Here is a 72,089-nt window from a genome sequence, read left to right as displayed (position 1 = left end):
AATTTAATAATGGAATCAGAGAATTTGCATCTACTTAATTGAAGATCATGGGCATTTGTTATGCGTATTAAAGATAAGCGCATGATCGTGGGTGTTATGCATGATAATCCAGCCTATGTGCGCACAGTTAAAGAAAATTATCTCAAGATTTCTGACAGTTCAATTGAGATAAGTTATCGATCGAATGGATCAGCCATCGGTGAAGCACCAAGGTGAGACCTCGGTCAAATCTAAGATCAGTCGGATTTGCCTAGGATCATCCATCCCGAGGTCAATATATAATTGAGCTCTAGATCAGCCCAGAGTTAGACTCTAGATCAGCCTTCATTCGACACTAGGGGTCACCTCAATGGTTTTAGTAACTCCAATTCTTGTGGTAATATAATCCCGATGTGGAGCTTCTTAGTTTCTTGGCCGTCAAACGTATTGAAGTAATAAGATACCTTCTCATCCACGGGTAGGACTAAGTCGGGCTAGGTGAAAAAATAGTTTACTCCCCAATAGATATGAATATGGATAGACTATTATTCGATCTATATCTAAATATTCAATTATATTTGTAATAATATTTAATTTTATATAGCATTTATGGATTTTTAAAAAAGCTATATAACCATATTAATATGCTTTACCATCTATTTAGTAATATTTTTGATTTCTTGATTATAAAATTTAATTACCTAACTTATATTTATTTTTATATCTATATTTTTAGTATTTGATTTGTATTCATTTTTATATAATATATATATATTAAATAAAATAAATATAGTTATGGATATATTGATATCCAATTGATCCCTGCCAATATGTTGCAGACTTTTTGTGGAACAAAAGGGGATATTTGGTAGCATATAATCCTAACAGGATTACATGTAATTTTACAATAAGTAATTAGATTATATTGTTTATTTCACCTAATTTTACAATAAGTAATTAGATTACATTGTTTATTTCACCACTTTCACGGGCAATGTTGCATTACATGCAATATAGCATTACCTCAAAAAGAGGTAATATGATTGCTTAGGAAGAAGGTGGCTATATGATTACATATAATTTTGCAACCCTATAATCTTGCAATAAGATAATTTTAGGATCAAAATATCTCCATCAAATAAATTATTTCTGGATTAAACCTCATATAAATCAGAGCTCTTTTCCAGAATAATACAAAAAGAAAAATTTAAATATCAAAATAATTCAAAACCAAACTTTTTTACCAAACTAATGTAAAAGAAAAAAATGCCATTTTGAATGGTGTTTTTTCCTCCCTCCACGTCACCCTATTTTTCACGATGGCATCGTCCCAAAAAAAAAAAAAAAGGAAACGCCAATTGAAATGGCGTCTTTAAAAATGCCATTTTGAATGGCGTTTTTAAAAACGCCATTCAAAATGGCGTTTTTAAAAACGCCATTCAAAATGGCATTTTCAATTTTTTCCACCAAAAAAAAGGGAAAAAAAAGGAAAAAATGGTGTTTTTCCACAGAGGTCGACCCATGAGTCGACCCCCAGGCATGAGTCGACCCATGAGTCGACCCCTGTGACGGGATTGTTCCTCAACGGCTAGTTTTTAACCCATTTTAAGTACTTTTAATGCTCATTTAATGTGGTCTAACGGCTCTATTTTAGCCCAGAATATTTTTTACTATTTCTTGAAGCTATAAAAGGGATAAAAAGGTAGGAATCATCAAGAAGAATCAACAAGAGAGATTTTGAAAAAGAGATTTCAGGCAAACTTTTCAGCCCTAGCAAAAGCTCACTCAAAGCATTCAAAAAGCCTTTAATCCAAGCTCACCAACTCCTCAAGTGCACATTCAAGTCTCCAACCACTTTGAAAAAATCAAAAAGGATCTTCTTCTTCTTGAGTAAAGTGTATTTAAAGTCTCATACGCTCATTAAAGGAGCTTTCTCTGTACTTTTTGTGCTATTCATTGTTATACTCTGTTTGAGTTAGTGTTTTTGCTTTGGAAGGGTTCCAAAACAAGGGAAGGTTGATCCAAACCTTGAATCGGAGTGTATTGGGTTGGCTTGTACCCGAAAAATAAGTGGACTAGCTTGGGATAGCTAGAGTCGGAGTTTTCGATATTTGTATTCTGGTTGAATACAAGATTAGTGGATTAGAATTCTCAAGTAGGAGCTTGGGGAGTGGATGTAGGTGCAAGGTTGACACCGAACCGCTATAAATCTTTTTATTTGTGTTGTGCCTAATTGCTCTTCTTTGACTCTCCATTATTCTCTTGCATTCTTGTATTTAGCCATTAGTCTTGAATTAACTTTACTCTCCCAAGTTATTTAGCTATTGTCAAATATTTTTTCATAAGACATAAGTTAAGCATAAAATTTTTAGAAACCCAATTCACTCTCTCCTCTTGGATTGCATAGCTGGGCAACATAAATTAATTTAAATATAATTTTTTAAAAAATATTTTAAATAAAAGAACAAAATACGTAATAGAATGTCAAAAAGATAAAAATAGAAGAAAACTAAAATTAAAAAATAAAAATATAAAAATTATAAATTAAATTAAAAAAAATATATCATAAAAGAATAAAATTAAATTAAATTAATTACAATTTCTTTTTTAGGGTATTTTATAAATGTGACTTAAAAAAAATTAATTTGAATTAAATTTTGATCAAAAAATAAATACATTAAAAAGTTAAAAAATGAGGAAAAATGTGGAAAAAAAATTTTTAAATTGAACTTTAAAAAAAATAATTTTTTTTTAAATTATTGTAAAAAAATTATCTGAAGAAAAGAAAAAAAATTGTAAAAAAATAAAAAATACCCTAAAAAAGAAAGAATTTCATAAAAATAGAAAGAAATGAAAGAAATTAAAAAATAATATAATTGTAAATTTGAATAAAAAAATTAAATATTTAATATGAAGTAATAGAATGTCAAAAAGATAAAAATGGAAGAAAACTAAAATTATAATTTTAAATTATAAAAATTATAAATTAAATTAAAAAATATATCATAAAAGAAGTAAATAAAAGATAAAAAATGGTAATAAAATAGAAATTATAATTATAAATAAAAAAAAATAACTTTAATTTAAATTAAAAATTATCATTCAAATTACTATCCTCATTAAAAAATTTAAAAAATTAAAAAAAAATAATTATCATTCAAATTACTATCCTCATTAAATTAAAATTTTTAAAAAAAATATAAAAAAAATAAATTTAAAAAATAAAATTTATCAGAAAGAAAGCCAAGGGATCGACTCACAGAGTGTGGCAGTCAAAAATTTTGCATGCCGTTAAGCCCTTTTAGCCATGAGTCGATTCATGGGGTCGACTCAAAAATATAAACTTATTTTTCTTACAAAATACGCTTCCAAAAATATTGAAATTACCTCCAATAGATAACACATCTTTTGTTCTTGCTTTTGAGACTTCCAAATCAGATCTGATAAATGCTTTGTAACTATTAAAATCAATTCAAAGAGCAACATTCGATATATTATTATTTACGTTATAATTTTTATAATCCTTTCAGCATAACTTTTTCTCTCCTAATGTTCTGAGATACGTTCGAGTATGTGTATCCATATGCACAAATCATAATATCCGATCATTTGAAATTAAATAATATAAAATAAAATCAATATTTAATATTATTAAATAAAATAAAAATATCAAACGTACAAAAGAATAGTACAATAAAAATATAAAAAATACTAAATACAAATATAACAAAGACTAAGTCCCACAAGGACGTCGCGGCGCCCGTGGTCGCTTGGACCTTCTCAGGAAGGTCCTCGCCGGCTGCTCCTGCTGTGATGGCTCCTCCCCTATATCAGTGGAGGAGATCTGCTGATCATGCTGCTCAGGAATAACTGATGCTGTCGGATCATCTACAGATTGAGAGACTCGTTCAACTCTCTCATCTGGATACACGGATGGACCTGAAAAGAAAGTATCATACTCATGTGGCCAACTGGTACCCGATAATGTCATCTGAGGGATGTAGGAAGAAGAAGACGCTGTCATCTGTGGATGAAAAGGTGGTGGCATCTGTGCAGCATCGAATGATGACATATGTGGAATATGCGGTGATGGCATATGTGAAACATATGGTGACGGCATATAACTCATATCTAGTGTCCGAACTGCTCCATACCAAGGCGCACAGGTATGTGGATCAACACCAATCGCCATCAATGTTTCGAAACTTATTCTCTCTATCTCCTGCAATATCTGAATCCGCTCGTCCTCATCAGTCGTAGATAAAGCACGATGAGCATCCAACACGAGATCTGACATAGAATCAGTCTATAAAATAAAAATAGAACAGTTAGTATAAAACAGTCAGTATAGTGTAAAATATAAAATAGAAATATAACACAAATAACATGAAGTAATTTTCATAATCTTACCAAAAGACGCACAGTAGAACTCTCGCCCTCGTATCCAGAAACTGCATACTGAGACTGTCCAATGACTCACACCGTAATGCTTAAAAACCAAGCCATGTAGTCATCAGTATATGAACGGCCTCTCAAAATAGGATCACCATGAACAATGTGATCTCGACGTGCATCTCAAATATCGATATACTGTGCATGTCTGATACGCCAGTCAATTCGAGCTCTCCCTCGTCGATCAATACGATGAAGTCTCTGGCTGGTATCAAACTGCTCTGGGATGCCCTGAGTCTGACCAAACTGCCGCAGGACACGATCGGGAAGATGCCACTCTACCATATCAAAATAAATAAGTGGCACCCTAGCAGTCCATATGTCATGTCCAACTGTACACATCGCGGCAGTATAGCCAATATCCCATCTGTATATGGCTCCCACAAAAATTGATATAGTTAAAATAAAAAAAATTAGTAAGCTAAAATTTTAATAGATTATGAATACTGTAAAATGATATTTGTAAAAAATTTAAAATTTATCCATCTAAATGTATCAACTAATGTATCCAACTGGCACCTATAAACCCGTGCCACTCTTGTCGATACGTGATGAACGTTGAATGCAACGTTCCATCTGTTTCACAATGTACTAATATTAAATAAATTTAAAATAATAAATTTTAAAAAAAAAATATTCGATACCTGTATCCCAATGGTCCGTCTAGTCTGAATGGAACATCAGGATCCTGCTGCTCTGATGGTATCTCGAGCAACTGTCGTCGTAATGGACTGATAGTCGGCATACGCTTCCATACCCAAATCTGCAAATTTTAAAAATTAAATAAATGATATATCCAATGTAAAATATATCCAATGTAAAATTTTTAATTCACATACCTGTAATAATACAAGATAACCGCCAATCTTGCTCTGATCAGCATAAGAACCCCGACACATAGCTCGGTATAGGCAAGCTAGTACTGCACTGCCCCAACTGAGTCGACGAGCAAAGTCTAAATCCTCTAATAATGGCAAAAATATCAACTTCATCTTATTCGATGAAGTATCAGGTAACAGGACACCACCTAACAACCACAGCACCTGACCCCTAACATACTGTTGCACCATCTCCTCTGGTGCATCATCCGCAATATGAAAATATCGATAACGATCATCCAAACACTCAATCCTGAGTCGTGAATGATCGAAAAAATATGCGTCGAGCTCAAACCCTAACAATCGCAAGCACAAAGCCTGCCACTCTGGAATGGTAAGTATGGGATCAACTCCGGTAACTGGATCTCCATCAACTGGTAGTCCAGTAAGAATGCTGACATCCTGTAAAGTGATGGTCGCCTCACCAAATGGAAGATAAAATGTGTGTGTCTCTGGACGCCATCTCTCAAGCAATGCAGTAATAAGACCAACATCCATCTGTATACGACTAATCCGATATACTCCATAAAATCCCACATATCGTAAATAATCTAACACTCTATGTGGGATGTCCTCTGTCCTCCAAAAATCAGCATCGGATCGTAGAAGAAGACTCTTTTTGATTTTCTCAAGGTGGTTGGAGACTTGAATGTACACTTGAGGAGTTGGTGAGCTTGGATTAAAGGCTTCTTGAATGCTTTGAGTGAGCTTTTGCTAGGGCTGAAAAGTTTGCTTGAAATCTCTTTTTCAAAATCTCTCTTGTTGATTCTTCTTGATGATTCCCACATTTTTGTCCCTTTTATAGCTTCAAAAAATAGTGAAAAATATTTTGGGCTAAAATAGAGCCGTTAGACCACATTAAATGAGCATTAAAAGCACTTAAAACGGGTTAAAAACTAGCCGTTGCGGAACAATCCCGTCACAGGGGTCGACTCATGGGTCGACCTCTGTGGAAAAATATCATTTTTTTCTTTTTTTTCTCTTTTTTTTTGGTGGAAAAAATTGAAAATGCCATTTTGAATGGCATTTTTAAAGACGCCATTTCAATTGGCGTTTCTTTTTTTTTTTTTTTGGATGATGCCATCGTGGAAAACAGGATGACGTGGAGGGGGGAAAAATGCTATTCAAAATGGCATTTTTTTCTTTTACATTAGTTTGGTAAAAAAGTTTGGTTTTGAATTATTTTGGTATTTAAGTTTTTTTTTTGTATTCTTCTGGAAAAGAACTCTATAAATCATCTCTTTCTTCTACGCTCAAACCCTGGCCATGCTCTCCAACCTTGAATCGTTGGTCACTTGTGGCCGACAAATCCTGCCGTCCGAAGCTCTCTCGCTGGCTGACCCAGCATGTCTGACCATCAGGTGAGTTGTATTCTTTGCCTCACTTGAGAAGGAGATAAAAGAGGGTCTTATTTTTTTTGGGGGGGGTGGAAAGGGGGTCATGTTTTACGAACCCAGCCTCTGATATGCAGCAATCAAAGCGAGGGTTTGCAAATCCAGCCTCCAGTTAGTAGCCATTGGTGGCTGGGTTCACAAACCCATGCAGATTTGTGCCTGATATTGTTTTGTGCCTCATTGCTGCTAGATTTTTATTAAGATAAGTTAGCTTACTTTCTAGCTTCATTAGTCAAAGTATCTTGTTTGGTTTTTCAGTTGTTTTCAGTAATGATTTATGGCTGGTTTCTATACATTGATTATGCTATTGAAGTTGAATATCTGATATATATTGTGTTATTTGTTAATATTAAAATGTCTCTTGTTTTGTTGTGGTGGTAGTGTGATTAAAATGGATCATTTTTCGAAGGAGTTGATTCCACAATTGGCTTCTTTTGTTGCAATATACACCAATCTCCATAAAACAATGATGTCATTTGTTGGTTTACTGTATGCATTCTCTATTTAGTACTTGAGTGAGAGACGTGACAAGAGAAGAAGAGTTGAAGATGGATACGAAAGGCACATGATTAGAGAAATTAGCCTAAGATGAATTGTGTTTGATTCTAATTTGGCATGCATAGAGAACACTCGCATGGATAGGAGAGCCTTCCATCTTTTATGTGATATATTACAAACTATCAGGAGGTTGTCGAGGACAAAGAACATGTGTGTCGAAGAGCAGACAGCTATGTTTCTACATATATGTGCTCATCATGCTAAGAATAGAATAATTGAAAGATAATTTGTAAAAAGTAGGAAAATAATTAGTAGGTAATTTACAACTATCTTAAATTCTATTCTTCTTTGTGCTGAAATATTGCTGAAAAAACCCAAGCCTATACCTGAAAACTCAAATGACCATCGATGGAAATGGTTCAAGGTAATTATTCATGTACAAGATTTTATGTTTAGTATGACTTTATTTGGAGAGATATGACACTAATTACTTGTTTGTTTCATTTAGAATTGTCTTGGTGCATTAGATGGAACATTTATTAGATGCAATGTTCTTGAAATTGACAAGCCTAGATACCAAATAAGAAAAGGTGAGATAGCAATGAATGTCTTAGGGGTTTGTAGTCAAGATATGCAATTCATATATATCTTACCTGGTTGGGAAAGGTCAGCTGCAGATGGTAGGATTCTAAGGGATGCTATTTCAAGAGTGAGAGGTTTGAGAGTGCCCCAAGGTAATACTCATAAAATTAATTCATAATATAGAGCTGGGATAGCTTAGGTTAACGCATACCATCTTCATTTTTAGCTCTAACAAAATTTTTATTCATGGTAGGTTTCTATTACTTATGTGATGCCGAATACACAAATGGAGATGGTTTTTTAACTCCCTATGGGGGTCAATGATATCATTTGAATGATTGGAGACAAAATTATCAACCTACAATGGCACAAGAATTTTGTAATTATAAGCATTCATTTGCTATAAATGTGATTGAGAGATATTTTGGGTTCCTTAAAATGAGGTGGGCCATTCTTAGAGAGAGGTCTTTTTATCCTATAAAAATTCAAGCAAGAATTGTTTCCACTTGTGCTCTCCTCCATAATCATATTAGAAGAGAGATGACAATCGATCCACTTGAGTATGATGTGCCTGAAGTCCTTCTAACAAAAAGCATTGTTGGTGGAGAAGACGTTATGGATTACATAGCAGTTTCGGATGCTTGGACTCAGTTTAGAGATGAGTTGGCACAAGATATGTGGAACCGATGGAGAGCATCAAGAAATGCCCAAACATGAAGTTTGTATTTTAGCTTATCTTTAGGTGTTGGGTTATGTTATGTTGTAACATTGAAGTTGTATTTCAGATTTCATGGAGGCATTATGTAATGCTGAAATTTTAATTGTATTATGTCTATTCTTAAACTTGTATTAGACATATGATAATGCAAATTGAAGTTTGGTAATATTGTTTGTTATAATGGTTGAATATCTTTTACTTCTATTTAAATAACCTCTATTTTCTTAGACATGGACACGGATGGTGCTTCAAGTCAGGGGACAAACCAAAGTAGGAATAAGGGTGTGAAGCATCAATGAACTACATTTGAGGATGAGAAGTTGGTTGAGTGTTTGTTGGATCTGAAAAATGATCCCCTGTGGAGAGAGGAAGGGAACAAATTTAAGACTGAATTCTTCAAACAACTTGAGAAGATGATGCAGACTAAAGTGCTAGGTTGTACTATCAAGGCTATTTTTCATATCCAATCTAGGTATAGGTTGCTGAAACAACATTATTGTGCAATTTATGATATGATGGATGGTGGATCTGGATTTGGCTGGGACCATGAGAGGAAGTGCATCACTTGTGAGTAGGATGTGTGGGATGAATGGGTCAAGATAAGAATGATCAGCTTCATATTCTGAATTATTTATCATTTCATTGTTATCATTACTGATAATTCTTATGTTGGTGAATTATAACAGAGCCATCCTAATGCAAGTGATCTTCGAAATAGGCCCTTCATCTACTGGGAAGAGTTGTTCATTGTGTTTGGCAAAGATAGAACAAATGGCCGAAGAGCAGAAGACCCTTTTGATGCAACAGCTGAGATACTTGTAGGTGCCAGTGCCACACCACCCCTAGTAGATCTTGAAGAGATGGACATGGCTTTCAAGTCTGAAGGTCTTGACACACACTCCTCACACCCCTTACAGCCCTCACACCCCTCACACCAGTGTGCAAACACCAGCAAGTGTGCCTCAGTAGAGCTCGTCAAACTACTCAAAGACAAGGAAAAGGAAAGCTGCTAATGATAAAGTTATCTCTTTTTTGGCTGAAAGCATTAAGGAATTTGGCACAATGTGTCGGGAATCAAAGGATGAACTTTGCACTTTGACTAGTTGTTTCAAGCATCTTGCTGATGATGCACAGCTGAAGAAGCAAGTGTCGGAAGAGATTGCAAATATCGAGGACTTGGGTTTGTCTGTGCCACAGATTGTGAAAGCTGGTGGGATAATTGCAACCAACAGTGATATGTCCAACTACTTTTTCTTATTGCACCCTGAATGGAGGAAGCAATATGTGTGGGAAGTCCTCGGTCTCATCTAGGATGTCTTATCTCTGCAATTACAGTTTTTGGTATAACTTTGTTGTGTGATGGATGGTAGCTTTAGTATGGTTGGTATGCCCAGATTAAGGTAAACTTTTTTTGGTGGAAAGGTAAACTTTGCAATCTAACTTTTGTTCATAGTCATCATACTATGTGATGAACTATTACTTAGATTGACTTTGCCATATGGTATTGTTATGACGAAGCCCTAAGCTTATGTTATATGACTATTGACTTTTTTATGGTGCTGATATGTGAAAGGTGGTTATGATCATGAATTAATGACAGATTATTTAATGCACAATTTGTGTCTGCAGTCAATGGGTTCTTTGGTTATTTTGTTATGTTAGAACATCTTTATCTCTATGAATGGAACTCTCTGTCTCCTTTTTCTCTGCTCCGAATTCAACTATGATAAGTTCCCACGGTAACTCTCCTTCAATTCACCTTATGAACTGTTGATGCACTAGATTTGATCGATCTAGGCTTGTGATCTAATTTCTAATCTCTTTGAGATAATTCACCAAACACATTGCAGGCATAAATAAACAAAGACAAAGAAACCAAAATTTACGTGGTTCGGCACAAGAGGCCTACATCCACGGGGAGGAGGAGCAATCCACTATAAATCCATCCCGAAAAATAGGTACAATATGAGGTATAAAATACCTTTATTCGAAACCAACAAGAAGGAAACAGAGTATCGAATAGAAGGCAACCAAGATCCAATCGGATCTACCAATCTCAGCCTCGGCAATAGATCAAGATAAAATAACACCTGAGGTGAAGATACCTTTCTCAACCCTCAGCAAAAAATCAAGATGAATACCTCCTTACCAACCGAAGCAGCACAGGGTATCTGTGAAACCGAGAAGGAAGAAGACAGGTAGACCACCAACCGAAGACCAACAGAAGAAAGCCAGGAAGCAACCCGCACAAGAGCACAAGCGGGAGAACGGCCAGAGAAACAGGCCCGCACAAGAGCACAAGCAGGAGAAATAGCCAGAGAACAAATCCGCACAAGAGCACAAGCAGGAGAAATGGCCAGAGAACAAACCCGCACAAGAGCACAAGTAGGACAAATGGCCAGAGAGCAAACCCGCACGGGAGAACGACCAGGAAACAGGCCTGCACAAGAAAACCCTAGAAATTCCTCCGCATGCTCGAACCTGCGCTTCAAAAGAAAGATGGCCTCCTTTTTAAAGAAAGAAAACCTTCTCAAAATAGAGATTCATCCGAATTAGAATTCTCAACTGTCATGGGAGATATACAAAGAAAGAATAATTTGGAGCAATATATAACAATCCTCCTCCTTGCGACAAATATTATACCTTTTATATTAGATGTGGATAAAAAACTTTTATAACCTCCTCCTCACCACAAGCCCCACAGGGCATTACCAAATGCTTATTCCAACCAAGTTTAGGAAATTCCTGAACTTAATTGCAGGGATTGGTTTAGTGAACATGTCAGCTGGATTATGGGCAGTGTATATTTTTTGAAGTCTGACATCACCTTTCTCTACCAGATCTCTGATGAAGTGATACCTGACATCTACATATTTTGTTCGTTCGTGATACATCTGGTCTCTGGCAAGGTGCAAAGCACTCTGACTGTCACAATGAATGTCTAAACAATCCTGTTCGAGATCCAAATCCTGTACTAACCCTTTTAACCAAATAGCTTCCTTTGCTGCCTCTGTCAATACCATATATTCTGCTTTAGTGGTAGATAAAGTAACTGTAGACTACAAAGTAGCCTTCCAACTGACTGCACATCCAGAAAGAGTAAACACATATCCAGTCAAAGATCTTTTCCTGTCCAAGTCACAAGCATAATCTGAATCACAAAATCCCGTAACTATGCAATTACTCTGTATAGTGAATATCAATCCCAATTTAGAAGTGCCTTTCAGATATCTAAGTATCCATTTCACAGTTGACCAGTGAGCCTCTCCAGGCCTATCCATATATCGGCTTACTACGCTTACTGCCTGTGAAATATCAGGTCGAGTGCAGACCACGCGTACATGATGCTGCCAACTGCGCTCGCATATGGTACTCTAGACATATATCTCTCCTTATCCTCAGTCTGAGGAGAGTCTCTGACAGAAAGTCTAAAATGACTGGCAAAGGGGGTAGTGACAGGCTTAACTGTAGACATACCAAATCTGTCCAAGACTTTTTCAATATAACTATGCTGAGTAAGAAAAAATCTACCTGACTGCCTGTCACGAATAATCTCCATCCCAAGTATCTTCTTTGTCGGTCCAAGGTCCTTCATATCAAATGCAGTACTGAGCTCGGCTTTCAGTTTCTGGATAATTGACATGTCTTTGGCTGCAATTAGCATATCATCCACATATAATAACAAATAACAAAAGGACCCATCTGAAAGCTGCTGGTGATACACACAACTGTCATATGGAGATCTATTGTATCCATGGTCGACCATAAATCTGTCAAATTTACGGTACCACTGTCTTGGAGACTGCTTGAGATCATATAATGATCTCTTGAGTAAGCATACATGATCTTCTTTATTTGGAACCTCAAAACCAGGTGGTTGTTGCATATAGATCTGTTCCTCTAAATCACCGTGAAGAAAAGCTGTCTTAACATCTAGTTGTTCCAGCTCCAAATTTTGAGAAACAACAAAAGCAAGTAACACACGGATAGAAGAGTATTTGACTATAGGAGAAAATACCTCCTTGTAATCAATACCCTCCCGTTGATTGTATCCCTTTGCTACCAACCTGGCCTTATATCTAAAATCTTGAGGAGTGGCTCCTTCTTTCCTTTTGAAGATCCATTTGCAGCCAATTGCCTTCTCACCTTTTGGTAATTTGACTAACTCCAAAGTCTGATTCTTTTTTAGAGACTGAAGTTCTTCAACCATAGCCATGGTCCATTTATCAGCTCGTGAACTACTAATAGCCTCTTGATATGTGGTCGGCTCATCACCAATGGTGTCTACAACACTCAGAGCATAATAGACTAACTCAGCACAAGCAGAATCCTCAAAATCATACCTTTGAGGTGCTCTGATCTGACGCCTAGGTCTTCGAGTGGCAATACTATCAATTTGATTCTGATCTTGCAATGTCACCTCCTCCTGAGTCTGAATCTGTGCATCTGTCTATTGTTGATGTTCATTGTAAGTATCTTCACTTGACTGCCGCTGCTGTGATTTAATAGTCTGATCAATATCTACAACAGTCCTATCCTGCTGACCCCGATCCTGATCACTTTGAGAAGAATTAGGCTGTAGCTGTCTTAAAGCAGTGGCTGTCTCATGAAATGTCACATCCCTGCTGACTAGAAATTCTTGAGATCCAGGCTCTATGCACTATAATCTATAGCCCTTTACCCCATATGCATATCCAATAAATATGCACTTTTTAGCCCGGAGGTTCAACTTTCCATCTCTTACATATGCATAAGCTGGACACCCAAAGATTCTGAGTATTGAATAGTCTGCAGGTCTTCCTGTCCACATCTCTTCCGGAGTCTTCATGCTTAATGCTGATGCTGGAGATCGGTTTATAATATAGCAGGCTGTGTGAGTGGCCTCTGCCCAAAAATCTCTACTTAATCCTAAACTAGATAGCATAGATCTGACTCTCTCTAATAGTGTCCGGTTCATGAGTTCTGCCACACCATTCTGTTGAGGTGTATCCACTGTTGTTCTATGTCTAATAATGCCTTTTGACTTGCAAAAGTCATCAAATTCTGTAGAACAAAATTCTAAACTATTATCAGTCCGAAAAGTTTTCACCTTCCTTTCAGTTTGCCTCTCGACCATAGACTTCCACCATTTGAATGTTTCAAATACATCACTCTTATTTTTAATGGTGTATATCCAGACTTTTCGGGAGTAATCATCAATGAAAGTAAGTATATATCTTGATCCACCCTTGGATGTAATTGGAGCAGGTCCCCATAGGTCAGAATGAATATAGTCTAATATACCAGTTGTCCTATGCACGCCTGTAGTGAAGCTGACTCTGTGTTGTTTTTCAAATATACAGTGCTCACAGAATCCAAGTGCACCAATCTTCTGACCACTCAGCAGACCACGTCTGCTCAGCTCCTGTAGACCTCTGTCTAAAATGTGTCCTAGTCTCTGGTGCTATAAATGTGTCAACTGCTCAAGAGAAAATTGTACTGCTGATGCCTGACCAACAACTGTACTGCCATCCAGGTAGTAAAGGGTGCCACTTAATTTACCTCTCAATAAAGTTAATACCCCTTTATTGATAGTTATAGATCCTCTACCCCATCTGCCCTCATATCCTGCTCTGTCAAAGGCATGTATTGAGAGAAGGTTCTTTTTTAATTTAGGAACATATCTGACATCATCCAATATCACCATGGTATTTGAATTTGATTTAATTTGAATTGTTCCAATACCTTCTATACTACAGATGCCATCATCTCCAAGAAGAACAGTACCACCTTCACAAGATCTAAAGGAAGAGAACCATTCCTTGTGAGGTGTCATGTGGAAGGATGCTCCAGAGTCCACTATCCAAGTGTCAGCATGACTAACACTGCAGGCAGCTGTGAATACTGCATCATCTGATATACTGCTATGACTTCTTGAAGAAACTGCAATTGATACTGTATCAGAGATTGTTCCTTTATCCTTTTGTTCCTTTTCCCTTTTAGATTGTAGAAGTCTACACTCAGATTTTCAGTGACCTGGTTTTTTGCAATAGTGATAAATACCTGATCTTTTGGGCCTAGACTTTGATCTGTTTTTGGACTTACTTCTACCCTGTCCATCCTTTTTCTGTTCATCTCTATCTTTAACAGTAAGACCTTGAGCTGGAGTCTAAGCCTGATGCTGAAGCTGTACTTTTAATCTAAGTTCATTGGATAACAAAGTAGCTTCTACTTCTTCAAGACTTATTGTTTCTCTTCCATAAAGCATGGTAGTGGTAATATGCTCAAAGGACTTGGGCAAAGAGTAAATTAGAATCAAAATCTTATCTTCTTCATCTACATCGACACCAACATTTACTAGATCAAGCAGGAGCTTATTATATTCATCCAAGTGATCCTTAAGTGAAGTTCCTTCTGTCATACGAAATGTGTGTAATTTTTCCCTCAAATACAATCTATTAGTCAGGGATTTTGCCATATATAAACTGTCTAGTTTTTCCCATACACTTTTGGCTGTATCTAGTTCTACAACATTGCATAGGACTTTATCACTTAAACCTGAAAATAAGGTTCCTAGGGCTCTCTCGTTAATTTCTTCTTTAACAGCTTTATTATCTCCCGGGATTGAATCCAAACCCTTAAGGGCTTTTGCAACACCTTTAACCAACAAATATTTCATCCTTACCTTCCATAGTGAAAAATCTCCCGTGCCATCAAAGACGGCCACTTCATGCCTGATGGTGGTGGAGTGAGAGACAGACACCGGATCATTAGCCATTGAGAAACTTTGTTTCTTGTCACCAGCCATCCAAGTGCTCTGATATCAATTGTTGAAGCCACGCGCACCGGATTTGATCGATCTAGGCTTGTGATCTAATTTCTAATCTCTTTGAGACAATTCACCAAACATATTGCAGGCATAAATAAACAAAGACAAAGAAACCAAGATTTACGTAGTTCGGCACAAGAGGCCTACATCCACGGGGAGGAGGAGCAATCCACTATAAATCCGTCCCGAAAAATAGGTACAATATGAGGTATAAAATATCTTTATCCAAAACCAACAAGAAGGCAACAGAGTATCGAATAGAAGGCAACCAAGATCCAATCGGATCTACCAATCTCAGTCTCGGCAATAGATCAAGATAAAATAACACCTGAGGTGAAGATACCTTTCTCAACCCTCGACAAAAAATCAAGATGAATACCTCCTTACCAACCGAAGCAGCACAGGGCATCCGTGAAATCGAGAAGGAAGAAGACAGGTAGACCACCAACCGAAGACCAACAGAAGAAAGCCAGGAAGCAACCCGCACAAGAGCACAAGCGGGAGAACGGCCAGAGAAACAGGCCCGCACAAGAGCATAAGCAAGAGAAACGGCTAGAGAACAAACCCGTACAAGAGCACAAGCAGGAGAAACGGCTAGAGAACAAACCCGCACAAGAGCACAAGTAGGAGAAATGGCCAGAGAGCAAACCCGCGCGGGAAAACGACCAGAAAACAGGCCCGCACAAGAAAACCCTAGAAATTCCTCCGCATGCTCGAACCTGTGCTTCAAAAGAAAGATGGCCTCTTTTTTAAAGAAAAAAAAATCTTCTCAAAATAGAGATTCACCCGAATTAGAATTTCCAACTGTCACGGGAGATATACAAAGAAAGAATAATTTGGAGCAATATATAACATGAACAAATTAAAATCTATATTAAATAACTTATAAGTAGTTCCGGTTGATGAAAATAAGAAAGAAAATGTAATGGATGATTTTAGTGATAATATCATCAAAAATAGTTGGATTCTAAAATTAAATTATCATCATAGAAAATAGATAATAATCAATAAACAAAGATAGAGATATTTTGAAAAAATTATCTTATATTTTATATAATTTAAATTATATATTAAATATAATAATATAAAATTTTTTATTATTTTATAATAATATTATTATATATATCAAATATTATAATATAATTTTTTTTATTATTTTATTAAATAATTATATTTTTTTTTCAATCACGTAATCATAATAATATTACATATGTAATGCATCAAACGCCACCTAAATGGACAGGGGTAACGATCCACAGATCTATTTGGTATGCTTTGATAAACCCCATAAAAGCCCTGGATTCGATCTTCTTTGAGAGATCTAAGCGGGGATGAGGCTTCTCGGGTCGCTGCCGCTGTTTCGAAGGAGGCATCACCGCCTTCGCCTCGCCCGATCCCTCCTCCTCCTCGGCGCCGCCTCCACCGCCCTCCTCCTCCTCTGGATTTCTACCCGATCCGTCCACCCCTCCGACGACCTCCCCCACCTCCCCTCCGACGCTGCCGACGATGACCTCGATGACCTTCTCGTCCAGCCCTCCCGCCTCGGAGCCCAGGCTGATGGGCCTGGGTATCGGGAGGAGGAGGAGGAGGAGAAGGGAGAGATGGAGGAGGAGGAGGGCAAGGAGGAGCACGAGGAGGCGGTGGTGAAGGAGAAGGTGGAGAGTGGGGATCGCAGGCCCTTGTGCGCCTCCGTGGAGAAGATGGGGGAGGTCTTCGCTGGGGGATCCGAGAGGGAGAGCTTGAGGGTCCGAGAGATCATCAAGCGCCACTTCGATCACCATGGTACGGCCTAAATCTATCAGCTTTTTGTAGTTGTGCTGTTTCCAACAAGAATTCATCTAATGAAAACCAACTTCAGCTTTGTCTGCTAATTTTTCTATGGTTCATCAAGAGGAAACTGGATTTAGGTCATAATTGGTGAAGGAGAATTGTAGGAGTGGGAGTGATTGATCTCATACAGTTAGCTGGATAGAGTGGATGGCGTTGCTAATCTGTTAAGATGGTAGATGATATAGCTCCTACCTTAAATTTTGTTGGTTGAGGAGCATCAAAATGAAAAAAAATAATGGAGGTATATTTCTGAGAAAACAGCGATTGGAGCAAGTGTTGTGGGAGGACCCAAAGAGGCAAGCAAGTTTCCTTTTTGAAATGTTAATGTGGGGATCTGATTTCAAAGGTGGGTATTAAGGGTCAGTTTCAGCAATAGTAACTATGGTACCTATTATTAAACAATTAACTGTCTAATGACTTACTATAGTGACATGTAACAGTGTAACATGTGTCTTATGCAAGATATACTTCGACAGTTTGGGTCTAAGCAGTAACTAAAGAGGATCATAAAGTTTACACCAAGAAAAAAAGAGATCTTAAAGTAACAATAATATCTACCAAATCTGTTTTAAATGTTAGTAGTACCATTATAATGCTCATATTTGAATATATATTGTATAACAGCATCTGTCCTTATAAGATAAGAGAGGTAGGTCGAACCCATTAAAATCTTCTTGATGACATCAATTAGAACCACACCCCATATATTGGTTTATCAGAGCAGCCATTCATTAGGCTTGTTGATGGTATACTGCAGTAACCTTGCCTTGACACATGTATCCTAGCCTGACATTCGAGAGTTTGGTCTTTACCTCAATCTTTAGAATATCAATATGAATATTGATCATAACCTTAAAGTGCTAAAATTTCTAGTGAACCAGTTATGGTGGTTGGCAACATTTAGTGTTCATACTGCATTTATAGCAGTTGACACGCGCGTGTGCGCACACGCAAACATATATTTATAACGTTATCAATGTTAGTAATAGAACGGGGTTAGGTTGAAGACATTGTAACCTTTTTGATGTTACTTACTATAATCATTCATTTGTGATGTATATTGGCTCAATGCTTAGCTTGTTGGTAGTTTACCACAGTAATATGGATTTGACAGATGTTTGGTAGCCTTTTGTTCTTGATTTTGATATTTGCTAGCTGTATTATTTGGATTTACTGTTCGTCTGACTTGAAGAATGGATAATATATGCTTGTGTCTTTATTGCTTTTACAAGCCACCTGTTGTATATGTGCAATGCTTTCTTCTACATGTTTGAATTTCTGTACAATTTCTGCAAAATTTAAGTTAGTTTCATTTTTAAGACCTATAGAAACCAGAGTGTAATCTTTAATTTTTAGTCACAAGTTCCTTTGCTTGGTCATGCTTCACTTATTTGATGTTTTCCTTTTTGCAAAGGAAATGAGTGTTCAGTTCTAGCAACCAGACTCAATAATATATGAGCACCTTATCTGTACAATTTTTTCAGAAATACTACTATTGATGTATACGGACATGGACAGCATGCAACTGAGAGACACAAACTGAGTTTGGGCCTATAGCATGGCTGGTTGATGATATAATTTGCAACTGATTTTATGGAATGATACTCATCTAAACCATCCTAAAACACAGTGGAATGAACTTTGGTAATTTAAAAACCAGTACCCAAGTGCAGTCTATTTAAGTTATGTGACTGATGCTCTAGTGTTGAGTAGGCACAACGTGATTTATCAGATGGGTGTCCGTGTTCAATGTTCATTCATTTAATTAACTTGTCAGGAGCTGCTAGAGTCCGAGAGCTACCTCCACATCAGTTTTGCAGACAAGGTTTTGTGATAGGGAAAGCATCAGAAGCAGGGTTTGGAAATGAAATGTACAAGATTTTGACTGCTGCAGCATTAAGTGTCATGTTAAATCGTTCCTTGATCATCGGGCAAACCAGGCACATGGTTTCTCTCTCAAACTCTTTTTTTTTTTAATGACTTTGAGCAGTATCTAATTTAGGACCATTTTGTTCTTTGTCTAAATCACCTTAGCTCTGTTTTCTCTTTTTTTTTTTTTTGGTGTGTGTGTGTGTGCGTGCACCAAATTAGGCCTGTTTAGGCTTGGTCCCATCTCTTGGCATTTTCAGGTCACTGTTTGATTGTTATTTAGTGTATTGCTCAATTATTGGATTTCCTCCACTGTCTTGTTGCAGAGAACATAAGCTGTCAATATCTTAGCTGTGCTTGCAATAAGTGAAAGATGCAATAAATGAGCTCTAATAATTGGAAAGTATGTCCTTAGCAGAGATTTTTTTCCTCTTCTTTGACAGGGGATTGTATCCTTTTGGAGATTACATTTCTTATACCAACCTTTCATTTACTCTAAAAGAAGTCAAGCATTTATGGAGGAAGAATGATTGCGCTAGAAAATATGGAAGAGATCTAATAATGAGAGTGGATAATTTCGAACATCCAAGCGAAACAAATGTTCTTTGTAGTAATTGGAGGGCTTGGAAGCAGCCTATTATCTGGTAAGTCTTATTTCAAGTTGTGACATTTTCCAGCATAGTGATTGCAACCATAGTTGTATTCAAGGTCTGCTATACCAACCTGTATACTGTACCATAAGTTCGGTTCAACATATGACTCAAACTAGTCCATATCAGTCCAAACCAAGGAGAGCCCCTTATAAATTCCAGCATCACCAGAAACAAGAGTGTGTATCATGCTGTACCATCCTGTATCGCTTAGTTTCGGGTGGTACCATGATAAAAAGTGAGAAAAAGGGATTAGGAGCTGTCTCGGTATCGGGCACATACCATATCATGCCAACCATACCATATTGAACTGGTAACCTGTTGTACGTTACGCAGGACCAAGATTTCAGACCTTAGTTGTATTTGTGCATGCCATGAATGATGCATCTGTCTGATATTGCCTTTAGGAGCTTTTGTTAAGCATTTCATTCATTTGCTTTCAGGCACAGTAGAGGCTTGCCTGTTAAAAGACAACAATATCAGAAAAATATTTTCCAACAAAAAGTGGAAAACGCACAATCCCTTTTCCACATCCCAAATTCAGAGTCTTTCTTTATCACATATACATAATTAAATATGGTCTTCTCTTCTTTTGAACTATTTTATTTCCTTCTCCATTATTCATATTGCTAAACATCAAAAACTTCTTTTCTTTTGTTTTTTCCTGTAGAAATAGATGAATCAAACACATAGATACCGATAATTTTCACTCTTTCTCCTGTTTAACAGTTTTGTTTAACCTTCCTTCTTCTTTTGCTTTCATCCATTGCAACCAAATATGTTCTGACTACATAGTGATTGGAAAATATGTTTCTGGCATTGCTCTATTAGAAGGAACTGTCTTTGAAGTTTCTTAAGAAAGTTTTCCTTTGCCGTTTTCCATCTCTCTCTCCACATACACATATACACATATAAGTACACATATACATACACATACATACTACGTACATATACAATTACATATATGCACACAGAAACATACATATGAATTCCCCCCCAGGCCCTCTCTCTCTCTCTTGTGTTGGGCCCCTCATGTTCAAGACGACTAAGAAAATCTAGACTCGACAGTTGGAAAATTGGACATAGTAGCGTTCCAGACCTGGATGGTTATGAAGAACTCTGGATGGAGTCCAATTTTTCTACAACCATACTCCAGCTATTTCAGCAAATGCATATAACTTTGGACTTGGACCAACTTCATGAAATTTAAATTTCAGAAGTGACTGTTTGTGTTTGACTCATTTAAGTTCTGGGAGAAAACATTCCTTTTACTAGCCACCAAAATTCATCATCACAGAATACTTTGTTATGTACGAAGAATAATAGGGGTCCTCTTGACAGTGTATCTCAGAATGGCATTTAGCTTATTTTGTTTGTTTTACCTTGTTTATTTTTTTTTTTGCATGCTGTCTTGCATCCCATGCTTGCTAAGCAATCTTGTGTCTTTCCAACATCTTTGCTTGCAAATAAACAAATTTGACCATACATCATGCTAGATAGCACCATTATGTCTTGTTTAATTGCTAATGACAGGTTTCAAGGTGCAACTGATGCAGTGGCGGTGCAGTTCTTTTTGAAGAATATACATCCTGTAACAAAAAATGCTGCTTCAGTTCTCTTTGGACAGCCAGAGTCTCTTCAGTCCAGGCCTAATGTGTTTGGGGAGCTTATGCATGTCATCATATCTCCTTCACAAGTAGTTAAAGAAGCTGTTAATTGGGTCATAAGGGGAGCAGATCCAGATATTGCCTTGCACATGCGCATGCTGACTAACAGGTAGGATGTGTTCTTTAGTACATCCAGTTGTATTTGCAAGTTACTTTGATGTTCACACTTTAGGTTGCTTTCTTGCATGTTGCATGCTTCATGTTGCTTGAAAAAACTTTGGATTCACTTGCTAATGAATAATTTATTCAATATTTCATTGTCCTTTCATATGGAATCTAGGTAGTTGCGGTCTTGCAGAGACATGCTGCTCTAGTCACAAAGGATCTATTTAGCAATCTCATTCTCTTAGGATTCATGAAACTTAAAGTTCTTCTAGGAACTCAACTTTCATTCATGGAACTTAAAGTGCTTCTAGGAATTGAACTTTCATTCTTCTAATGTTGGGGAGCAACTTTTGTTTTTCGTTTGAACCAAAAGCTCAAACTTGGGTTTTAAGAAAATAAGGTCCTGTTTGGCCAAGCTTTTAGAGTATTAAAAAGTACTTTCAGACCCTCCAAAAGCAATTTTGAATGATACGGTAATATTTGGTAAAAAATCGGAAAGTTGTTTTGATTTTATCAGAAAGTTGAAAACGTCTATTTGGAAAAAGCTCCATTTTGAAACTTCCCCAAAAGTATTTTCTGACATTAATGTTGAAAAGCTATTTTAATTTAAATAAAATTTTTTAATGATCAAAATATCCACTAACAAATCTCATTACGTCTTATATCATATATTGAATAATAAATATTTTTATATTGAATAAATATTTTGAATTAATATTGAAATATTGATCAATTTGTTGGTTAATTTGAATTCACATGTACAACTCGCATGATCATGGTTGTTAAAAGAGAAATCAAAGTCTCTTAGGGATATATTATAAACATATAACATAATCTATTATAGTATTATTATATTATAAAATATAATTTGATATAATAATATTTAATAATAATATAACATAATATGTTATATTATAATTATTATTAGATTAGATTATAATCCATTGTATTATATTACATTATATATTACACCATAATTATAATAATATAATATTATAGTATAATATTATATATTTTATTCAAGTTATAAACATATAAGATAATCTATTATATTATAATAATACAATATAATATAATAATATTTTAAAAATAATATAATATATTATATTATATTATATTATAATGTATTATTAGATTAGATTATAATCAAAATATTATATTACATTACAAATTATATTATAATTATAATAATATTATATTATATTACAATATTATGTTACATTTATGACAATAATATTATATAATATAATAATATTTTAATATATTATATTATATTATTCTCCACTATATAATATTATGTAATATCTTTTATTGTCATTTTGTCATACCAAAAGTATTTTTTTATTTTAGTTACGAAATATATGTTAAAGTTTCAAAGTATCTTATAAACGTGGTTACCAAACAATAAACAGTTTTTTATAAAAATTTTATTTCTAAAAGCTCTACTTCTCAAAAGTTTTACTTCCAAAAACTCTACTGCCAACAGCAATCCCCAACAGGGCCCAAGTCAACCTAGTTTGGTTTTAGCTTGAGTGGGTAAGGTTTTCAACAATCATTTTGAAGTTGTATTAGCTTGTGTTTGGTAACCCTCTTCTCATTCTTTTGAGTGCTTGTTTCTTGCATCTTTGATAAACTCTGTTGTCCGTCTGCCATTTTTGGAAATCTGTGAGGGTTAATTTTTGGGCATGGAAGGGGCATGCAGACTTATTCAGATTTTTGTTATATATATATGAAGATTAAAGAATTTTTATTTGCCTCCTTTATGTAACACTTGATCTTTTTTGAAAATTTACAATTATGTGTATTAGTATGAGCTTCTCTTTGCTGTTTCAAAAGGTTCACTGATGACGAGATAATATTTTATTCGTGCACTATGGAAGCTTTTTGTTTTATTTTATTTTATTCTCTGAGCACATGGTGATGTTTTCAAATGAGTGCTACAACATGAACCAGTTTATGAAATCAAAATACGTAAGAGCTGATCTGGTACAATCTCTTTTGTAATCATTACATTGCAGAAGTCAAAAAGAGAATATTACTTAAAACTAAAGAGGAGGTGGAAACATCATTTTGTTACTTGTTGCATGGTATGGGTTAACAACTGGTTTCATTGGCATTTTTTCTTTAAGATTTCTCTTGTTGTCAATGCCTGTGAAATATATTCCATATTTGGTGATAACAGTAACATCAGCACTGGCGTTGGGCACATGTGATGCATGTAAGACAAATCATGGATGGATTTGATCTCCATCTGAGATGTAATTGATAAGTACATTGCCACTGTCTGAAACAGAGAGCAAGAACTGAACCACAAAGGGACATTTTACAAGAGAGTATTTATGGATGAAGGACAGGAGTTGGCATTCCTGGAAAAGGGACTTTTGTTATAATTATAGATATGTAGTTAACCTGCACCAACTACTGAATATCAATAACTCAACTAAATGGTCTGACTCCATGACTGAAGAAGACTTTATTTATTTTTGTTTGAAGGTCTCTACGAGCAACAAAGGCAGCAGTTCAGTGCATTAAGAGAGCACTGAATAGCTATCAGAACAGAACTGCAAAGCCAAGAGTCGTTTTGGCTTCTGACACACCTTCGTTTATTAAGGAAATTACACCGTACCTGAATGAATTTGCAGAGGTAAATGAATATAGCTTATGGGCTCTTTTGGATTATTCTAGTCTTTTGTATGTATTTTTTGAAGCTTTAGTTGATAGTTTAGGACTTAGTTCAGCATCACAATCTTAAGCCTGTTCGGATTTTTCAGTTTTGATTACCAAAACAGAAGGGCACAACGAAATTTGCTTTATTCTAAGCAGTTACCTTTTTTTTTATTTTTTTATTTTTGAGAAAAGCAGGTTCTTCATTTTAACTACAAGTTGTTTGAGGGGAATATTTCTAGTGGAGGCATGAACCAAAAACACCAGGTCTGTGCTTGACTTTGCTGTTTTGTGCTAGAACATAGTGAGACTGTAAATAAACCCAATAACCTCCCTGCTTTAGATGCTTTAATTTGTAGAATTTTAAAGGGTACGATGGGGGAGTTTGAAGGATTAATTCATTGCTTGTTATGTGGTGCATTTGATCTTTTTTTTCTTCATTTGCATAAGTTTTGTTTTCTTATGTTAGATGAGCTAACCTATTGATGTGACTGCTGATGCTTTGGATACCAAAATCCAGAATCCAATCAAGCAATAAAAGGTTCCTGTGATCACTGGTTCATAGAATTGGAAAAAAAAAAGGGGTAAAACTCATATAGAGCGTGACTCCACTTTAATGCATGCTCTTGTTTTTAAATAGGGGTGTTGAATTCTCTTTGATGTAGGCCTAAATGGATATAATGAAAAGAACCATTCTGCCTGGTCTTTATCAGAAAGCAATGTATTATGCATGGCATCTTAAACTCAATCTGTTAAAAGGATGGGCTATGCTGTATATTCCCATGAAAGAGTGGAGAAGAACCCTCTAACTTATGGATGGATCAATGTCATCTGAAGCGATCTGGTGTAATAATATCAGACTAACATGAATCTAAACAACTTAGGCCCCCTTTTCTGGGTCTCTTTTGTCATGTTTATGGCATTAATCTTAGAAGTTCTGCACATTTTATGGCTAGCATGGTATCGTGAATTTTGACTGAATTATCTATTTGAAAATATGCCTTAAATCCAAAATATTATCTATGTATTTTTAAATTTTCAGCCACTAGATTTTAGAGTGAGGGATTGGGGACCGGCACCAAGATGGGTGGCGTTTGTTGATTTCTTTCTGGCATCTCGTGCCAGGCATGCTGTTGTCTCTGGAGCTCATCGTCGCGTAGGGACAACCTATGCTCAACTCATTGCAGCACTGGCCGCAGCCAACAGATACGGTACACTCGGACCTTTCTTAGCTTAATTTCTTGGGCAGATAACTACCAACGGTAACCAAACTTCAAGTACTAACCATAACCAACTTTTTGAACTCCTAGGTGAGAATCCCCCAGGTTCCAGCTTCTCATTCTTCAGCAGCTTCCATAGCAATCTATTAGTAGATGGTCTCAAGAATCAGATTGGCTGGGGCCACATCTGGAATAGATTTGCCGGTCCGTTTAGCTGTCGCCACCAACCCCACCAGTGTGCATTCACGCCACTGCTCCCACCAGCATGGTGGGATGGTGAATGGCAGAGCCCCATTCCGCGAGACATTCGGCGATTGGAGGCATACGGTGTTAAGCTAACAGATACAGGCAAGGTTGATGAGAGCAGTCTTCAAACCTTTTGTAAATCAAGGAAAGATCATGTAAAAACTATCCAAATCTTTGGCCAGTGCAAGAATTCCAAGTGTGCCTGATCAATTCGAACACGCGTCATGGTAATGCTGCTTCAGATGGCGCTTGAAATGGCGGTATATGCATGGACAACCACTTGCGGTAATCTGCTCTCGGGGTTTAGTTGAATTCCAATAGACCATCCTATTTTAGGGTTAGCATTTGCTGTATTATAAACAAACGTATGCCTAAGGTGGTGAGAAAGGGTGGTTCTTCCCCATTCCCATGTAACTCCATTTCTGCCTTTTCCCTGTTCCATATTGATCATAAAATCATTATTGCAACTGGTGTAACACTTCAAGGCAAATTCAGGATATTTTTTTATTAGGATATTTTTTTGTAGTTTTATTATGTATGTTTATATGGTTTTAATGGGTTCTCCATCACTTCATTGTCCAAAATTATTATGATCATCATTGTCATCGTCAACATCATTTTAGTTTAATGTTATTAGTCTGGTGAAGCATTTGGGATTTGTTTACCCTAAATCCCGGTGGGTTGATTTCCCTAAAACCAATGCACGTTCAGCTTGGACCGTATCATTGTTGGCTCTGTTCTACCATGGCTTATGCAATCCTCATGGTTATCCCTCTTTTCAAAAGGGGTGATTGATGCCCGTCCTTTTCATTGGCCGCTAAAATATTTTATTTTTGTTTATTGAAAATTTTATATCCAGTCTTCAGTTTTGGACAATCATTTTTGGCCAAATTCATGATGGTATAAACATAGTTATTAAATCCATCTCGGTCCAGCCAATAGAATCAGAAATCCAGTGATTCGGCCACGAGATCGGGTCGATTACTTAATTGAACTGCTTATGTTTAAAATCCAATTAAATCTGTATGAATCGGTCGGTTGGATTGTGAATCGCATGATCTGACGTAACTCGATTGAGCTAACAAATCATGTAAATCTTAAACTTTAAAGTCTCGAAGAAAGTTGGGACGGTTGATTTAACCTTTAAGAATTTATTGTTCATTCATTGTTCCTTTGACTTCTCAAGTTCAAGATCCTGTCTTCTCTTTGGTGACCAAGTCGGCAACGATGAAGGAGGATCGAGCAACCGGCGGTGGTGGGGACTGAGGATGAGCCGATGAAGATGACTGGAGCTTCCTTCTCCGATGAGTAACTGCTAATCTTTTTTTTCCTACTGTGTCACAGTGAAGCATCACTTTTCCAAGTCCTATTGCTGCTTGTGACTCGTGACCGTGAATTTGACTCCGTGGGACCATGAGAAAAAAGTTTTTTTGATAGGAGTGGGAGAAGATGTCGATGGCTTAATGCTGTTGTTTTACCTTCTATTTATAAATTATAGCTCAATTTAATTTTCTTTGTAGATTATCAAAATGACCTCTGTTGAGGAGAGTATGCCATCCATGGGTGATTCAGGTACTACTTCATTCTCTCAAATAAATGGGGTTAGAGGTAAAAGTGATCCTGCATGGAATCATTGTAGAGAAGCTCCTAAACTTAGTAGTAATACCAAAAGGATGAAGTTGGCATGCTTGTATTGTGGAAAAGTATTTACTAGTGGTGGGATCAATCACTTCAAACAACATCTTGTAGGAGTAAAAGGAGAAGTAGAACCATGCCGCAAGGTGCCGGCAGATATTCGCCATCAAATGATAAAAAATATTCAAGCAATTGATGAGAAGAAGAAAAGAGCAAAGAAAATGGGTGAACATTACAATCCATTTAGTGCAAAGCATAAGGAACATGAGGAACAAGTATATTATAGGCAATTAGGTGAAGATGATCACATACAAGAAATTCCTCCCTCATCAAACAAGTCTACAGATAATATAAAAAGTAAAAATATAGAAGGTGAAAAAGAAAAACAATCAGAAATAATTAAAAATTATTTCATATCAAAAATAACTTCTGGTGCTCAACCAACTATAAAAAGCTTGCTGCAAAACAAAGAAGTAGTTGAAAGGTGTGATCTTATAGTGGCAAAATGGATGATAGATGCATCTGTGCTATTTAATGTTGTCTACTCTAAGTATTATCAGTGTATGATAGATGCCAAGCTAATATGGGGTCTGGTTACAAAGCTCCAAATTTTCATTCTGTTCATGATTATTTGTTAACCAAGAATATTGATGAGGTGAAAAAGTATATTGAAAGCTTTTATACCACATGAAAAAAATCATGATGCACAATCATGGCTAATGGATGGACAGATCAGTGTAGAAAAATTTTGGTTAATTTTTTAGTTTATTAATCTAGAGGGACCGTATTTTTGAAAAGCGTGGATACTTCAGATACCTCAAAGACAACTAATATGCTGTACAAGTTGTTCAAAGAAATTGTCATATCCGTTGGTTCTAAAAATATGGTTCATGGAGTGACTAATAATGCTGCAAATTATTTTACTGTCGGTTAGAAGTTGGAGCAAGACTTTCCTATACTTTTTTAGTCACCTTATACTGCCCATTGTCTTAATCTCATCATGTAAGACATTGGCAAGTTAGTTTCAGTTAAGAACACTGCGGCCCATGCTATAAATATCACAAAATATATTTATAACCATTGTTATCCTTTGTATTTGATGAGAAAATTTACTGATAGAAGGAGATAATTCATTCAGCACCCACACGTTTTGCTATCAATTTTATTGCTTTACAAAGCATATTGGGCCACAAAGATGCATTAAGAGCAATGGTGACTTTTAGAAAGTGGATAACTTCAGCTTATGCTAAGGATAGTAAAGAAAAAAGGCTCGTCGATGATGTGCTTAATTCTTCTTTTTGGAATGAATGTCTAAAAGTAATCATAGGCAATTTTATGAATATAATTTTAAATTTTTTTCAAAATTTAATATAGTAGTTGATATTTAGTTCAATCAAATTAACCTAGCATGTATTAGATCTGATCTAAAACTACCTATCATTAGATCGTATGATATAAAAATATATGCATAATCTGATATAAAAAATTATAGATCATATCTATAAACAAGATCAAATCTACTAAGAAGTTCGAGATCGAATCTCGATACCTAAGCATGGGTTGATATTCATCGCAACTGATTTCTGTGGATTTGTTAATTGCTCATAGCCGCACAAATATCCAACCTCCATAGGTATCCATATGAAGTTTTTTTATCCAATCAGATGTTCGACGATCGACGATCTCTTCGGGATGCGAGCTCCTTTACAGAGATCTGCTCCTGATGGCTAATCAAACTCCTTCGTCAGATCACTCGGACTCTTCTGGAGGATAAAGAAAGGATTTATAGAGGAAGAAGTAGTAGAGAAAGAAATTTAGATAACACAATTTTTCTCTTCCCAAGATCCCATGCCAAGATCCAACCCTAGATGAAATTCTAGGGTTCTCACCCAAGAAACCTCACACCTCAGAACAAGCTCACACCCCACTAGAATTTCTGCACTCCTTTTGTTCGGTGGAATAGGATATTTTGCATGCGCAAAAGCTGTCTTCTCAAGGTTGGCGTCCATAAGTGGTTGAGGGAATTCAAATTCAACCAAAGATATAAGGCTTTATCTTACTACTTTCAAAGTTGAATTCAATCAAATTTGAATTCAATTTTGAACCAAACTTTATCCAAACCATATCCCAACTATTTGGGCATTTGAGGAGGGGCGAGAAACTTCAAATTTGCATGCCAAAGCATCACATAAATTCAAAATTTGCATGAAGACAAGAGGGGTGTGAAGATGGGTGAGGTGCAAGGGAGAAAGTCCAATTCAATTGGAATCTTGAGTTAATGCAATTTGATCTTAATCCAAATCCCATTTGGTTAGACCTAAAAGATGAGTGAACCTAATCTAATTAGGCACCTAATTACTTTAATTAAATCTTAATCAAATAAAAAATTAATAGAGCCAAGTCCTGATTAAATCAGGAATTAATCTCACTTAGCGATTAAGTCATCTTATAACCTAATTGGGTCAAACCTAGTCGAATCCAATTCAAAGACTTGATTCGAACCTCAATACTCAATTAAATTAAGCTAATTAGTAATCTAATTACTAATTAATCTTTCTATAATTCAATAATTATTTTATCGTAACTTTTGTATAAGATTAATCATCAATCATATTGATGATTGTACTCTTTAACGATTCATAATCGTTGATCCACCATCTGATCAGACAGAAATTTCTATTATGTATGTGACCCAATAGGTTTGAACACTAAGTCGATAGTATAGAAACTAATTTCTATACTAATCGAAGTGACCATCCAACAATGATACCCAATGTCCGGATAGGTCGAATTATTGCAAAGCAACATTTAAAAATCTTGACATATGGTTACTGTATAATTCATCCTTTTGACTCTCAATGCTCAGGATGATCTCAGAGTTTAAACTGTCAACTCTTAATCAATTCATCCATATTATATCTCAACTTTATAAATCCTGTGACTCCTCACATAGATTGTCCTGCTCAAGATTTTCTTAATTGAAAACACAGCAAAGCATTATCTTCAAAATTTGGAGCGGTTAATTCCATTTTGACTCATACACAGACTTCATAAGTATTTGACTGTATCTAAAAATCATTCGTCACTGTATTAGAAATACAGATAGTTCGGTACTAAAGCACAGTGTTATGCTTAAAAGTCACTATGGTGATCTCAGATCGAAGGGACACACTTATATCCGTATTCTTTGCGAGCTACTCTTGACAGCAGAGTGCTCCACAGTTAGATCAAGTTTAATGTAAATGTACTTCTACATTTCATCTGCATACTATACCAGTGTCTTCACACTCTTTGATTACGAGGACAATCAACCTATATGACACACAACGATCTATACTTGATAAACGTTATCGTCTTTATTAATAATGTATCATTTAATCGCAAACAAGTTTAAGAACTATTCGAAAAATCTTCTTTTATCAATTGAAAATAGTTCTAAGGACTTCATCATAATATAAGAGTTCTTAAAAGGAAGATGCACAAATTATAATGATTAACTGTCAAATAATTTTTATTAATTTATAATTTATATACAATTTACATATAAAAAGTATAATTGTCTACAGTTAGATAATTGACTTTAGGATGCAATTCCTAACATGTGCAACCATTGTTAAACTAACATAGCCTTTAATTTGAGTTTTGAGGATTGTTGACAGTGATGATAGACCTTCAATGGGCTATTTGTATCATGCTATGCATCAAGCTAGAGATGAAATGATCAAGAGATTTAGAAGGAGAAAGGTTATAGTTGAATATTATTTGAGGATAATTGATTCTCGATGAAATTTGTAATTACACCAAAATCTTCATGCAGCTGAATTTTGGTTGAATCTCTATTTTCAATATGACTCAAAAATTATGGATAAACATCTTTGTAGTATTTTTGGACTCTTAAATATCATAGAGAGGTATTCATTCGGTAATTCAACCTTGCAGAAAAACTTAACTAATGAAATAAGATTATTTAGAAATATAAAGGATGACTTTGGATGCTCATCAGCTATAAATGATCGAAGTCGCTTGGCTCTACGTAAATTTATTCCTTAGTTATGTCCTTATGCTTTCAATGATATAAAATTTTTTCAATTGCATTCTATTTTAACAAATACAATATTTTATATCTAGATGAATGGTGGGTCACCTATGAAAGTTGTACACCTAATTTGCAAAAGTTAGCTATTCATATTTTAAACCAAACCTGAAGTACATTTGGGTGCGAGAGAAATTGGAGCATTTTTGAACATATTCATTCTAAAAAGAGAAATAGGTTAGAGCACCAAAGACTTAATGATCTAGTATTTGTGCACTACAATTTGAGACTACAACAAAGGTAATTTTATTATGAATGATATTCAATTATTTTTATTTATTTCTTGTTATTTAATTTTTAAACTAATAAATATTAAATACAGATTTTATTTCAAGGGTCATAACTATGATCCTATTGACTTTGAATTGTTTGGTGATAATGATACATGGGTATCAGTTGATATGCTATCGAAGTTAACTAGTGAGGAATTGATAATTTTTTGTTGTAAATTGACATCATGTTCTATTCAAAAAAATAATAATAATGGTGAGCGAATTATTTTATTGTGTAGTTTGCAAATAAAATATTATTACAATTTCATGATGTATGATTTTTTTTTAAAATTTTTTGTTAAATTTGTAACTTTGTAGATATATTAAACTTGTAAGATTTGGATGGTGATGATCGTGAAAATGATGGAAATGATGTCCATAGGAGAGAAGGTGGAGGAGATGAGACATTGCAAGTCGAAGAGATGAGAACATTGCAAGTCGAGAAGATATTTTTGTAAATATTGACATAAATTTTCGTCCATTAGCTTAAATTTTTGTGTTGTGTACTTGTTTATTAGTTTTAACTTTTTTTCAAAAGATATTGAAGTGAAATACCGTATATTATTGTGTACTTATTTGTTAAAACTTTTCATCTTACTAGCAGATGTGGATGGTTATGTTTTAAACTACTAGTTATTATGAATTTAGAACTTTATGCCATTAAATCTTTATATTCATGAATATTTAAATCTAGTTATCTGTATTTATGGGATTATAGTTATGTTTCATTTATATTTTGATACTTATAGCATTGGAATATATATTATCAGGACTATTATTGTATTTTTGGATATAAATAGATTATTAAATTTTATATTTTATGCTTTATGTATTGATCCGTCGATTCAACCATTGATCCGACGGTTGGACCGCTGACCCACTGACCCGATGCCTTGTTTGGGTCAAGGTCCGGGCCGTATTTAATAACTTTGAGTATAAATATTTTTATGTATGCACAAAACTGAAATTGCGTACAAAAATGAATGTGTTTGAGAGAACCTTAACTGCGTAGGAAAGGATACCACTAAGGGATGATGGATCGATCGGAAAAAATTGGCGGTATTTTACCTAAAAAAAAAAAGGTTTGGCTATAAACCAATCGTTCAACAATCCTCAAATAGCAGCCATAAAAATAAACCAATCTGTTGGGCCCAAGGAATCATTGTTTACCGTTATAACGATGAAGCTAACTCTTTCTTGAGTTTAACACCAAATGATTTATTTGAAATTAACATAATAATAGTTGTAACGCCAATCACTAATCATCACAAACAGAAAGTAATGGAGAACAATGTCAAAATAACTATAGCATTTGCTTAAGTTCTATTTCATCAAGTCAATTTTGGATATTTAATTGAAAAATATAATTCATGTAAACGAACAATGAAGAAATCAAGCAATAACCATTGCCTCTTCTTACAAAGATGCATCGGAATCATCATTTATATTTTGCATTACAAACATGTACTAAAGTTTGATTTCTCAAGCTGAAGCTAGATTCCTCAATTACCATTCCAAGCAAAACTGCCAAAAAAAAAAAAAAAAAGAGAAAAAGGCAGAGGAATGTGCATTGAAAAGAGCAAACACACGACAGGAAAAATCTGGCGGCTCTATTTGTAAAGGTAGGGGCATTCTGGGAACTACGGAAGCCCCTTTCGGGAAACAAGAAAAGAATTCTTCTACGTTCCAATTTGGCCCTCACGACGGCACGACCCGCACCCCCCTCTCTCTCTCGTTCTCTTTCTCCAAAACTCCACCAAAATCCAAATCCCAATCCGTCCCCATTTCCCTCCCTCTTTCCCCTGACCGACTCTTTCGTATCCCATGGGGAGAGTTTTTGAATCCAAGAGCACGATCGGAAATAAACCCTGATTCTGGAGCGATTCTTGGACGGAGTCGAGGTGGGAGGGAATGCGTCGATTGGAGGGGAGCTCGTGCTTCTTGATTTTGGACTCTCTCTGCCCTCGGCCATTGCATTTTGGTTAGAAGGCCAGATTTTTATTGAGATTTCTATGCTTGCTTCCTCCTGGAATCGGTCTTTTGCCTTTTTTTTCCCCCTTGAAAAAATTGATTTTTTTTCTTATTTTAACGTAAAATGGAGCTCCGTGGTATTGGATTAGATGTTCTCGTCTTAAATTCGAGCTTTTAAGGTTTTCTATGAATTCATATTGCCTGCATTGGTTCTTTTCTCTGCGTTTTTAGTGGAAAAATTCGTTTCTTATCGTTCATGTCGTTTTCAGTATAATTTCTTGATATAGGTAGATCGTAGTTTTTATTTTTTTCTTATGCTTTCATCGGTTTGATATCTTTGGTTTTATGTCTTCTGGGACAATGTTTTTCGGTGGTCGTTTAGCCCTAGTTAGAAGTGATCTGATAACCAAAATGAAAAAGGATGTCAGAGAGATGTTTTCATTTATCTGATGACCAAAAGATGGAATTGCTTTTACGATTGGATGGATTAAATTCACTTTTGATGGAGATGCTTCATGATTTTCATCTGATTTTCTGATGATCAAGTTGAGAATGGTTACAGCTAGTATTTATTGGATCATGTTTTTGCCTTGCATGACAAGTTGCGTTTACGGCGGGCAATCATTAAAAGCTTCCATTTTTCTTTCTTCCTAAACTCTCTCCATCTCTTGAGGCTTCTCTTTTCAACAAGCACAGTTCCTGACTTCCCATTCAGACTGCCAACTCATCTTGTGTGAGTTTAAAAAGGGAAGACATAGAATAAGCTGCAATGCAGCATGTTCTTGGAGTGTTAATTCGTGTTGGCTTTCTTTCTGTGAAAACTGGAATTCTTATTATGACAAAATTTTTCAATCCTTTGTGATCCCACTAAAGGAGAAGAATGGCATGAACCTGTTTATTGACTTTATTGTAGTCTTGTATCCAACCTTACTTCCCACCAACAAGCTTTGACATAGTTACCATTTTAATTGACACAACACTTCTAGCTTCCCTTGACACATCAGTCTAAATATATTTGTGCTAATGGCTGACTAAATTTCTGATATGGTTGTGCTGTTCTGCTTTGACTTGAATCTACTATTAGTCAGATAAGACAGGAATTGGTCAGATTATGTTGAAAGGATTAGAAAACCTGTACTTTAGGATGACTTTATGGCTTCTATTTCATGTGTGGTTTTTATAGGGCAGGCACAAACTTCAGTTTTCTTGGATCTCTGTAAATCATTTTTTCCAATACTCTCTCGGTTATATTAATGATGTTGGATACAGGATTGAATACTTCTATTAATCTAATATGTTAGTTGTTTCTTTTTTGAAAATTCAACTATTTTCTGTCTGCTTCTTAAAATGCCAAAGTAATATTCCTGACATTTCTTGTATTCTCTTTGTAGGTTGTCTATGCTTTTGACTTCGTAGATTCCTAAAACAGAAGCAATGAGTGGCACATTTAATGGGCACATTTTAGTTGACAAGCTTGCTAAACTTAATAATTCACAGCAGAGCATAGAGAGTATCCTTTCAACTGTGTCAAAATAGACTCAATTAGGTGATTAACATAAAATATTTTGTTGATGTCTTGAATGTAGTCTATTTTATGGCTGTTGGGCCTGCAAAATCTTAGCATCCATTTCATAAACATGAAAATAAAAAGGAAAAAGAAGATTTTGCAAAATGAGTTTGCCAAGAGTCCTAAAACCACATTTGATTCTGTAGCAATTGATCTACTAATCTGAGACCTAGTACCTCTTCAGCATGTAAAAAATAGTGTCACCAGTGTGGATAAATTATAGCCTTGAAATTCTGGTTTTGTATACATCAGGAATGTTTACATTAAGTATTTCCACATTGTCCATTTAGTGTCAACTGGGTAAAGTGGGCTAGAAGATTTTCTTTGCATGTTGTTTTTGTTTGTTAAAGGTTCATCCAGAGAATGTCTGTCACGCCAATAGGTTGAGACTCACCACCCTTGTCTTTTATCTCATGGCTAGGGCTGTTAGCAGGTATGCAGGGAGATGGTTTGGAGTTAATATTTTGGTCAAAATTTACTTAGGAGAATGCTGAAATAAAAACTTGTCATGTCTAGCTTGTACAGGATACACTTTTATAATGCTTTCATATTGAGTACACTTAATAGAGCCCTTTATCTTTTACCTCATGCTAGGGCTGTTAGCGAGCATATGAGATGATGCTTTATGTTAATATTTTGATTTTTTGTCAAAATTTTCATGAGAGTTACAATAGAAACTTTTCATGGGAGTTTCAATAGAAACTTTTCATCTGTAGTTTGCGGGGAATTGACTTTTGTAATGCTTTCATAATCCACTCACTTGGGGGACTATAATCCAGGAAACAATTGCTTTTATTATACAACCATATCCAAGGCAGAACTGATAACTAGAATCATGGTTTAATTATGATTTAAATACTGAGAAGAAAATGCATGATTTGGTAGTTTGTCTTGGGAACAAAACTAAGCAGTCTTGCAAGTTTCTGATATCTGACCTCCCATGTGTTATGGAACTGGGATATCTAGCTTCCATTTTGACAATTTTCAACTTCCATAAATGTCCTTGAGCTTCTTTCGCACCCAAACTTTCTTCTGCCCACTTGCAACTCCAACCCAACACCTTCTATCTCTCATTTAGAAATTTACTAATTGTTGCATAATTCTTACTTCTTGGAGAAAATTGCTGACTTCATTTACTTTATTGAGCATCATATAAATATTTACAAGGGCAAGTTTTTCTTCTTCTTTTTTTTTGTGTGTGTGGGGGTGGGTGGGGGGGGGGTGTATTGGAGGGGGGGATAGAACTTTCAAGTGATATGCACAGGAATTGTAACATCTATTATGTTCATTGGATGAAACTCTGCATGTTTTGGAACAACGATGGCTTGAGTCGGTACATTGCTTTCATATACACCTCTTTTTTGACAAACAATTCCTTTCATCTTAAGCTTTTTTTCCTAGCAAGGTCTTTTGTTGATTGTATGGATGGAGATGCATGGGTCTTCAAGCAGAGTATGGACTATGGAGGGGAAGAAGCTGCTGGGCCTTCTGAATTTGAAAGTCAGTGTGAGGAGAAGGGGAAAGAAGAATTTTGTTTTCTAGGAAAGTGGAAGGGAAAGGGAAAAGGTATGGGGTTTAACAGTTGAGGAATCACATGAAGAGAAAAGATGAAAAGAAGGCATCAGGGACCAGGATCAGGGAAATAGTGTGCCAAGAATTGGGGAAGTGGAGGTATGGGGTTCAAGGACTGGGGAACTAGCAAGAGGGCTGGCAGTGGCCAAGCACGAGGGAAGGTTGGCAAAGGGCATGGTTGATGATTTCACTTAGGTAATCATATCAGCCCAATTTGCTCTCATGCTTCCAACTTTCTTCGCCCAAATATCCAAATATAGGGCTTGGAATGGGGTGTAGGAAGGTTATGTTTGCTTCCTAGCTCCCGTTTTGCACGTTTATCTAGGTTGTGAAATGAATGTGCTGTTCATAAGTTGGTTTGTTCAGCTCAAAGTTTAGCTCCACTTTGGCTCACTGGATTGGTAAATGTGCTAAAAAAATGAGTTTTTGATCTCAAAAAATAAACAAACTGAAAAAGAACTATAGACAGCTTGTTCATGTTTGGCTTATGGTACACCGTACTAGTTGGCACCAATGCCTACCAGAACATATAGTACCATACTGATACTGAATCGGTAATGTGGTATGAGATGTGTACTGAGTGCCAATGTGCCAAACCAACCCCTGCATGAGGCGTACAGACTACAGACGTTGTACGAAGATGTTGCTGGTATGGGGTCTGGTGTTGAGATAGAGAACCTTGGTTTGGCTTGATATAGTTCGGAATATAAGTAGTTAATTAATAATTTTTTTTATACTAGTGTTAAGCTCATGAATATGTGTCTAAAATTTAGTATGGAGTACTAAGGATAGCTTTGATCTCCAATATAAGTTTATATTATTTTAAAAATTTGGCATTCTGAAGGTCTCAGGTGCATTCAACTTATTTCTTATCCTTTCGTTTGTATGCATCTATTAAAAATGAGAACAGTCATAATGACGGATATATATGAGTCAATAGTCACAATTTAATAGCTCACATCAATTCCTCTATCTTAAAGCTCGCCGAAGCCCTACCTTTCTCTCCCAACTTGATCAGCTCCACATCTCTTGGTTTCCACCTCTTCCAAATAATAAACCTTAAAGCTCCAAATACCCAGAGTACTGAGATCTGATTACCACAAATGCTTGGGGTTAGAGCTCCTAAGTTCATCTTCTCGCCCTCCCTCTCCTCCTTCCTTAGCATAGTGATGGGTCAAAATTATTCCCCTCTGACATTGAGTAAGATCGATGCCAATGACAATGAAGACTAAGATCTGGCCATCAATCTATCTGGCTGTCAATCTTAAGATTTTTGGTAGGGGCCTCGAGCACAACCTGATATAAAAGTCCTAGACTCACTTTCTCTGATTGCCGATGACCCCTTTCTCAATCTCCATCAATGTGCTTGGTCAAATCAAGCTCAAGCTAGCTTGATAAAAAATGAGCCAACTTGTGCTGGGCCATTTTAGTTTGTGATGAGCCCGAGCTGGATTCAGCTCACTTATGTTCAGCTTATTTGATGAGACTCTATAAGAGCAATAGATACAAAAGGAATAAAGAATCATATCTAGTGCAACATGTGGATAAATGATTGAGTTGAATCTCTGAAACAGAGAGCTTTGAAAATGTTAATTTTGTAGGACTGAATGAGTTGCCAATATTATGGACATGGAAAATCATGGGATTTGGATTCTTAGTTTAGTTGTTAGGTTTTTGAAATATAGGAAAATGCTAAATGGGATGCAGTACAAATTTATTACCAATATATAATAAATTATAATGAAACAATAATGGTACTAAACCCGATGCCCTATATGCTAGGAAGTTATCATAGATGGATAAAAAATAATTTCTTGGTAACTTCTGATATTTCAACAGCCAGTTGAATTATCCTATGTTTGTTAACTGCCATGGTCTTTTTAATTTTCTTTTTCTCTTTTCTTTAAATGGAGCTTTCATGGAAAGTTATAGAGAAAAGCAATTTCTACATTTTTTTTTAATATTGACATCATGAACGTATGATTTGACAATGTAGATATCTACTAGAATACATTTCAGTTTTTGAATGTTATGAAGCAGTGAGAAGCAGTAGCTAGCATAATCAAGTCAATAGTTGGGAGTGTTTGCAGTGGTTCTTATAATTATAAGGGAATGACTGAAGATGATCCCTCTTGTTATCGTTGGAATTTAATAAGAAAAGAATACTAGAACTTTTAATATAATAGACATTATATTGTCGAAAATTGCTTGGGTATTGGTAGGGCTGTAGGGGTATTAGAGATCAGGCCTGATGGCTGGCGATATTGCTGTATCTGAGGACCCCAGATTCAGGGTCGTTACTAGACTTTCGGGTTGCTTTCTCATAGCTGTTTGTCTCTTCATTGTGCTCTCTTAATGGGCAACGTGGAATTTCCTATTGAGATTTCTAGTTGTCAGTTGATTGCAGCTTTTCATTCATAATGTACTTAAATTTTCTTTTAGAGAAATCGGGTGACTACACACCTGCTGTTAAAGGGGAAATTATCTCTTAGTGCTGTATATGTTTCATAATAGAAAGCATGACCTATGCTGCCCTTGTCAATGTAATTAATTTTCTGCATAAATTCAAGTTCACATAGAACATCGTAGGACTGCAGCTGCATTAGACCAATGACTCGGCATTATAAAGGTGACTTGATGCTATATACTATATGTAACCATTGCTACCTCAATATTCATCGCTAAGGCTTCCTATATAGAGAAATGAGCTACTGTTTTTCATGAGGTTCTATAGAAGTGCAGATTTTGTCGAGTCGTAGTCTACTCTCAAGTGTTCTTATCAGGTCATGTTGTCAGATAAACATGAATAATTAATATTATGTATTACACTGAACCAGGATTGGAGAGAACCTGTTAAATTTTCGTTAATAGTTGTTTCAAAAAAACAAGTTCTATCAGCCTGTGTGAGATCATGCACTTCTTTTTCGTGCATGATAGGGAGGGATAACCCACCCAGGAGATCATGCAATTATATATCACTGTAGTGTGCCACAAAGGTGGGCTGAAAAATCTTAATTTTGCATCCTTCCCCGTCCATACGTTTGATTTTTTTTTTTTTTTTACGATGATGATAAACTTTTAATGCTTTTGACCAAGCAAAATCATATTATTGAATTTTGCAGCATTCCCTATGGCAAATTCGTATAAAAACTATTTATTTGAAACACATGTAACTGTAAGGCTAATCATTGTTATGGACTTGTATCACTTTGCAACAATTGCTATTAGATATCATTAAATTAATTGTACCTCCTAGCAAATCAAGCCAAGCATGTTGCATTTTCTTATCCTTGTGTATTCTCAGAATCAGTGTGTTACCTTCCTTTAGTTTTCATCTCTCGGAGATGCTTGGAAAAATACATGATCTGACATCCTTAACACAATGAAGCTCTGTCACATTGGTGTATATTTCATCGGAATAAAGCAAGTCAAGTGGTAGAAATATGGAACAAACAATTTCATTCCACACCACCAGAAAAACAGGTCTCTTTCCTATATCTTGCGAATGATATATTGCAGAATAGCAGACGAAAGGGTTTGGAATTTGTTACTGAATTTTGGAAGGTTCTCCCGGATGCACTTAATAATGTACTTGAGAATGGAGATGAGTTTGGGAGAAATGCTGTCCTAAGACTGGTATGTATGATAAAGTTGAACACCTGTTCCTGATGTAGTTTCTTTTCTTGATTCATACCTGAGTACTTGAATTTCCTGACAATATGCATGCTCGCTCCTGAGTCCCTGACCCTTCTGTACTCCTATCAAGATATTTGTCACATACTGAAAATATAAACATGGATGTACATGAATCCGTATTCTTGTTCATAGTCTACTTATGCTGACTTTGGTGGCACTTGCATACAATGCTTGCAAGAGAATACTGAAATTCATAAACTGACTGGAAGAGCTCTCCATCTTCAAAACTTCAGGGAGAAGAGCCTACATTCTCTAGTGGAAAAACCTCCTTTCCCCTCTCATAAGTCTTCTTTTAGGTGAATGAAATAACATGCTCTTACCATGGAATCGTTTTTTGCATTTCTGACCATTATATTCTGAACCAGTTCCTGGTTTCCAGCTCTGGTACATGCTTAAACAGGTTCAGTTATGTTAATGAATGACTAAACTTACCCACTCTTACTTTCAAGACCCTCATCTTATGCTCATATATCAAATCTGAACGCAAAACCATGGATTATGGAATGCATCTATTATCAGCACATTTATTTTCTGGCAGCATTCTTTTTGTAGGTGTAATTTCTCTGCATAATTTTTGCTTTTATTAGCTTCTTGCAAAGTTTACCATACTGTGCCAAACCAGGCAGTACAGGGTATGCCATACCATACCGGTTTGGCAATGGTATGCGCTACAGTGGGTGTACCAATATTTAGTATGCCAAATTGGTCCCATACCAACATAGTAATGGTTGGCACTGGTGTGGGGCCGGGTACTGAGACGGTGAACTTTAGCTTCTTGCATTTATGATTGTTGTACCCATGTAAAGAATGATAACAGTTTCTGGTGATGTGTCTATGCAATGGAGAACAGAGAATTTGTGATATATGCTGAGATTAGTGCTATGTTTGTGCAGACTGGTCTCTTAACATGCAAATTTTCGGCAAAAAAGAATGCACACACATGAAAATCAGTAGATTCAAGCATGTGGAAACCGAGAAAAAGGTCCTTTAGCTGTCTGCGTAAAAGCATTAAACAAATTTCTTCTTAGTTGCATAAGAATAGTTATGTAATCATTTAGAAAATCGAAACATCATCAAGGATTTGAGTAAAAGAAGATCTAAATAAGCAGCAGTCATGCGCTCATCAGTGTTCCATATAATTAGCACACTGAGCCCTAGATAAAGAGAAGAGAGAAGAAGAAGATCATTTGGCAGTAAGTTGAAGAAGATCCATGAGTAGTGAGGGAGAACAAGATTCTGTTAAAGGGGAGAAAAATGAACTTGAAGGTCTAACCATGACATGAAAGAGGGAGTGCACCTCTGCCAAGCCTCATGTCTATGTGCTAGGCAAAGAAAAGAATCAAAGGAAGAGGGGAAATTTGGTCTTGCTGTGGCCAAAGGAATGAAATGAAGGAATTGAGGAACAGAAGTGGTGGAACAAGAGGGAAACTTGGAGGAGTGAAGGAGAGAAAAGAGATGCATATTTGAAATATGATTCTGCGAGTTCAGAGTATGTGTAGGTAGCAGTGCATAGGGGTGGCTAGGGTTTGGATTGGTAAATTATGGCACTTTGGCATCTCTTCTTATCAGCCCTTAGTACCCATGGTTTTGTTTAGAGTCCTGGACCTCTTCTGAATATAATACATAATAGGGCGGACTACATTCAACAATGTGCTTGCCATATGACACTTGATGTGGACACCCTTAATCCATCTTTATTTTTTTTTTAATTTATTTTTTTGAAGTTTTGGACACCCTTAATCTTGTAGGCTTATGTTCACGGATCACCTCTTTGCGGCTTAGTTTTTTAAAAAGAAACACAGCATAGAAGTGGTTAGCCATGGGAGTGAGCCCCAACATATACACATGCCTTGCCATCATATTGCCCGCATCATTTAGCTCTATTATTTTTTGAATTGATTTTTCTTTGCCTTGCAATAGAATCGCAATGAAACTTGTTTTGTTTTAGGGTTTAGTATTCAGATATATAGATGATAGAAAACAGCAAAAGAATTGGAAAAACAACCATACTATCAATGAACTGGCAGAAGAATAAGATATCAATTACCCATGGCAAATTAAAGTATCAATAAACTTAAATCAACCATACTGTCAATGAATTGGCAGAAGAATAGGATATTAATTTACCTATGGCAAACTAATATATTGAAGAACTTTTACAATTGTCTGCCCATTTAAATAAATTTGAGATCACAGTCATCGTTTGGTAGTATTGCTGTTTAGTCAAGAACAGGTCATTTTTCATATTCTTTTGTACTAGCAGTAGTCTTTACATGCGGACCAACAGTTGATTCAAAAAAGCATGTGTTGAATTGCAGATCAAGTTTATATCCTAGCCTTTGCTTGTTGGAAACTAGATAACCATAAAACATAATGATCAAGCTTTGTCCCAATTATTTGGGTCCAACCTTATGAATCCATCCTCAATCCAAAAGAACTCCTATTTATGGCTGCCTCTGATATCGTCTTCAGGTTAGTGTAGTGCATCGTGATGAGCAACGATCTATCCAACCCATACTCAATTACTCATTAGTCACTTGGATGAGTCCGTGGTGTGGTGCCTCATGAGCAAAAACCCTAGCCAATACTTGCCCACTTCTCATGACAATTGGGCTTGCTTAGGACTTGTTGTCTCCCATAACAAATATTTAGAATTCATTCTCATCCTATTAGCAAAGTAAGGAGGATCTCTCCACCATATTTTTCATATGCAACTGATATAGGTAGGGTTGGCTATACCATACAAGGATCCATATCGATTTTCCAATAGCAGTATAGTATGGTACTGTATCATGCCATTCCAAAGTGTACTGACAAAGGGAGAGCCAGAGAGAGAGGGAGAGGGAGGAGATAGAGGAAAAGAAAGAGTTGGGGTAGGGAGAGAGAGGCCAAGATAGAGGGAGAGAGGTCAGAAGATAGGGAGGCCGATGAGCACTGCCCTGTTTGTCCCTCTCCTTTCCTTCCCTATCCCTCACCCTCCCTTACCCCCCCTCTCTCTCTCTTTCTCTTTCTTTTTCTCCTCCCTCTTCCTTTCTCTCGGCATTGCTTTCATCTCTACGACCACCATTGCCACTACTATCATTATTGTCATTATCTCCACCATAACCATCACTATCACCAAGGTTCGTTATCTCAGAATCGGATCCTATACTAGTACTATCCTATTATAGTATTGGTATGTCCGGTACAATATCCAGTTTGGCATATCAAGTGTCGATCACTCTTCATATTGCATACTGGTTTAGTACTGTACAATACAGTCAGTATGCATCAGTATCAACCAGTACGTACTATAAATCTTGGTCACTAGTTATTTTCACCATCACTACCGCCGTCATTCTCCCCACTACCATTACTACCGCCACCATTACGATCATGACAACTATTGCTGCCGCCGTACCCATTACCTCAACCACACCACCATCATCAGTTCATCACCATAGCCTCTGCTGCACCATCACAACCATTACCACAATCACTGCATCCACCGCCACTATGACTGCTGCACCACAATACTATGACCTCCACTATCCCCACCACCACTATCACCACCTTGGCCAACATCATCAAGTTTATATTTTAAAAATAATTAACTATACTAAACATATTTATTTTTTTCAAAAAATAAAATAAAATAAAAATATTTTTTTTCCTAAAAATAAGAAGAATGAAAGTGATGCCAAATAGCACCTTAATGTGGCATTGACTATGGAGTAGTAGTCTAGCGTTTTGGATTTGCATTTTCATCCAATAACAATTGTAATCTTGTAAAGGTATCTATGCATGGCTTCATATGTTTACCTAGAGAAATTCTTAAGTTATTAAGATTTTCCTATAAGAATATATTTCCATATTCTGTAGCTGGAGTTGAACCCTAGCTTGTTTTCATCTGCTGTGAAGCTGTTGGATCAACTGTAATTCTTCTTTCCCTTCATACCATACTTTGTTCTCTGTTCAGGTTAACATATGGGAAGAACGCAAAGTTTTTGGTTCTCGGGGGCAAGTTCTCAAAGAGGAGCTTTTGGGGAGGAACTTCGAGGGTAGAAATAGAAATGAAAATTTTACTAATTACAAGTTGGTAAGAAAATCCATCAACCTTTATGTTAAATGAGTAAGCAATGTTATGGACATGCCTTCCTGCAAGGTTAAACTAATTCAATTTGTTTTGTTCTGTGGCAATATCAGAAACGACATGGTGGTGATGGTATACTGGAAAAGCTCATTTCAGATTACAAACATTTATATGATGGCCCTGTGGATGAGGAAGCTTTATTTGGAAAATGCCAAACCGCTATTAGTTGTGTTGAAAAGGTGGAGAAGGAAATTGGAAGTGATTTTAAGTTAGGTAAATTAGTTTTTATAGTAATGTTGCTTCACCATGTTAGATATCATTGTTTCAAGAATGGCCATATTAATTGCATGTCTTCTTGATAGCTATTTCTCATTGGGGTCGTGATCACTAATAAGTTTTGAGCCAATATCTTAGTAATTATTAAGTTGATCTTCTTTATTATTTTTTGTCTCATATTCTTTCATTGAAGTGCACACCCTGTTTTCCTAAATGACATATAAAGGACTAAAAGTGTTTTTATAATTTTTCATCAAACATGCTCCTCAACTGCATCTCATTCTTCTGTTGATTGGTAAGAGAATTGTTCATTACTAATCTTGCATTTTTGAAATATCAGCTTTTATCTTCTTTTCTTTTAACCCTGCTTCTTAGTAGTGTGATCTTTATTATTTTACTGACTTAATATAACTCAATTGAATTAGCCTCTGCTTCTCTTGACCATATGTCATTGTATTTGATACTTATTTTTATTTTTTATTTATTTCTGTTTGGAAATTCTTTTTTTCATGGATTGATAGGGAGTCTCAGTGGATCTAGAGTCGTAAAGGAGTTAGAAGAGCAGCATAGCACACTGAGAGAATGCATAGAACAACTGAAAGCACTTGAATCATTGAGAGTAACATTAGTGTCCCATTTAGGAGAGGCAATTCATGAGCAGGTGGGTCAACTAATGGTTTCATTGACTTGAGAGACTTGAACATTTTAAGATTGCATGCAGTTATTTTATTTTTATTTTTATTTTTCTGTTTTAAATCCTCTTTTGGTTAAATTAAGATTTTTGGCTTGATTGACAGGAGTTCAAGATCGAACAAGTCCGTAATCAACTTAAGGTAACCTTATTTTTGTTTTGGTCATATCCATCTTTTCTGCTGGGCTTTCAGGGCAGTTTTATCGGTCCCAAAATTTGGTTATATGATATGTACACTTTTTATTGAGAATCAGTGTTTTCATGGATCTGCTGGTTGTGTAAATATGATTTCTACCAAGCATTAATTGTGTATTTTATCAATCATGAAATCAGTAATAGCTAGACAGATAGAGGCACCTCTGTGCTCTTTATCTTGCTTTCTAAAATACATTGCTTAATGACCATGCCTAAATGTGACGTTCTTCACTTTAAATTCTTGTGAAGGAATGCCAGGAATGAGATCTTATCAATATGGTGTTCAGATACTCATGGAGGTAGAGCCCTGGTGGCTATACTCCTATCAGGATGCTGCGCCGTCTCTAGGACGTTATACTCCACCTATGCCACCTACTTTCCAGTGTTGTCTTCATTTTGATCAGGCATATTTTATTGCCATTTTATAGCAGTGCCAATTATTCAACTTATTACTTTGTCATATGGCCAACAGATCAATCTATGTGTCTATATATGCATAACCACCAAATAAGTGGATTTTATTACTAATTCTTTTTAAGTTGCATTATTTAGATATCTCTTAATCACTTAGTAAATGGTAAACCTAGTTTCAATTGTTTGTTGGGTTTCTTTTCCTTGTTATGCTGCTATTCTCTTTATCTTGTAGCAGACTTAATGGAGGAGCGACTCTTTTCTCTCTTTCTTTTTCATTTTTTTCTCTTTCATTTCTTTTCCTTGTTTTCTTTTTCTTCTTTTTCCTTGTTCAAACTTGGTGTCATCTATTTTCTGGCCAAAAGTCAAAATGGTGAAGTGTCTCTATAAGTGTAAATTTTTTATCCCACATCTGGCTTTTGTCGTCGGACCTGTAGGTGTTAATTTTTCAGTTTAACTCCAGTTTGGCACATCCAATTACACGAAAATAGTAAAGTTGTGGCAGTTTGGCCCTAAAAGTGATCATGTTAGGAGGTTTCAGGTGTCATTTGCACCTTGCTCACTTTAAATGAGAAGTGAGTTGTAAAAATTACTTAAATGGGGACATAATGAAGAATTTCATCCGAAAAGAAAGGAGGTCATAGGAAGCAGGAAATTTGGAAGAAGAAGAAGAAGAAGAAAAGGGTAAGAAGAATAGGAGTGAAGGCTATGGGTCGAGTTGGAATCTTTTTGGGAGATTTTTTTTTTTATTGCTTTTAGTATTAAAATTATTAGATTTTGAATGGATTTTTCAGTTCCAAAATGTTAAAGGGTGAATCAATGTGCATACAAGGCAGTAGCCTATTTTTCTGGGACCTTTTGCCCATGACTCTATCCTGAAAACCTCTCCTTTCTTTCTTTCTATCTATCCATCTTTCTTACTTCTTCTTTCTTCTTCTTCTTCTTCTTCTTCTTCTTCTTCTTCTTCTTTGTTTAGAGAGAGAGAGAGAGGATGGAATGAAGTCCGGTGAAATTGGGGTGAGGCTGAGATCTAATTTTTGTCACTGATATCTAACACCTAGTGACTTTACCAACTTAACCAGTTGGCACCCTCTAAAAATATGTTGGTTCACATTGGGATTTTATTGTGTTCAGGAACTTCATAAACATATTGTATATGCTGCAAAAGTATTAGAGGTCTGCGCTAAAGATGGTAGAAACAACCTCAATTGGATTCCAGTTTAATATATAAAGAGAAAATTGGTACTTATATTAGGTGTTGGTACTCAAATTGATATCTTGCAATAAATCACATGTCCTTAAATATTGAGGCAGCCTGATGAAGATGATTGCTGATAAGACGATATAAAATTCACAACGAACTAGGTATAGTAAGGTATTGGAATGACAGTGTGAATAAATAAGGCAAAAATTGAATATTTGAATTCAAATTTAGTAGTGCAGCTGTAACGGAAGTCTAAGATTTTATTTGTCTCTTTTTTTTGGATCTTGACTTCATTATATAAAAGGCCAGAAATATTTTTCATGTTGTTGCATGATTCATAGTATAGAAGATAAAAGTGTTTAGTCATGAAAAAAGATGCATGGGAGAGATCAGAATGTTGAGTTGTTGTAGTTTAGGAATGGTTAGAAAACTCCCTCTGAGGATAATTCTGTAAGTCGTACTAATAGAGAATAGAACAATGGACTGATCAAGATGGTAGAGCCTTAGAACTGTACACAGGATCAACTTTAATGGTTGAAAAAATTCTTCTGGACTTGTGTGCTGATGTATAGGCTTCTGTAGGAATGGTGATGGACTCATAAAATCATCCTGGACTGTACGAAATGAGATTTGTCAATATTTGGCGGTAGTCATGTTCCTATAATATATCTAAAACTTTCTTATTACCAAGCTGGGTTGTGATAATTAATTATTCAAGTGTGAATGAAGCATTGCTCTTGAATTTGAAATTTGTCCATATTTCTTAGCTAATACAAAGAATCTGTGTGAATAGGAATATTCAGGGATGATAAGACTCTTAGATATGCTTTTGATGCTTTATGAACTACAGAAATATTAACACTTTGTCCAACATCTTGTTGGTGCTCTCACACTGATGAGTTCTTTACTGGGTTAACAGATTGCTCAATCTCGATATGAGCTAGTAGGCAGCATCTGTCAGCAATTACTGAACAGCAACCTTGGGCAAATGCCACCCGAACAGAGGCTGAAGGAATCTGAAGCCTCTCCCACTTACATCACAGAAGCTCCATCTAGCACTGGAGATAGAGAGCAATCAGCTCCTGTAAGATACATCCAGCAGGGACCTTCCTGTGAGAAGGTTCCCTGCACTGAAGAAGAGCAGCGGAAAACAGCAGCTGCCGCTGTGGCAGCAAAGTTGGCAGCATCAACCTCCTCTGCCCAGATGCTTAGCTTTGTCCTTTCTTCTCTGGCATCCGAAGGAGTCATTGGCCCAGCTGCAAAGGAAGATTCCTCTTCTTCCGACACCAAAAGGCCCAGGCTAGAAAATGTTACCTCACCTTACATTCCACCCCATTCTCAGGCTTCTCCTCGGCCTTTCCCACAGCTTGATCCACTATACCAGCCAACACTACCCCAGCCATCATCATCCCCTTTGACACATCCAGGCCCCACCCATCAGCCACAAATGCTACCACCTCTAATGCCGCTGATGGCAATACCACCTCCACCAGCTACACGGTTCGTGCAGGTTGCTGGGTCAATGACAGGCGTGCCATATAGCTATGGCTCAGCCCTTCCTCCCCAAAGACTGCCTCCTTTTCCAGGATTTTCAATGATAAACTCACCTCCTTTCCCAGGTCCACAAAATCCACTTCGGGACTTCCAATCACCAGAGGGTGTTAACCTCTTCAACCAATCCTCACTTCCTGTGAAACCACCACAGATTTCTCGGCCATAACTTTTATAATGAATGAGCCCATTAAGAAAGTTCTGCTTCCAATGGCTGCTTAATTGGATCAGGAGTTTTGGTACTGTAAAGCTTTGTTTTTACTGGTTTATACACACAGTGCTTGAAACTGTTATGACCCATATATGTATGTTTTATGTTAAACATTTTAACATTTGAAGAACAGTTTTGGTACTGTAAAGCTTTGTTTCACCAGTTTATACACCCTGTGCTTGAAACTTATATCACCTATATATGTATATTTTATGTTAAAACATTTTAACATTTGAAGAACTTCTGACAGAGTGGTCGATGAAGATGGATGTACCAGTCCTGGTGTATCAGCTATGTTCAGGGAAACCGCTTGTACCATGTTTGTCCATCTTATTGTCAGGAGTTGCTAACGTATATGATAACCAATTTAGCAACAGAGTGTGATGCTATTGTTCTGTGAAACATAACGCGATGATTTTCGATCACAGAAGGGGTAGTTGCCATATTTAAGATTTGATGTGCAATTTGAAAATTGATATATATATATATACTCAGATAATATATATTGAGTTTAATTGCAAACCCATTTTAAATAACATGGTAGCAACCATGCCTAAGCCACTCTAATCCCCTTTATTTGAAACATGGCTGGAGTCATTCCATGCAACCCATATTAATTGTGAAGGAAATCAGCCATGGATCAGCTGGCAGGTAGGGTGCCATTGCGGACTGCAATCAAGCAGTGGGAAAATCCCACCACCAATTCAAGGCAGTGCCATGAAACAGCCGCAAATTAAGCCTGCCACCAAATATATAAATTTTTGGAAGGAATTCTTACAAAGAACAAAGGAAAAGAGCAATTAAGCTCAAGGCGAAAGCCAGTAAGACTAGGGAAACCAATATTTGATGCCACCAGAATATGAAACAAAAGGGAAGGAATTGTGGATATAGATGTTGACTCCACATTGAGATGGATAGACTTGTTTGCCCTCCCGCACTGTTTTGTTTGACACTTCTTATAGACAAGCGGGCAAACCCCACCGGGCAGCTATGACCTGAAGATTCTGTCAGATTTTGAATAGAAGGAAACTATTGGCGACAAGACAAAGTTTGCACGGTCAGACATAGTGGCACCAGTGTTGCAACATTGGCATCAAGTCCAAGGTTAGGTACCCAATAACTTGAATGCACTTCAACGTTGTACTGTGATTTTTTTTTTTTAATATAATTTTATAGTTTAGGGGATTGCATTGTTTTGTCCTGCCAAGCGGCTGCACCCTCTCGTGAGGGTGATTTTATATTATTTTTTAAAATTATAACCTGCTTGACATCTAGATATCTGCATGCATTCTTTTTCAGTTTTCTTATATGCTAGTAGTAAAGAGCCCATGCTCCGAGTGTCTTGAGTGAACAATTCGTCGATGTTATCATACTGGAAAATATGGGAAGATTCTGAAGGATGACGGAATTGCCAGAAAGCTCTTGATCTTATGACATATGTTTGATCAATGGTAATTAGATGCAGTCAAGGGAAGTTATTTTAATGGTTCATGGCAAATAGATATGGTAGGAAACAGGGGACTGGCATAGTATTAAGGCATCCCTATTCCTTTAATTACTCATTACAGGTAATATTGTAGGAACTATGGGACTGATAACTTGGTTAGCATCCTTCCATTACCACAATTCGTGATCTTGATAAATTTATACGAGCCTCATCTATCGTCTTCACTGGAGTAGAAGAAGAAATAATTTGATAACTTGGTTCAGTTTTGTGACATACGGTTACAGGCATACTTCATGTTTTTCTGGTTCTGTACATCTCAACTTGTTTCACAGGTATCCAGCATACATCTATTAGAGGAAGTAGTTGAACCTTCTTCTTGCACAAAGAGTCACTAGCCATGGCTTGCAACCATTTTGCGCGACAAATCTTTTAATGTATACATGTAGATACCACATAGGGAGATATTCTCTCTTTTCATTCCTTTATTCTTTTGCTATGTAAATTGATGTTGCATTATATGGTGAATATTTCATCAGGGTACAGTGATGAAGTGTGACACAACTCTGAAGAAAATAAAAGCCAAAATAAGTCTTCACTACTGTAGCAACATTTTTGTTGTTGACTTAAAATGTCCTCAGATGAATGGCATAGAAAAAGATTAGGTTTTTCGGGAGAAGGTGAGGAAATAATAATATTAAAATAGTGGTAAAGAAGGACAAGAAGATCGCGAGCCTAGGCTGCTCGTCTCGGCCGCTCCCGCTACACGTGTCGACAGGCGGAGGGGCGGCCGAGATATCGCGCGCGATGGTCGCACAGCTGCGGAACGCATGCCGGAGGACAACGCGTCCATCGTCACCATGCTGGTTTAACGTGGCAGCGACAACACGTTCCGAACCAAGAAATGTTAGGTTGAAATCAATGAAGGTTACTTGAAACAACCACGACGTTCGGTCCATGCGTTGGTGTTTGGTGGAGACAAACTTGGGAAAGAATTACATTGAAAATCTTTCTTTTTGACTTTATTAAAATTTTAAGTAGTATTGGACAAAATCATATACGTGCACAGCTCAACCTGACTCACCACGTGGCTTGCACGTTCGTGACAGTGTCGTGCCCGCGGCTTGATGGGGCTCATACTTATTTTAAATTTTTTTTTTTACATAATAGTCTATTTAAATTTTTTTAAAAAAAAATTAACAAAATTAAATAAAAAAATAAAAATTTTATAAATAGATTTGTGATATAAAATCATCAAGAATTCAATGAATTCTTTGTGTAGCTCGTATCTTCCTTAATTTTGTTTCTTAATTTTCTCTTTCGATATCTTCCAATAGATTTAGAAGATTTATTTAGTTTCAAACCTGATCTATTCAATGGAAAAAAATTTCTTAGACGGCAAGAACATGCTAAAAAAAATAGTGTATAAATTAAACTCAATAGATTTCATACAAAAAAAAGTTCAAAAAATAATTGCCAAATTAAGAACCAAACTTTAGAGCAAATATCAATATAATTTAAAAAAATAAAGAAAGCCGGCCTTTTTGAAGAGTCACGAAGAAATCGTTGTCCTAAAGACAGGATGGCCTCCTTACATGCGGATACCAAAGGCCTACCATTACTCCAAGATAAAACCTCAAAAAGCTCTCAACGTCGTCTCCTGCTATATGCACGTCCAAAGGGAGACTAGATAGAACAAGACCAATCTTTATACCCTCAAAATAAAAGTGAGTATGCTAGTGAAGAAAGATTTTTTTTTTGAAAGATAGATGATTGTAATTTTTGCAAAATAGCTCCTTATATAGATAGTAGGAGCTTTTATTATTATTATGTAACCGTAAAATATTTATAATAGTTATAATATGCAATTAAACAAAATAAAATTGAAATCATAAATTAAATATAACTAAAAATTGAATAAGAAATTTGAGAATTTGAATCTTAAGTTACAACAATCCCCCACAAAGTTTAAAATTTCAAATTTAAATTAGAAAAAAACATAAACACAAAATAAGAGGACAACATAATACTATGTAATAGGTATAGGTACCTTCAGAGCTTGAACCCATACTTAGTGTTGATAATATCCATTTGAGGGAGCCATAACAGACTATGCCTTGAATTAGGTCTCTTGAACCAAATTTCAAATTGTCACACATATAGTACCAGATATAGGTCTTTGTTCAAAGCGGGTAGCACTATCAATGGCCATGCGCTCTTATCTTGATTCTCATAAGAGTCTCTAGGAACCGCCTAATTCCATAGCCATGGCCTTATGGCAACTCTCACTTAGGTGAGTCCTCCAAGGGTATATATGATCCATACCTTGCGAAAATAACTGCCTCGATCTCATTTAAAGTTAAACTCCTTAACATCACATAAACTAGCACTATCACCATAGAGATGGGAAGGAGGTACTCTCCTTGAAACTAGTGCTATTGATGAGTCACACAGTGTAAATTGTTCCTATCCATTGAATCTTCTTCATAGGATTTCCAATCATAAATGTTGGGTTATCCCTATTGGTGACTTCTTTATGGGCTTAAGCCTATCTCCCTTGATGACTTAGATATATCCTTCTTTGATAAAGCTTTAGTCAAATTATCTATCAAATTTTTTTCTGATTTCACAAAATCAAGAGATATAACATTTCTTTTTAGTAATACTCTAATAGACTTATATCTTACTTGTAAGTGTCTATTCATTTTCTTATTAGTATATGATTGTTTAACAAGATCTATCACAGCTTTACGGTCACAAAATATCGAGATAGCTGATAGAAGAGAAATATCTAGTAGTAAATCTCTTATCCATTCAGTAGTAGTACAACATGTATTTGGAACTATTAATTCAGATTTCATTATACTTGTTGAAATAATAGTTTGTTTCTTAAAACCCCAAGATATAACAGCCCCACCTAGCATGAATATATATCCACTAGTGGATCTAATATCTAACTTATCAGTAATTCAATTAGCATCACTATAACCTTCTAGCATATTAGGATAACCCTTATAATACAAAGAACAATCTAGAATACCTCAAAGATACTTAAGTGCTCTTTCTAAAGTACTCCAATATTCTTTACTAGGATTATTGATACATCTACTAAGCCTTCCAACAGCATAGATAATATCAGGTCTTATCCTATTTGAAACATATGATAAAGATCCTATGATTTGAGAATACTTGAGTTGTGATACTGGTTCTCTAAATTCTTCTTCAAGTATACGTTTGAATCATAAGGCGTAGAAATAGGTGTAACATCATAATGTCCAAACTTCTTTAACATCTTTTTTATTGCACTAGATTGATTTAAAAAAATTCTTTCAGCAGTTCTACATAATTTCATTCCTAAAGTTATGTTTGCTTCTCCCAAATCTTTCATTTCAAAGCACTTAAATAAGTATGATTTCACACCAATAACAATATCTAAAGTAGTCTCAAAAATTAAAATATCATCCATATACAGACATAGAATCACATATTCTCTACTCTGTTCTTTGCTATATATATATTTATCATGTCCATTTGTCCTAAATTCATAATCTAATATAACCATATCAAATTTCTTATGCCATTACTTAGGAGCTTGTTTAGCCCATATACAGATTTCACTAACCTACAGACCTTATGCTCTTGTCTTTTAACATTAATACCTTCAGATTGTTTTATATAAATCTCTTCATCTAGATCTCCATTAATGTTAAGAGAGATCTCTCACGAGTGTGGAATACGGATCCCCCGCCTAAGATCTTCAATACTTGCGGAGATACCATACGAGAAAGGAAGAAAAGAGATGTATAAAGACATAATCAAATACATAGATTAACCCAAGACTTACCTCTACGGGGTATGCAAGCTTCACTATGAAAGAAAGAATAAATACAAGAGGAGATCACACCATCTCAACTCTGTACATCAATCTCTCTTTTAACAAGAAATACAAAAAATCTTACAAAACTCTCAGAAATTCCAAAGGAGACTCTCTACCGTTCTAGCCTCTCTGCTCATGCTCTAAGCCGCTACACCCTGTGTTCCACAGTCGTAGGCCCCTTAAAAAAATTCTAAAATCATGTCCTATTAGGATTCTCGGTCCAAATCGCATCTAAAACCACCTGATCAAGCCCGCATGCCTTCTTGGCAGTTCGATGGTGCAAAGCAGCCCATGATCGCGCCCTCAGTCATCAGATCATGCGCTCCTGCATGTGGACTGCAACTCCCCTCTCTTGGACCGTGCGTCTCGCATGTTTGGGCTGCGCACTGTAGGCCACATGCGCTGCGGGATGCATGTGCCTGTAGGCCTGCATGCTTACGAGCTGTATGCCTGCAGGACTGCACGCCTACGGGCCTACACTATGGACTTCTCTACTGTGGGCTTCTCTGTTGTGGGTCAAATTCAAGATATCAAAATTCAATAATCTCTACCTCAACTTGATATTTGACCTCCACATAATTTTGAAAGCTTCTGGATGATCTCGCCCCTAAGCCCTAGGGCAAATGCCTGGCTGCTCATAGATAGACAAAGATAGGAGTCGAACCAGACCCACTCGATCCCATCTCCATCATATGCTGTGACCTGTCTGACCTAAGATCTACTCAAAATAGCCTCCTACGGTGAGAGAAACTTCATCCTACGATGTCGTCTGTCATCCTCTCGAGTCTCCCATCTCATACCCAATCTATCTATACTTGGAGCTCCACCTTGCTCTAAGCTCTCATTGGCTCCTAAAGCTCTATCTCGCACTGAGCTTCCTGCCAAAAGATAATGTCCTCCATACCTCTTCTCCTTCAATACAATCTTACTGTCATATAAAATTTTTAAGATTCCATCATCAGCTCTTCATCTGTAACTGTTTGAATCTAGTCTACTCAGTGAAATTAAATTATTTCTGAAATTAGATATATATCGGATCTCACCAAACTTTCTCATTGCTTCATCATGTATCTACAAGCTAACTGTCCTAATACCCTTAATCGCACAGCTCGATCCATTCGACAAATGAATAGTGCTCTCACTACTATTTAGAGAGTCAAACAGCTCCTTTCTGCAATAAATATGATGTAAATATATTAAATCTAAAATTCATTATGAAAAAAAAATAGATATCTCATCAGACATCAGAAGAACATCATCATTTTCTTTTGTATCACTATCTTGAATTGCTACTGCAGTAGTCCTTGTTCGATCTTTGAGCTGTGGGTAATCTCTGACTAGATGCTCCAACTCATCACATCTGTAATATCTGATCTTGCTGTAGTTTCGTGATTTAGACTTAGACCGCCCACCTTATGATCCTCTATCGCTTCATCCTCTACCACCACCTCCAGTCACCATCAAAGTAGAGTCGCCCTCTAAACTCGAAGCTGGTTCTCCCACCAAAGAACCTCATTCTGGAGAAGAACAGAAGTGACCTCATCCATCTTAATATTGCTCTTTTTTATAAGAAAAGCAGTTACAAAGACTCAAAAGAAGAAAAAAATGATGAAAGCAAGATCAATGCCCTAGTCTTCTCTACTCAACCTTCTCATCAATGCTGAGGAGATCAGTAAAAATTTTTTGAAAGTTGCTAAGATGCTCTTGCACGCTCTGTCCTTCGCTCATTCAAAGCTAGTAGAACTGCTTTTAGAGAAAAAGAGCATTGGTGAGTAACTTTGCCATATACATCTCTTTGAACTTCGTCCACATCATCATCGGAGAAGTCTCACTAGGTACATGGATCACCACATTATCCGTCAAGTATAAGTAAATCATACTCACCATCTGCATCTGAAGTCGCTTTCAACTCTTCTCCTCTATAGTAGTCGGCTTCTCCTCGCATAAGAGAGCATCAATCAATCTTTGTTGGATGAGTACATCTTTCACCCTCGCTTGTCATAGGAAAAAATTACTCTTTCCATCATATCGGTTGATCTCTATCTTGATTGAACTCATCTTCTCCATCTTCTTCAACCTCGATCAACACTGCCATAACCTGAATAACCGCGTGTTCTGATATCACTTGTTTGGAGGAATCCCTCATGAATGTGGAATATGGATCCTCCATCCAAGGTTGTAAATACTGGTATAGATACCACATGAGGAAGGAAGAAGAGAGATATACAAAGATACAATCAAATATATGGATCAGCTCAAGACTTACCTCTATGAGGCATGCAAGCTTCACTATGAAAGAAAGAATAAATACAAGAAGAAATCACACCATCTCAACCCCATACATCAATCTTTCTATCAATAAGAAGCACAAAAATCCTTACAAAACTCTCAAAAATCTCAAAGAAGACTCTCTACTGCTCTAGCCCCTTTACTCGTGCTCTAAGCCACTGCACCCAATGTTCCACAGCTGTTGGCCCCTTAAAAAATCCTAAAATCATGTTTTGTTAGGATTTTAGGTCCAAATCACATCCAAAACCACCTGATCAAGCCCGCACGCCTTTCTGGCTGTTCGATCATGCAAAACAACCTACGATCGCGCCCTCAATCATCATATTACGTGCTCCCACACATGGACCATGCATGGATCGCATATAGACCATGCATGGATTGCGACTCCCTTCTCTTGGGCCGTATGGTGGACCACGCATCTCATGCATCTGGGCCGTGCATGTTGGGACCGCATGCTGTGGACCACATGCACTGTGCGTGCTACGAGCTGTGCGTGCCTGTGAATCGTGCTTATAGGCCTACGCACCTGCGGATCGTGCACTTGTGAGCCTGCGCACCTGCAGGCCTACGCCGTGGGCTTCTCCATCTTGGACTTATCTGTTGTGGGCTTTTTTGCTGTAGGTTGAATTCGAGGTGCCAAAATCCAACATTAAGAAAGATAGTCTTTACATCCATTTAGTGAATGACTAAATTGTAAATAGAAGCTAATGTTAATAAAGTTTTGATAGTAGTAATCTTAGCAACAGAAGAGTAAGTATTAAAGTAATCAACTCCTTTTTGAGTAAAACCTTTAGCAACTAACCTAGCTTTATACTTATCAATACTTTCATCAAGTTTTAATTTCTTCTTGAACACCCATTTACAACCTATTAGTTTACTTCCAAAAGGTAAATCACATAAAACCAAGTATTATTTTATATGATTGACTCATATTCATCATTGATTGCCTCTTTCCAATAAGACGCATCTAAAGAAAGCATGGCCTCCTCATAGGTTTTTGGTTCACCTTCTACTAGAAATGTAAAAAAATCTTGCCCAAAATTTTTTTCTTTCCTCATCCTTTTACTTCATCTAGGCTCTAAGGAACTTTCTTATAAGGAAAAACTATTAGATGGTACACAAACTTCACCCCTTAAAGTTAAAGGTTCATTAAGAATTTTTGTCTTAAAAGGAAATATATCTTCAAAACACGTAGCATCTCTCGCTTCAATAATTGTATTGTTAGAATTTCACTAATTTCAGATCTTACAACTAAAAATCTATTAGCACTACTATTTTGAGCATAATCAATAAATATTGTATCCATTGTTTTGGGCCCTATTTTCTTCCTTTAAGGTTCAGTTGCTACTTTAGCTAAACACCCTCACACTTTTAAGAAATCTAACTTAAGAGTTCTCTTTTTCCATAATTTGAATGGAGTTTTAACATTATCTTGCATAGTCACTCAATTTAATATATAACAAGATAATAAGATTGCCTCTCTCTATAAATTTTTAGATGCTCTAGAATTTATTATCATAGAATTAACCATGTCCATCAAGGTTCTATTTTTTCTTTCAGCTACACCATTTGATTGAGGAGAATAAGGTATCACTTCGTATATTACATCATTATCTTTACAAAATTATACAAATTCATACGAAGAATATTCTCCACCTTTATCAGACCTAAGAACTTAAATTTTCTTTTTTAGTTGATTTTCTACTTCGCTCTTATACACTTTAAACTTATTGAATACTTCATTCTTAGATTTAAGTAGATACACATAATAGTATCTAGAATAATTATCTATAAAAATCATAAAATATTTATTTCTAGCTCTAGTAGGGGTTCGATTTGAGTCATAAACATCGCTATGAATAAGTTCTAGAAGATTTGTATCCCTTTGCACAGATTTGAAAGGTTTCTTTGTTTGTTTGGCTTGTACACAAATCTGGTATTTATAGTTAACATCTGTTGGGCTTAAAATTTTTAGAAACCCAATTCACCCCCCCTCTTGGGTTGCATAGCTGGGCAACAAGTGGTATCAGAGCTAGTGCTCTAGCCCTTCTTTGATCTAACAATCAAAGAGCCAAAGATCTATGGCAACCCATGTTGGAACTTCTCTAGCTGAGGGGCAATCAACAAACCGACCTCCACTTTTCAATGGGTCTAATTACACCTATTGGAAAGCTCGGATGAAGATTTTCATACAAGCACTCGACTATGATATGTGGAGTATCATAGTGAATGGTCCTCACACACCCACCAAGATTATAGATGGTGAGGAGTCAACCAAACCCGAGAAAGAATGGGATGAGGTTGACAAGAAATTGGCACAATTAAATGCCAAAGCTATGAATGTTCTTTATTGTGCACTAGATGCTAGTGAATTTAATCGCATTTCTACTTGTGCATCTGCTAAAGAAATATGGAATAGGTTAGAAGTCACCCATGAGGGAACAAATCAAGTAAAAGAGTCTAAAATAAACATGCTTGTACATAAATATGAATTGTTCAAAATAGAGCATGATGAGTCCATAACTGCTATGTTTACTCGTTTTACTGATATAATCAATGGTTTAAAGAGTCTTGGCAAATCTTATACTAACAGTGAACTTGTAAGGAAGATTCTCAGGTCACTGCCAAGAACTTGGGAAGCCAAGGTGACTGCCATCCAAGAAGCAAAGGACTTGAACACTCTACCTCTAGAAGAGCTTCTTGGATCCTTGATGACTCATGAACTTAGCATGATACAACATCAAGAGGATGAAATCAAAAAGAAAAGAACCATTGCCCTCAAATCCACAACTTCACCTGATTATGAAACAGATGACTCTGAAGATGAAGATCAGGATGAGGAGATGGCTCTCATCACCCGAAAATTCAAGGAGTTTCTAAGAAAAAGGAAACAGGGGATGAGAAAGAAATTCACAAAAGGGGATAAAAGCATAGAAAAGGAGAAAGATCAAACCCTTATATGCTACGAGTGCAAGAAGCCAGGACATTTCAGATCCGAATGTCCTCAATTGAAGAAAGGTCCAAAGAAATTCAAAAAGAAGGCAATGATGGCGACCTGGAGTGCGAGTGATGACTCAAGCTCCGACGAGGAAACCTCAACCGAACAAGCCAATCTGTGCCTGATGGCACATGAAAATGAGGTAACTTCTGAATCCACTAGTGAATTTACTTTTGAAGAATTGCATGAAGCTTTCTATGATTCAATTGATGAATTAAAGAAACTAGGGAAGAAAAACAAAGAGCTGAAATTGGAAAATCAGTCCTTAGTGAAACAAGCTGAAATTCTTTCAATTGAAAAATTCACATTGATTCAAGAAAATCAAAACTTTAAGGATGAAATTAACATGCTGAAATCTATAGTAGATAAGTTCACCTTAAGTTCAAACAAGCTAAATATGATCCTTGATAATCAGAAAGCTATATATGATAAGGCTGGACTTGGTTATAAACCCCTGAAGAAACAAAAATTTTTGAAGGATATTTATGCAAATTATTCAAGCAAAAAGCCTACAAATATTACTTGTTTTAAATGTGGAAGAATAGGACATAAATCATACACATGTCTTATTAACAAATATGCAAACACAAAGAAAATATGGGTTCCAAAAGGAACCATTCTGACTAACCTGAAAGGACCCAAGAAAGCTTGGGTACCTAAGACAGAAACTTGATCTGTGCTTGCAGGTGTGTCTAGCATCCCAAGAAGGAAATAGGAAATGGTATCTTGACAGTGGATGCTCGAGACACATGACTGGTGATGAATCACAATTCATCACGCTTGATGCTAAGGATGGAGGGATGGTCACCTTTGGAGATAATGGCAAAGGAAAGATCATCGGGATAGGTAATATTGGTATCACTCCCTCCAAATACATTGAGAATGTTTTACTAGTTAAAGGTTTAAAGCATAACTTACTTAGCATCAGTCAATTTTGTGATAAAGGGTATAAAGTAAGTTTTGAATCATCTGTATGCATTGTGACGAGTCCTATTAACGATGGCATTAAATTTATAGGACATAGGCATGGCAATGTTTATATGGTAGACTTGAATGATTTAACTAAATTAGACATGCAATGCCTAGTTTCCTTAAATGCTAAAATGAGACTAGTTGGCTGTGGCATCGTAGACTTGCACATATTAGCATGCATTCTCTTTCAAAATTAATCAAAAAGGATTTAGTTCTCGGTTTGCCAAAATTAAATTTTGAAAAGGATAGAATTTGTGATGCATGCCAATTAGGTAAACAAACTAGAATATCATTTAAATCCAAAAATACTATTTCAACTTCTAGACCTTTAGAGCTCTTACATATGGATTTATTTGGACCAACTAAAACCACTAGTCTAGGAGGAAAACGATATGGATTTGTAATAATTGATGATTACTCTCGTTTTACTTGGGTTTTCTTTTTAGCTCACAAAAATGAAACTTTTCAAATTTTCACGAAATTTCATTGAAAAGTCACTAATGAAAAAGGGTTTTCAATTCAAAATATTAGAAGTGATCATGGAACAGAATTCGAAAATCATGACTTTGAAAATTTTTGTGATGAAAATGGAATTGGCCACAACTTCTCTGCTCCTAGGACACCCCAACAAAATGGGGTAGTTGAAAGGAAAAATAGAACCTTAGAAGAAATGGCCCGTACCATGCTCTGTGAAAGCAACCTTCCAAAATATTTTTGGGCAGAAGCTATTAACACAGCATGTTACATTTTAAATCGTGCTTTAATAAGACAATTTTTAAAGAAAACCCCCTATGAACTTTGGAAAGGAAGAAAACCAAATATTGCCTATTTTCATGTTTTTGGTTGCCGATGTTTTGTATTAAATAATGGCAAAGAAAAACTTGGTAAATTTGATGCAAAATCAGATGAAGCAATCCTTCTAGGTTACTCCTCCACTAGTAAAGCATTTAGAGTGTTCAACAAAAGAACCTTAGTAGTTGAGGAGTCCATACATGTTGTCTTTGATGAATCTAACGATCTTCCTTCAAGGAAGAATAAGGGTGTTGATGATGCAGATCCACTAATAGAAGGTATGAAGGAGATAACTCTAAAAGATTCAGCAACTCCAGAAGACAAGGATCAAGAAGATGAACAAAATGAGAAAGGTGAAGAAATTCAAGAACAACCTCAAGGTACAAATGACTTACCCAAGGAATGGAGGTATGTTCACAACCACCCTAAGGAATTAATTATCGGTGATCCTATGCATGGGGTAAAAACACGTTCTTCACTTAGAGATGTACTCAATCATTGTGCTTTTGTATCTCAACTTGAACCTAAAACTTTTGAAGAAGCTGAAAATGATCATAACTGGATTAATGCTATGCAAGAAGAACTCAGTCAATTTGAAAGAAATAATGTTTGGACCTTAGTGAAAAGACCTAAAGATTATTCAATAATTGGCACAAAATGGGTCTTTAGAAACAAATTAGATGAGCATGGAAATGTAATTAGAAATAAAGCAAGACTGGTTGCTAAGGGATATAATCAAGAAGAAGGAATTGACTTTGATGAAACCTTTGCACCTGTTGCTAGATTAGAAGCCATTAGACTTCTACTTGCTTATGCTTGCTTTATGAAATTCAAACTATTTCAAATGGATGTTAAAAGTGCATTTTTAAATGGATATATTTCTGAAGAAGTATATGTAGAACAACCCCCTGGATTTGAAAATCATGCTTTTCCCAATCATGTCTTTAGATTAAATAAAGCTTTATATGGTCTAAAACAAGCACCTAGAGCATGGTATGAAAGGCTAAGCAAATTTCTACTAAATAATGGTTTCTCAAGAGGCAATGTGGATACAACTCTATTTATTAAAAGAAACCAAAATGATATGCTAATTATACAAATTTATGTTGATGACATAATTTTTGGGTCTACTAATGAATCCCTTTGTCAAGACTTTGCTAAGCTTATGCAGGGAGAGTTCGAGATGAGCATGATGGGAGAACTCACCTTCTTCCTCGGACTCCAAATCAAACAATCAAAAGAGGGAATCTCCATCACCCAAAGCAAGTACACCAAGGAACTACTCAAAAGATTTGGAATGGAGAACTGCAAACCAATTGGCACACCAATGAGTCCCTCATGTAAGCTTGACAAGGATGATGAAGGTAAAAGCGTAGACTTAAAATACTATAGAGGTATGATTGGCTCATTATTATATTTAACTGCAAGTAGGCCTGATATCATGTTTAGTGTTTGCTTATGTGCAAGATATCAATCTAATCCTAAGGAATCTCATTTGAATGCTGTTAAAAGAATCCTTAGATACTTAAATGGTACACAAACTATAGGGTTATGGTACTCTAAGGACTCACAAATTAATTTGTTAGGATATTCTGATGCTGATTTTGCTGGATGTAAATTAGATAGAAAAAGCACAAGTGGAACTTGCCAATTTCTTGGAGTTAACCTAATCTCATGGTTTAGCAAGAAACAAAATTCGGTGGCACTGTCTACGGCTGAGGCCGAATACATTGCAGCCGGAAGTTGTTGTGCTCAAATCTTGTGGATTAAGCAACAACTCGAAGACTTTGGAATCAAACTTAATGAAACACCAATAAAATGTGATAATACAAGTGCTATAAATCTATCTAAAAATCCAATACAACACTCAAGATCTAAACATATTGAGATAAGACATTATTTCATAAGAGAACATGTTCAAAATAAAAATATAATTCTTGAATATGTTTGCACTGAAAATCAATTAGCTGATATCTTTACAAAGGCCCTTAGTGAGGAAAGATTCTGTGAAATTAGGAGAAATCTAGGAATTCTAGATCCATTTATCTGAAATTTCTCAATTTCCAAAGAATAGATGTCAAAAACTCTTAGAGCTCAATTTTCAACATCTATCCTGGTTCCAAAAGCTTAGTTTTATCACTCTAAAAACTTATCATTGAGCAAAATTCTTTCTTCCAAAATTTTGAATTTTTCTGGAATTTATTTGCATTTTTTCTGATTTTCTGAACTTCATGAGTCGACCCCCATGAGTCGACTCAATGGCAAACTTGTAAATCCCATCAACTTCCATCGGGTTCATTATTTTTAAAACGGAAAATTTTGTTTATGAGACGACTCATCTTCTCGTCGTCTTCCTTCCGAAAGCCGTCCTCTCCAAACTTCTGTTTTGCTCCAAATCCAAGGAACAATTCTGAGGCAATTCTCCCTCCTCCTCTCCACCAAAAATCGCCTCCTTGAAAAGGATTTTTCTGTGCTTTCTCGCAGTGTTAGGCGCGGGTGGAACGTGCCCTAGAACTTCACCGTTCATTCAAAATCCACTTCTTTTCTCCACCAAAATTCTTCTTTACTCTTTTGTGATCCCTCCTCCACTGAATTCAAGTCTTCTTGTCTGCTACCTTATTGGATATGGCTCCAAAGATAAAACTTCCCCAAAGAAGGAAATCAATCCGAGAGCCTGAGAAAATTGTCCGAAAGAAAAGGCATGCTCAGTCTTCCACTGTTCCCAATCCAGTTTCAGTACCTGCTCAAGGTCCCTCTCAACCCTCCATAAGCCCCAGTGTAAAGCCTTCTTTCTCAAAGAACCGAAAATCAATATTAAGCAATTATCAATAGCAAACAACAACAAGGAGAAGATAATTTTTCAATTGATTGTATCCCTTCAATCTGCTTTGTAATCATCAAAATCAATCTAGGAGCAACAATCTCCCCCTTTTTGATGATGACAAAACATATGAACAAAAATATTTATGTTAATGCATTAATTTCAAAAGAATCCATTATGGGTGTATATGCTTGAAAAGAGTATGATTCTTTTGGCATGTAATATAAATGCAAAAATAGTTTGTCCATTTTCTTAAAGATTTGAAAAGGGTATTAGATCATTTTGAGTTCAAGATATTTCAGAGCAAGAGAAGATAAATAACTTTTTCTATGTATCAGAGCAAAAATAATTTTTACAATGATATCAGAAAAGATTTTATAATGTATCAGAGCAAAAAAAAAAAATTTTTTTTTTAATGTATCAGAGAAAATTTCATTCAGTATCCGAGCAAATGTTATAATATTTTAGAGAAACCTTCACACTGTATCGGATCAAATGTTATCATGTATCAGATCAAGTTGAAAGAAATTGTAGGATGAATCAGAGTAAAACAAATTTCTTATTGATGTCTCAAGGTGAGTAAAATTTCAAAAGCAAGTTTGAATATCAGAGCATATATATAAAAAAATACTTATTTGCATTGTACTCATGATTTTGCTTTTGATGGATTAAAGTTCTGTCTGATACCAAATTTCTCTGTCTGATACCAAATTTCGATACCAAAATTTCTCAAAGTTTTGTTTAATCTTTCAATCCTTGTTTTTGTCTAATTTCTCTAATATTTGTTTAATTTCTTCAATATTTGTTTTAATTTAATTTCTCCCCCTTTTTCTCATAATTTAGGGTTTTGCTTTTTGTCTAATTTTAATTTTTGTTTAATTTTAATTTCTCCCCCTTTTTGACATCATCAAACATAGTTAACTCTTTCTTTTCCTTTTCTGAAAATATTCTTTAATTTCTTCCTCTTTAGAGTTTTTCACAGATGTTTGCTCCCCCTTAATATAGCAATTATCAATAGCAAACAACAACAAGGAGAAGATAATATTTCAATTGATGTATCAGAGATTGAAATATAACCAAAATATAATCATTACAAAGAGGTAGAAATATAGGTAAAAGATGATTCCATTAAAATCATAATTGTTTCAATACATAGAATTCAACCAACTAAATGTCAATACATGGCCCCAAGGTATAGATCCTAGAACAAGATACTAACTCCTAAGATCTAGATAAGTCAATGATCAGAGTCATCAGATATAGGGTGAGGGGATGATGGATCAGAAGTGCGTCCTCTACCCCGTCTGCCTCTGCCACGAGTGGAGGTGATGGCACGAGCAGGAGAACGAGATGAACTAGGTGGCTGAGAATGCTGAGATACTAGGGCTGATATCATGAGTCTGATAGAATCAAGTACGTTCAGTGCTCTGGAAACAGATTGAAGTAGAGCAGTGAACTGGGTGGTAGCATGCTCACTCGATCCTCTGATCTCTTTCCTCAGTAGCTCATATCCACCTTCTAGTGCTCCTCTGAGCCTGCCAGCCTCTGCAGTGAGGTCTGTGACCTCAATGGTAGACTCCTGTGGCTGGGGATGGGCCAATGCAAGGACTTGCCCCTGCAAGTCAAGAACTCTGCCAGTAAGTCTCCAGACTGTATCCTCAAGCTGCTGTATCCTGACGGACTGATCTGAAATCATCTGAAATATAGTGGAGATGTGGGGAGTAATGGTCTGATCAGAAGAAGTAGCTCCAGGTGCAAAAGAAGTACTACTCCACTGGCTAGACAACAAAGAAGCCACACGCTGAGATATATGCTCGATCTGATCATCAGCCAGTCTGAACTCTGATGGAGGTGCTCTGCTCTCTGGCTGATACACTGGTGTGGGCATCCTAGTAAACTCAGAAGGGCCAGCCTCAGTATCATGAATGAACTGGGTATCTGGTGAAGCTGCCCTGAAATCATGTACAGGAGAAGATGGACCTTCTTCTTCTATTCTGCCTTCAGTTCTGTCTTCAGCTCTTTCCTCAGCTCTCTCCTCAGCTCTTTCTTCAGAGCCCTTGATCCAACCACCAACAGTCTTTGTAATTCCCATTCGGTGCAGGCTGTGTTGGTTGAAAGTGTCCACATGTGAGAGCTTGGTAGGTGTCTCCCCCTCACAGCTAACTCCAAACCTCCTAAAAACTCTAGTAAGGGCCATACCATAAGGCAAGTGTGCCTTGGATCTGTTCAAAGTTTCTCTCATGGCCTCTATCATAAGTGTAGGGAGGTTTAGGGGGGTCTGAGTGATGATATGAAACATGACACATACATCTCTGCCAGATAGTAAGTCATGTCTACCACTCCTAGGAAAGAATAGTTTTGTCATAATCTGATGCAGGACCCTCATCTCAATGGACAGTAGCTTTGCTTCCAATCTGTTTAAACTTCCTGAAAAATCTTCTCCTAAGATAATTCTGATCCCTTCTTCTTTAATTGGGAGTTCCATATATGAGTATCCTTCACTAGGCAACTGAAGTATCTCTCCCAATATCCTAGAATCCAAACAGATGTCAATCTCCTTTACAGTTGAAGTCACAGACCCGTTTCCATAATTTAGGTTCTGGTAGAACTCTCTGACTAGATCAACATAGGTGACTTCCTTAAGAGAGCAATAAAGTTCCCATCCTTGATTTTTGATCTTGGTAGCAAAAGTAAAGCCTTCTTTCTCAAAGAACCGAAAATCTATATTTTTTCCGGTTTCTACTTTTCTATCAGAAAGAAGATTTACACTGGGGCTTATGGAGGGTTGAGAGGGACCTTGAGCAGGTACTGAAACTGGATTGGGAACAGTGGAAGACTGAGCATGCCTTTTCTTTCGGACAATTTCCTCAGGCTCTCGGATTGATTTCCTTCTTTGGAGAAGTTTTATCTTTGGAGCCATATCCAATAAGGTAGCAGACAAGAAGACTTGAATTCAGTGGAGGAGGGATCACAAAAGAGAAAAAGAAGAAAAAGAGAAGAACAGAAGAGAGGATCCGAAATTTGCAAGAAAAAGCCTGAGATCAAAGAAATATCCATAGAAAAAGAGAGAGGATCCACAATATACCAGAGAGATTGTGAAAGAGAAAAGGAAGATCTTTCAAGGAGAGAATTCTTCACGCCTATCGTTTCAACCTTGATCTAGAGATCATTCAAAGCTTTCTAGAGATCTTCAATCAACAATCAACCTCTTCTCAAGCGTTCAACCGTTCATTCATCTTGAGAAAATCTGAAAAAGGGGTTCTTCATTTGAGTAAAGTTTTTATTGTTATATTTGCTCATTTAAGGAGCTGTTTTTGTATTCATCTGTGCTCTAAATATTCTTACTCTTTGTGAGTTTTTGCTCTTGTTTTTGGAGGATTTCCAAAACAAGGAAAGGTTGATCCGAACCTGAAATCGGAGTGTTTTGGGTTGGCTTGTACCCGGGAAACAAGTGTTCTAGCTTGGGATAGCTAGGGTCGGAGTTTCCGACGTCCTGTATTCTAGCTTGGGATAGCTAGTGTCAGAGTTTCCGACGTTTTGTATTCGGGTTGAATACAAAGGATAGTGGATTGAAATTCCCAAGTGGGATCTTGGGGAGTGGATGTAGGTGCAAGGTTAGCACCGAACCACTATAAATCCTTGTGTTTGTGGTGTGCTTTATCGCTTTATCTTATTTCTTTATTATATCCTTGCAATACTACTTTAGATAATTAATATTGATTTAAAGCCATTGTTTCGTTCTTCATAAGTCATCTGTTGGGCTTAAAATTTTTAGAAACCCAATTCACCCCCCCCTCTTGGGTTGCATAGCTGGGCAACAACATCTAACTACTTGAGATCTTGGAAGTAAGAATAAATCTATCAATGTTTTAATTTTCTTAAGACTTACATGCCCCAACTTTTCATGCCACAAGATAATAGTCTCAACATTGAAAACATTAAAAGAAATTTTATTGAAATCATTTATTACATTCAACTTAAACAAACCATCACTAATATAACCCTACCAACAAAAATATTATTTTTGATAATTACAACTTTATTTGATTCCATCACTAATTTGTAACCTTGCTGAACTAAAGATGAACCACTAACTAAATTCCTTCGAATTTCAAGTACGTGTCACACACTTTCTAAAGTCAATATCTTTCCCGATGTCATTCTAAGATCGACGTGTCCAACTCCTAGCAATTGTGTGATAGAATTATTCTCCAGTGTCATACTTCCTCCACTTGAGTTCTGATAACATTTGGATAAATTTCGATTAAAACATACATATATATTAGCTTCAGAATCTAACCATCAATCATTATTTTCATATGTAAAATTCACTAAAAGAGTTTTAGATTTAAATCTAATAGAAATTTTTCCATCCATCAACATATTGACTTGATCTTAGTGTCTCTTAGCCTTAGGCTTGAACTCCTCAGCCTTCTTGTAATAACAATCTTTAGCAATATGATTAGTTCTTCCACATACAAAGTATGGCTTTAGATCCTTCTTATCTTTGCCTTTGTCATTCCTAGGATTATGATTATAAGATTTAAAGTTTTTCCTCGAGTGATGAAAATTCTTCTTGAACTTATTCCCCTTAGGCTTGAACTAGTTTTGGATCTAAAAATTTTTATTACTTTCCAAGTTAGCCTTAGCTTTTAGCTCACTATCTTGCCTTTCACTTGTCCTATGTTTCTCTTCTATCCTTAGAGAATTAAAGGTTTGTACCAAGGTCAATATTCCTTGTTGATATCTAAGCTTTTTAGCAAAATTAGACCAAGAGGGTGGAAGTTTATCAAATAGATAAGAAACTTTATAATCTTCACTAAGCTTAGAATCCTTCTTTTCTACATGTCTTAATAAGTCTTGAAACTCATGAATTTGTTCATTGATAGGCTTTCCATCCACCATTGTAAACTTATTAAAGGTTGAAGCACATGAACCTCTCTTCACCAGCATCATCTATGCCATATTCTACTTCTAAAGTTTTCCAAAGTTGTTTACCACTAGTAGTATTTCGATAGACATCATATAGACATTCAGAAAGAACACTAAGAATTCGATTATATATGGTAGTGAAAGTCAATGTCTTGTGGGCTGTACCAAGAGATTGACCCACTATTTTCATTGTCTTCTTCTATGGCTAAAATATGTTCTAAAATAGTAAGCTAATACTTCATTTGTTTTTGCCATCTTTTAAAATTTTGACCATCAAATTTATAAGGTTTTAGACTACTAGCCTCTTCTGTTGAAGTCATTAAATTAGGAATAAGAAAGGCAAAGAAATTACTGTTGAAGGTATAAACAATTAACACTTTCAATATGCAGTAACACAACAAAGTATAATATAAATTCTTTAAAAAATTGAAAAGCAGAGCAAAGTAGTATTAATGCTAAAGTTACTACCAACAAGTATCTTTCACATAAAAAGCACTTATACAGTTTCAAAGTTACTAATCGAAGTTATTTTTCAAATATAATATTTCAAACTTTCAGTTTAAGTAACCACCTAAAATGTCTAAAGTCAAATATATGGAGCTAAACAAAATAAGCTGTATAACTTATGCTAACATGAAAATTGCAACAGAAAGTTAAGTGGCTAAAATAATCAATTTAAAAACTTAGTCTATGAATAATTTCAATCACTAGAGAATAAAATAAATTTTTTTTTAAAGTGTTATTAAGTAAAAGAATAAATTGAACAACTAAGCTAACTTTTCTAGAAAAGATGATGATTGTTCAAGCTCATTTATCTATGAATCCAAGGCTAGTTTTCAACATAATCAAAATTGCTATTAAAATAGTTTGTGCTCTTTAAAGTTTAACAATAAAAGTTCAACTAAAAGCACTATAATAATCCTAGATGCATTAAGATTACTATTCTAGCATATTACTAAAGGACATGTATGTAGTCAAAGAAAGATCACATCTTTAGTTGTAAAAAAAAAATAGTGTATAAATTAAACTCAACAGATTTTACAAAAAAAAATAGAAAATAATTAGCCCAATCAAAAATCAAATTTTGGAGCAAATATCAATATAATTTAAAGGAATAAGTAAAGCTGGCCTTTTTGGAGAGTCACGAAGAAACCACTATCCTAAAGATGTGATGGCCTCCCTACGTGTGGATACCTACGGCCTACCATGACTCCAAGATAAAATTCTAAAAAGCTCTCAGCATCGCCTCTTGCTATGTACATATTTATAAAGAGACTAGATAGAATAAGATCAATCTTTGTACCCTCAAAATAAAAAGTGAGAATTCTAGTATGGAGAAAGATTTTTCTTGAAAGATAGATGATTGTAATTCTTACAAAATAGCTCCTTATATAGATAATAGGAGCCTTTATTATTATTTTGTAATGATAAAATATTTATGATAATTATAATATGCAATTAAATAAAATAAAATTGAAATCATAAATCAAATATATATAACTAAAAATTGATTAAGAAATTTAAAAATTTGAATCTTAAGTTACAACAGAATAATTAGAAACTTGGTTCATCTCTCTAATTAAGTTTGATATCTGCTCAAGGAAAATCACTTCCTTTCAAATTATCTTCTTCTGACATAGATTCTAAATCTTTTAAAGAAATTAACTATCATTATAGGTTTAGAAACTTATTTGTCTATCAGATGAATTATATGAAATATATAGAAAATATAAAATCTCGAAAGAATTTTGACAAGTTTTAAAAAAAATCTACATCCGAGATAATGGGAGGGCTATGAGGTTCACCATTTTAGACTTCTATAATTTTAAAATGGTAGATAACATATCCATTAATGATCAGATTCATTAATTCCAAAACTTAATCTAAGAGATCCATAGAGGGAGATCTATTCTTGATAAAACTTATCAAGTATCATGCTTGATAGACAAACTTTCATCTTTTTAATCTCAATTTGCACGTGACCTAAGAAGATTTCGATCTTTTCTTACTCTTAGGTCTATTTTTCAATCCATTAGAATAGAGGATCACTTCAAACTTAGAGAAATTCAAGAAATTCAGAAAACTACTTAAAGCTAAGGTCAATCTTATTGAATCTCAAAACTCAAGTCTGAATCTTAAGGATAAAAACTTTAAAGGTCAAAATCCAAATTTCAAACTCAAAAGCAAAAATTTTTAAGAAAAGGGTAAATACAGGCACCAAAATCAAAAGCTTAAACCTAACAGTCAAGTCCAAAGACCTAAGGAAGAAAGTGGTGAGAGGTTCTTTTTCATCTATAGTTAGGATAATTATCTCGCACCTCAGTGTTTTTACAAAAACAAATAGAAGGTTGTCTACAAAAATAAAGAATATGAAGAATCAACACCAACCTAGACCTCAGGTTAACATGATCGAAGGAAAACCATCTTTCTTAAGGTTGGTTCATCTTACTCCTATCAATTTAACTTATTTAGATTCAAAATGGTGGTTAGACACCGAAGCCAACATCTATGTCTATATTGATAGGTCTTGATTTTTCTCATACCAAGGATCAAGTGGAGGAAGTGTGACCATGGGTGATGAAACAATTGTCAAAGTGCTAAGAAGATGAATAGTTAACCTGAAGTTTACTTTATAAAAAATTAACTCTTCAAAATGTGCAGCATATATCCGTTATAAGAAGAACTTGTTAAGTGGTCCTCTAGTTGTTCAGTTAGATTTTAAGATTGTCTTAGAGTCCAATAAAGTTGTAATTTTTAGAGAAAATATATTTATTAGAAAGAGCTTTATGTCTAAGAGTCTGTTCAAATTGAATATAATTTTTTATCCTAAATTTAACAAAAATTTAGTTAATTTTCTACATCTCTTGTGTTAAATTCTGATTCTTATGAAATATAGCATGGAAGATTGGGTCATATTAATCTTAGATCAACCAAGAAAATATCTTATCTTAATTTGATTTCAAAATTTAATATTGAATATAATTATA

The 72,089-nt window shown here is 35.8% G+C and overlaps 2 protein-coding genes across 3 annotated transcripts; both read left to right on the top strand.

Moving 5' to 3' along the window:
• Nucleotides 1-16,560: 16,560 nt before the first annotated feature.
• LOC105051033 (uncharacterized) lies at nt 16,561-26,070 on the top strand. Of its 2 annotated transcripts, XM_010931297.4 has the most exons (8): nt 16,563-17,091; nt 18,917-19,079; nt 19,452-19,652; nt 21,192-21,434; nt 23,924-24,074; nt 24,293-24,361; nt 25,137-25,305; nt 25,405-26,070. In XM_010931297.4, the coding sequence occupies exons 1-8, from the start codon at nt 16,641-16,643 to the stop codon at nt 25,764-25,766; spliced, it is 1,809 nt and encodes a 602-aa protein (XP_010929599.1). In that variant the 5' UTR covers nt 16,563-16,640; the 3' UTR covers nt 25,767-26,070. The 2 variants fall into 2 exon arrangements, with proteins under 2 accessions (XP_010929600.1, XP_010929599.1); XM_010931298.4 differs by lacking the exon at nt 24,293-24,361 and having other exon boundaries at nt 16,561-17,091.
• A 7,198-nt stretch (nt 26,071-33,268) lies between these two features.
• On the top strand, nt 33,269-49,168 carry LOC105051032 (uncharacterized). The gene is made up of 8 exons (XM_010931295.4): nt 33,269-33,541; nt 34,923-35,041; nt 40,059-40,306; nt 44,325-44,444; nt 44,552-44,711; nt 45,236-45,375; nt 45,512-45,547; nt 48,135-49,168. The coding sequence occupies exons 2-8, from the start codon at nt 34,966-34,968 to the stop codon at nt 48,933-48,935; spliced, it is 1,581 nt and encodes a 526-aa protein (XP_010929597.1). The 5' UTR covers nt 33,269-33,541; nt 34,923-34,965; the 3' UTR covers nt 48,936-49,168.
• The last annotated feature ends 22,921 nt before the right edge of the window (nt 49,169-72,089 follow it).

This window comes from Elaeis guineensis, chromosome 9 (assembly GCF_000442705.2).
Source record: "Elaeis guineensis isolate ETL-2024a chromosome 9, EG11, whole genome shotgun sequence".
NCBI lineage: Eukaryota > Viridiplantae > Streptophyta > Magnoliopsida > Arecales > Arecaceae > Elaeis > Elaeis guineensis.
The sequence above is the reverse complement of the archived record's forward strand: the minus strand, read 5'-3'. Positions and strand labels throughout refer to the sequence as shown.

What these genes read in the sequence shown, in the direction of transcription:
- LOC105051033 (XM_010931297.4), top strand. Translation starts at nt 16,641, where the DNA reads ATGAGGCTTCTCGGGTCGCTGCCGCTGTTTCGAAGGAGGCATCACCGC. An exon ending in TTGATCATCGGGCAAACCAG is followed by an intron (nt 19,080 to 19,451) that starts GCACATGGTTTC and finishes CTTCTTTGACAG; the next exon opens with GGGATTGTATCCTTTTGGAG. An exon ending in GGCCGCAGCCAACAGATACG is followed by an intron (nt 25,306 to 25,404) that starts GTACACTCGGAC and finishes TTGAACTCCTAG; the next exon opens with GTGAGAATCCCCCAGGTTCC.
- LOC105051032 (XM_010931295.4), top strand. Translation starts at nt 34,966, where the DNA reads ATGAGTGGCACATTTAATGGGCACATTTTAGTTGACAAGCTTGCTAAA. An exon ending in TGGAAGTGATTTTAAGTTAG is followed by an intron (nt 44,712 to 45,235) that starts GTAAATTAGTTT and finishes ATGGATTGATAG; the next exon opens with GGAGTCTCAGTGGATCTAGA. An exon ending in GAGAGGCAATTCATGAGCAG is followed by an intron (nt 45,376 to 45,511) that starts GTGGGTCAACTA and finishes CTTGATTGACAG; the next exon opens with GAGTTCAAGATCGAACAAGT.